We start from the raw sequence: 72,089 nt of genomic DNA on the forward strand, positions 1-72,089 counted from the left end.
TTGGGTGGGATGATCAAAAGAACATGGTTGCTGCTGATGATCCTGTATGAGAATCTTATATACAGGTAAGTTTTTGGTTTAAACTTATTTAAGTATCTGCATGTTAGTTTCTTAATAATAATATAACTAATAGTCATTTTTTTTGTTATAAGAGTCACAAGGAGGCTACCCCTTTTAGAAGAAAGAGTTTTCCTTTCTTTAATGAGTTTAGTCTTATTTATGCAAGAAATCGTGCAACAGGAAAATATGCACAAACTGCAACAGATATCCTCGAAGAAATGCAGGAATGTAATGATACAATAAATGAGGAAACTGAAGGTGAAAACCTAGTTGGATATAGTTTCGACGAAGAGGATTTCTCCAATATTTAACCTCAAACATCAACTCTTAGAAGTGACATTACTTCAGCAAGGAAAAGGAAAAGGCCAAATGAGATGGGTTATCCCATTAATTCGAATCAATTATTACTGCTGTCACGATATTGGGTGAAAACATAAAAGAGACTGAAATTGAGTTTAGCAAGAGTGTTGGGGCAGAGGTGAATATCCAACAAAAAACTCAAGAGTTGGATGGGATTTTAAGTCAAGTAGAGGGATTGACAATGAGAGAAATGGTTCTTGCTTCAATTAAACTTCCTAAATCTCCAACTTTTATGTTTGTGTTTTTCAGTATTGATCCTGACCGAAGACTTGAATGGCTGAGGACATTTCTTGCTGACCGTTGAGCTTGGATGGCTTCGAAACTTTTTGTGAAGGTAAGTTCTTGATATTGTAACTTTTTAACACTTGTGGTTGATGTTGATACTAATTATGAGTTTCATTAACAAGTCTGTACTTTTTCGAGTTGACCGCTATGTTGCTGGTTGTATAATGATGATGTTATTGTAGCTACTTTATTGGTTTTATGCATGTTATAAGTTAGTGTAATATGATGAATATTCATCCATTACTTTCAAGATCAGTGTATTTTTGTAAACTAGACCTTGGCTTTTGATTATATGTAATAATATTCACATCTAAAGGGCATTTATAGTATGACAAGGCTCTTTCATTATCTATTGCTTTCCATGCTAATATGCAATAGTTATACTTGTAAATTGTTATGTTGTTGCTAGAGATGGAATGCTTATCTAAATTGAAAGATATGTTATTTCTCTCTTTGGCATTTATGTTTCCTCATCACCACATGCTTGGTTCAAAGAAATGATTTTCTTCTCTCTTTTTTTTAAAGGTAATATGATTTTCTATTTAATATATCAAAAGACATAACTTACTTTTTTTTAATAAAAAAATAAAAGACTATCTTTCTAATTTCAAAGATATGATTTTCTATTTAATATATCAAAAAACATGATTTTCTATTTCTACTTGTTTTTTCATTTTTTTCCTAAATATTTCTTCTCCAATATTTTATCTATGGAATATTTTGAAAATAATTCATAATATGTGAAGAATTGACTAAAAAAAAACATCTATACACATAATTTAATTGATTATGATGGATAAAATATAATGTAATTAAATTATATTTTAGAATAATTATCCATTTATAAAAATATGTAAGTAAATTATAATTATTTTTAGTATTTGGGATAAAATATAATTATGATGGATAATTGTCTTTTGGGATAAATATGTATTTAAATTATAATAAGGATAATTTTATTTTTTTATGAAAATAATTGTTAATATAATCAAGGCTATTTTTGTCTTTTTATCACCTATTCCTTTCTTATTCCTTTCTTATTATAATCTTATTTTTACCAACCAAACACTGCAATAAGTCATAATAACAATTCCTATTCTATTCCATTCACTATACCAAACAAATTAATAACTATCCTATTATATTCCTATTTATTCTACGAACTAAACATGCTAAAAGAGTTTATTCACATGAAAGGCTAGAAATTACCAAAACCAATGTGGTAAACAAATTTGACCAACCCTTTGCGACAAAAAATACAAATAAAGATGACACAAATAACAATAAAAAAAGTATCAAAGATAATTTGTAGAACAAGTCCCCTTTGTATCCAAGGTATAAAACAGGTTTCTCTAATTCTTTACATTGGTTTAATTTTTGAGTATTTGGCTCATTGGTTGGTGCATGATCCTATGTCTAAAGAGTAGATTTCAAATCCCTCTTTCCCCCAATTAAAAAAAAATAATCTACAAAACAGAGAATAGTATATAATAATCCACAAAATTCTTACAATAATAACATAAAAATATTACAACACTAAACAAAAGAAAATTTCAATGGTGCACTTTATACGATGCCTATTGGCTGTCATCGAGAAAAATAAATACTGAACAAAAAACATGATCTTTGAACATAAAACACAAAGTTAGTAGATAGTAAGATACTTTAACTATTTAAAATAACTTCAAGATAAATATAGTGTCAAAATTTACAGTAATAATAAAATCAAAATATTAAAACCATCATTGCCACACCATAAACATTAAAATCAGTAAAACATCTTATTCATCAAAGTTAGTAAAATAAAATTGCGCATACAATAAATAAAACCAACAAATAACAACAAATCCAAACAATAAGAAGAGCTAATCTAAAAATGTGAAAATCAACAGCAAAAATCGTGAAGAAGAAATAACATGGCCAAAAATAGAAAAACAATATAAATTAAACAAAAAAATGAAAATAAGATAGAACCTAACAACATAAAAATGTAAAATGTAATTTACATTGCACTAAAAACTAAAATAGAGAAAGAAATTGTATTTACATTTAAATACTCAATTTAATAACTGTTTGTTTCAAACAAACTTTTTTTTTCATAAAAGTTTGTATCAAACAAACTTAGTGCTCCATACAATCATTATATTAGTCAACAAATAAACAAATATTGTTACGACCCGATACTCCCTTCAAGCCCGTGAGAACTGTCGTGATATCTCGATAGACATTCATTACTCGAAATGTCAACCGAAACCTCACAAGGCTCTTGCATCAACTTTATGTCTCCCTTGTGAGCAACAATTACTAAATATCATGTTTTAAGGGAATATAAACTATTTTTAAATCAAAAACAAATAAAAAGTAATTTCTGCCACACAGGGGTATTTTGGTCATTTTTATCCAAAAATTTTGAAACTTGGTGAAAATACAGCATACAATCGAAAAATATACATTTCTTATCTAAAAATAATTTTATTAATCTAAATCATCCATTTAAAATGAAATCATGGCTAATCAAACTAAATAAAAAATATTAAATAAAATATTTCATTTTCTTATAAAATAATATTTATAGAATCCTGCATAAACAATTTTTACAGCGTAAGAGTAAAATAAATTCATATATATAATAGCACACTAAACCAGGTATACAAAAATATTCTACAATGACATTTGGGCCCCAAAATAACCGAAAATATACAAGACTGTAGACCTTCGATCTCTAAGGATGCAAATCCAAAAGCAACCCTCGACAAAATCGACTGTCTATAGACTGTCTTGAGCCTAAAATGGGTAAAAAGAAGGAGTGAGTTTTTATAAACCCAGTGAGTAAGCAAAGTTCATCTACAACATCTAAAACCAAGTAAATGGAGACAGTTAAATCATCCCATCACAATATGATTCATACATTTAAAACTCATTTCAATTCATATAAAACAATTACATTTCATCAAAATAATCAACAAGGCTTATGATTCTCTTAAAAACTTGGCTTGTGCCAAAACTCATACTCGGGGACACCTTGGCCCGAGCATCCAACTGAGTCCGCCAAGGATGTTAAAACGACATATAACCATAAAACATGTTTTTACTTTTAAAATATAGCCATTCCTTGGCGTTGGCTGAGTTTCATCCTCACGTGGTGGTTCAGTGTGAAGTGAACTCTAAACTTACCTTAGGAGATACCCTCCGCACCTCTCGTACTAAGGTAAAATATAACGGGGTTTACCGTGCTCCTCTAATAGGCTGGTCCACGGAAACCCGCTCACTGCAGTAAGCTAATCAAATAATCTACCAAATCAATGAAAATTTCGACAGCATGACATGGCTAATATAATATTACCCAGCCTGTCAAGGTAAAACAAAACAATTTATATAATCCACAAACCACAAATCTAGCCATTCATGCCATCACATTGTCATAAGCCATCAATTCGAACCATATATATATATATAGATAACACAAGTATATAGTCTCTGTCACGACCCGGAACCTCCCTCGGGCACATGACAACCGTTGCGACGTCCAGATTGACACTTATTGCTCGAAATGCCAATCGAAACCCCGCAAGACTTACATATCAGTTTCTTGCCTTTTCTATGAGCAATTATTTTTAAACATTCCGTTTTAAACAATTACCAATCATTTTCGGCTCAAGTAAATCAAAAGACAAAAATATAGCATTTTTATATAAAACAATATTTATAGAAACACGTGTAAGTAAATAAATTCATACATACAATAATTTACAAAGTTATAATGTACAATAATAATTACAATGACAAGTGGCCCATGAATACACCAAGTACTGGTGATAGTAACCTACTGTCTGTGAGGTAGAGATGTCAACTGGAATCCTCAACAAAATAGGGTATCTACAAGCTACCACAGACCTGAAATGTTTGGAAAGGAGGTGGGTGAGATTTTGCAATCCCAATGAGTAAACAGACATTATCATAAATATCTAAAGGCGAGTAACATGGAGGCAAGTTTAAACAACAAATTACAAACCATTTCATAAGGTTTTCAATTTATTCCTTAAACCATAAAATATTTGTAATTTACTAAAATAGTTGTTAAGGCTTATGACTTTTATTAAAATAAGGCTCAAGCCAAAACTAATCCTCAGGAATACCTTGGTCGAGGCATCTAATCAAGTCCGCCAAGGTAGTTATGATATTTACATATGAAACACATTTTTATTTTTAAAACAAGTCGTTCATTGGCGTTCGCCGAGTTACGCATTCACGTGGGGGTTCGACGTGAACTGAGCTCTAACACTACCTCGAGAGTTACCCTCCTCGCCTCTACAACCGGAGTAATTATGTAACCGGGTTTACCGTGCCCCTCTAATAGGCAGTCCACGGAAACCCGTCATTGCAGTGACTAAACCCACCAATTTTAATAAAATTTCGACAGTACAACGTGGCTTTTATTTATTTACCCAGTCTGCATAGTAAAAACAGCTTACAAAAATTCCCAATGCAATTTATCAAATATAGCCACATATACTCATATTTCATAAGACATTCATAGGAAAATATATATTTAAAATAATTGACAGCCTCTAATTACTCAATTTCATAATCAACACAATATCTTTTTATTTGTCACATTTATTTCTAAAACATCAAAAATCTTGTTTTAATCTCATTTTCATTTCATAAAATACATAAAGAGCATTTAAAAATAAACTCTAGATAATTTACAATAATAATAGGTTTACTCATCGTTTGTACAAATTAACTGATTTTTAGGTGCCCTGATCACTGTTCGTCGGGTACGACTTTCTTGCCTTTACCAGAAGGCTCTCCTCCTAAACACACTGCAAAATTTACCCAATTCACTACATTGATGTTAAATCTCTATATAATTGACTTAAATCCTATACTAATGCATGGTATGAAATGTAATAGCCTAAAATGGCTTAAACGCGGTATTAACCTATTTTTGGCACTTTACCCGTTAAATTGCTAACGCGCTCCATTTTAGCTCTAAATTGTCCCATTTTCTCCACAACATTTCTAACCATTAAATATCAGCCAATAACCTTCTAAAATCACCAAAATCAGCTCACTTTCCTCCTTGGAAAATTTGGTAAAAAATTGGACATTTACTCGGTTAATTTTTCACTTTGTTTTTCTATCACATTTAACCATTTTTCATCATTTTCTCTTCATTTCTCTTAGAATAAAAATCAGTTAATCATCATTGTACATCAATGCATATTCAGCCAAGGGTGGGTATTGTGAAAATTTCATGCTTTCTTGCCCAATTTAATTTCTATACACATTTAACTAATTAAAACTACCAATTTAACTAAAAATCAAAACCTAAAAATTCCAAAATCTCTCCCCTAGAATTTCGGCCAGCCCTTGGTTTCACTTTTTGATCTCTCTCCTCAAGCATGCTTAATGGAAATAAAGGCATAGGAAAGGTAGAAATCAAGCTAAAATCAAAAAATCTTACCGTTAGATGCGTAAACGGACGAAAAACGTGATTTTTCCTTTGAATTTTCTAGTTTTCCTTTGTTTTTCTCTTTTCTTCCTTTCCTCTCTATTTTCTCTCTTGTTCTTTCCTTATGGCTGGCCAGCACTTAATATGGGGTTTAAATGGGCTGACTTTTCATTAAAATAATATTAAATCATTAAAAAGTACCATGTGTCACTTTCCCATTGGCCCATTTTTAAAATTTCATCCATTTGTTTCTAAATTTTCACCATACACTTGTCCCACATATCCATAGCTTAGATAAAATTCTCAGACTTATCCAAAATCTTGGTGGAGTAATTTTTAAATTTTACACTTTTACCCTCGTAAAAGTGAAAAATTACATTTTTGCCCAAAAAACTGAAAAATTGCTCATAGACATATTTTTCATCCCTTATACTCATACCATTCCCCAATTTGTCAAATTTGATCTAAATTCTCTCAAAATCTCAAATTTTGTCCGCGGGTGGTAAAATTACGATTGTGCCCCTGAACATCAAAATTTCCAATTTTACCCCAAATGAACCCTCGAATTCCAAACAATCATTTTTAGTCACTCTTGGACTATAAAATATTAAATTTCATCATATGATTCCTATTTGAACTAGTTCGAGGTTAAATCAACTCAAGCGTACTGTTAGGTACAATACCAGGTTTCGTCTATTCTTAGGACTTTCCTAGCGTAATAACATTCTTAGGACTTTCATCTATTCATCATGACATGTGTTTATAGGGTCGGGTTTTATAATTCTACCCCCCTAAAAATAAAATTTTGACCTTCAAATTTCACTTACCAGATTCGACAAATAGATACGGGTATTGGTTCCTTATCTGATGCTCTACTTCCCATGTCATTTCCTCTATTCGAGCACTTTTCCACAACACTTTGACCATTGAAATACTCTTGTTCCTCAGTACTTGATCCTTTCGATCCAAGATACTCACAAGTTGCACCTCGAACTTCAAATCGTCATGCAACTCGATCGGAGGTGCTTCGAGGATGTGAGAGGGATCTGGTACATATTTTTTAAGCATGGAGATATGGAAAACATTGTGGATCCGATCTAACTCCGGAGGTAGTTCTAGTCTATACGCCACTGGTCCAATTCTTTCAATAATACGAAAAGGTCCAATGTATCTCGGATTGAGCTTTCCTCGCTTTGCAAACCGGATCACACCTTTTATTATCCAACAAGATATCATAATTTACCACAATAATATAATCAAATAAAACTTAATACCACAAAGCATTCAGATTATTACCTTTCCAAGGAGAAACCTTAAGAAAAACTCTATCATCGATCTCAAACTCCAAGTTTTTTCTCCGTTTATCTGCATAGCTCTTCTGCCTATCTTGGGCTACCTTTAACCTTTCTCGTATAACCTTGATCTTGTCATCAATTAGATCGATCAATTCCACACTAACTAACTTTCTTTCACCCACTTCATCCCAACAAAGTGGAGTACGACATTTCCTTCCATATAAAGCTTCATACGGTGCCATACTAATGCTAGACTGGAAGCTGTTGTTGTAAGCAAATTCTACTAACGGCAAATGTCTATCCCAACTCCCAAGAAAATCTATGACACAAGCCTTCAACATATCCTCCATAGTCTGGATAGTCCTCTTTGACTGACCATCCGTTTGTAGGTGAAAAGCAGTGCTAAATTTCAATTTGGTTTCGAGAGCTTCTTGAAAGTTCAGCCAGAATCGAGAAGTGAATCGAGGATTTCGATCTGACACTATAGAAACGGGAACTCCATGTAGCCTCACAATCTCATCTATATAGAGTTGAGCCAGCTTCTCAATAGAGTATGTATTATGGACTGCTAAAAAGTGAGCGAACTTAGTCAACCGATCTACGATCACCCAAATCGCATCATTTCCCCTTTGTGTCCGTGACAGTCCCAAAACAAAGATGCTCCCATTTCCACTCAAGAACAGATAAAGATTGAAGTGTACCTGCTGGCCTCTAATGCTCGGCCTTAACTTGCTAACATACGAGACACTTTGCTACGAATTCTGCTACGTCTCGTTTCATACTCGGCCACCAATAATTCTCCTTGATAGTCCTATACATCTTGGTGCTTCCGGGATGTAATGCATAGGCAGATGAATAGGCTTCTTCCATGATCGCCTATCTCAACTGGTTTCCCTCAAAAACACAAACTCGGTCTCTAAACATCAAGACGTTATCCTCTCTGAGTCTGAACTTACTAACTCCCCCATCGGTCAATTTTTGAATTTCTTTTCTTAACTCATCATCATACCTCTGAATGTCCTTGATCTGATTAAGTAACAAAGGTCGCACAATGAAGTTTGCCAATAAGGATCCATCCTCACCATTTCTCAACTAGACCCCAAGAGATTTCATCTCTAATAATGCTGGAAAAAAACAACTCTGAAGTGTGGTTAAAGACGATGAAGACTTATGACTTAAGGCATCAGCTACAACGTTCGCCTTTCCCGGATGATAGTCTATCACCAAGTCATAATCTTTTATCAACTCCAACCATCGCCTTTGCCTCAAATTAAGCTCCTTCTAAGTGAACAAATATTTTAAACTCTTGTGATCCGTAAATATCCGACAATGCTCACCATACAAGTAATGCCTCCAGATTTTTAAAGCAAACACCACTGCTGCTAACTCTAAATCATGGGTAGGGTAATTTACTTCATGCTTCTTCAACTGCCGAGAAGCATAAGCTATTACTTTCTCATCCTGCATCAACACACACCCTAACCCAAACTTAGATGCATCACTGTACACCACAAATCCCTTACCACTCACAAGAAGTGTTAAAACGAGAGCAGAGGTTAACCGATTCTTTGGCTCCTGAAATCGATTCTCCAAACATCATCCCACTCAAACTTAACTCCCTTACGAGTTAGACGGGTCAAAGGAGCTGCTATTAAGGAAAACCCTTGAACAAACCTCTGATAATAACCGGCTAATCCGAGAAAACTACGAATCTCCGTCACTGTTTTAGGTTGCTCCCATTGTAAAATTGCCTCTATCTTCTTGGGATCAAGATATATTCCAGCTCCCGATACTACGTGTCCCAAGAATACCACTTCTTGTAACCAAAACTCACATTTCGAAAACTTTGCATATAACTGTCTTTCCCGCAAAGTCTGTAATACTATACGTAAGTGATTAGCATGCTCATCATTATCTCTCGAGTAAACAAAGATATCATCAATGAACACAATAACAAACTTGTCCAAGTAAGGGTGGAACACCCTGTTCATGAGATCCATAAAAGTTGTCGGTGCGTTAGTTAACCCGAAAGGCATGACCAAGAACTCATAATGACTGTACCAAGTCCTGAACGCTATCTTGGCTACATCCTGTTCTTTAATCTTCAACTGATGATACCTAGACCTCAGATCAACCTTAGAAAACACTATAGCTCCCTGTAATTGATCGAAAAGATCATCAATCCTTGATAATGGATACTTGTTCTTAATGGTCATTCTGTTAAGCTGTCGGTAATCTATACATAACCGAAGTGTACCATTTTTCTTTTTCACAAATAAAACCGGTGCTCCCCTCAGAGATATAGTAGGGCGTATAAAACCCTTGTCCATTAACTCTTGCAATTGTATTTTCAACTCCTTCAACTCTGCCGAAGCCATTCTATATGAAGGAATAGAGATAGGGGCAGTACCCGAAAATAAACCAATGGTGAATTCTAACTCACGATCGGGAGGAAGTCTCATAATTCATTAGGAAATACATCGCGAAACTCACTTACTACGGGGACATTCTCTAACTTAGGTTCCTCCCTTGATATATCAATCATGTGAGCCAAGTATGTCGGATATCCATTTCGTACCAATTTCAAAGCTTTGAGGGCCGACATTACACAATAAGGTAATACTCGACGCTCCCTTGTAAATACAACTTCTGCTCCCTCTAAACTCTGGAGAATCACTTCTTTCTTATAGCAATCCACTTTTGCTCGATGAGTGGATAACCAATCCATACCCAAGATCAAATCAAAGTCCCGAATCCCCAAAAAGATTAAATCACCCATAAATTTTTTTCCCTAACTTTAATACCACAGTCTCTATAATACGTATTTTTTACTAACTGCTCGCCTAGAGGAGTATGCACTATAATCTCTTCCTCAAATGGTGACAGGTTCCTATCTGAGAATGATGCAAATGATATGCTCACGTATGACCTATCAGAGCCCGAATCTATCAAAACATGTGCATCTCTATCAAACACAATCATAGTACTTGTCACTATGCTAGGTCGAACCCGGGCTTCATCCTCAGTCACTACAAAGACCCTAGTCGAAATCTGGGGTTATGTTTTGGAAGATGGCTGCTCTAGGGTATTACTCCCCATGCTTGACCGTATCACTCGACCCTGTATGGACTATGATCCCGAAATGTCTCTCCGCGATATACTAGGATGAGTCGGAGGAGTAGAAGTAGCTATTGTACCCCGTCTCAACTGAGGACAATCTCTCTTGATATGCCCCTGTTGGTCGAATTGAAAACACTTCACAAGCTGTCTACATGACCCAACATGAAATCCTCCGCAATTACGGTATCTGTCCAATCCTCCTGAAGTCCTCCCCTGACTACTCATCACTGGTCGATCAAATCTAGAAGATCTCGACTGTGACTGCTGAGATGGAGGTCTAGTGGATGCCACAAACGCTGAGGTAGTACTTTCTACAACAGATGTCGAATCTCTGCCTCTCTTTGAAGACTGACTTGGGAACGTTGGCGGATTTCTTCTATTTGCAAACTCAGCTCGGATCCGTTTATTCTCAATGGTGAGCTTCTCAGCCGTACGGCCATCTGCACAACTTTCTTATATGACTCCTTGCCAGTCACTATTATACGCTCTCGTATCTCATTACGGAGTCCCTCATCAAAGTAGTTTACCTGATCTTGCTCCAATCTCACCAACTCAGGTACATACAACATCAGCTCGTTAAAACGAGTTTCATACTCCTCAATGGTCATGTTCCCTTGTTTCAAACTCAAAAATTCTCTATTTTTCTCTTTCTAATGAAAATAGGTGTAGTACTGACCATCAAACTTTCGGAGAAAATCCGTCCAAGTCAGCGGTATAGGAGAGCGAGACTTTACTGAATTCCACCAGGTACGGGCTCTCTTCTTAAATAACCGTGTAGCCACCTTCAATTTCATCTCATCATCTAATCCCATATTTGTTAGTGTCTCCGATACCTGAATAATCCAATCCTTAGCTGTAGTCGCATCTAACTCACCAGTAAACGAGACGTAACCTAACTGTCTAGCTTTCTTCAATTTCTTAGAAATGGAGACGTCCGGTGTTTGGGGTGGAATAGGAGGGGTGGTATTAGGGCTGTTACAGGGGAAACAACGGGTGGAGCTGGACCAGCTTGAGTCTAGCTTGCAAGAGCAGCGAGAAAAGTTGCTAATGCCTGAGCTGCCTCGAGTGTCATGGCAAGTACGTCAGGAGTAGCAACAGGTGGTGGAGGAGGTACAGAAATGTCCCTAGACTCATCAGTAGGAACTGCTCTAAAAGAAGACGCAGCCGACTCTTTTTTTATGGAATCCGATCCACTCTGTCTAGGGCGACCTCTTCGCCTACCGGTAGATCTAGTGATAGGTGGTAGCTCACGTTGAGGAGGCATAATGATCTACAAGAAGAACAAAATTGGTTTAGACTACTTAAGACTCTATATGCAACTACATGCAACTAACTAATCTTAACTGGACCACACTAACATTGTAAATTATTTTAAAATAACTTTAAATCCAAGAACTTTAAAAATCAAAAACTTTTTCAAAACCATAAGCTTTTAAACCGAAAGCTCTAATACCAATTGAATTGTCACGACCCAAAACCTCCCTCGGGCACATGACAACTGCCGCGACGTCCCGATTGACACTCATTGCCCGGAATGCCAATCGGAACCCCGCAAGGCTTACATATCAGTTTCTTGCCTTTTTTGTGAGCAATCGTTTTTAAACATTCCGTTTTAAACAATTACCAGTCATTTTCGGCTCAAGTAAATCAAAAAACAAAAATATAGCATTTTTATATAAAATAATATTTATAGAAACACGTGTAAGTAAAATAAATTCATACATACAATAATTTACAAAGTTATAATGTACAATAATAATTACAATGACAAGTGGCTCATGAATACACCAAGTACTGGTGATAGTAACCTACTGTCTGTGAGGTAGAGATGTCAACTGGAATCCTCGACAAAATAGGGTATCTGCAAGCTACCACAGACTTGAAATGTTTGGAAATGAGGTGGGTGAGATTTTACAATCCTAATGAGTAAACAGACATTATCATAAATATGTAAAGGCGAGTAACACTGAGGCAAGTTTAAACAACAAATTACAAACCATTTCATAAGGTTTTCAATTTATTCCTTAAACCATAAAATATTTGTAATTTACCAAAATAGTTGTTAAGGCTTATGACTTTTATTAAAACAAAGCTCAAGCCAAAACTAATCCTTGGGGATACCTTGGCCTAGGCATCTAACCGAGTCCGCCAAGGTAGTTATGATATTTACATATGAAACACATTTTTATTTTTAAAACAAGCCATTCCTTGGCGTTGACCGAGTTACATATTCATGTGGGGGTTTGACGTGAAGTGAGCTCTAATACTACCCCGGGAGTTACCCTCCTCGCCTCTACAACCGGAGTAATTACGTAATCGGATTTACCGTACCCTTCTAATAGGCAGTCCACGAAAACTCGTCACTGTAGTGACTAAACCCACTAATTTTAATAAAATTTCGACAGTATAACGTGGCTTTTATTTATTTACTCAGCTTGCATAGTAAAAATAGCTTACATAAATTCCCAATGCAATTTATCAAATATAGCCACATATACTCATATTTCATAAGCCATTCATAGGAAAATATATATTTCAAAATAATTGGCAGCCTCCAATTACTCAATTTCATAATCAACACATTATATTTTTATTTGTCACATTTATTTCTAAAACATCAAAAATCCTGTTTTAATATCGTTTTCATTTCATAAAATACATAAAGAGCATTTAAAAATAAACTCTAGATAATTTACAATAATAATAGGTTTACTCACCGTTTGTACAAATTAACTGATTTTTAGGTGCCCCGATCACTGTTCGTCTGGTACGACTTCCTTGCCTTTACCGGAAGGCTCTCCTCCTAAACACATTGCAAAATTTACCCAATTCACCACATTGATGTTAAATCTCTATATAATTGACTTAAATCCTATAGTAATGCATGGTAGGAAATGCAATAGCTTAAAACGGCTTAAACGCGGTATTAACCTATTTTTGGCACTTTACTCGTTAAATTGCTAACGCGCTCCATTTTAGCTCTAAATTGTCCCATTTTCTCCACAACATTTCTAACCATTAAATATCAGCCAATAACCTTCTAAAATCACTAAAATCAGCTCACTTTCCTCCTTGGAAAATTCGATCAAAAATGGGACATTTACTCGGTTAATTTTTTACTTTGTTTTTCTATCACGTTTAACCATTCATCATTTTCTCTTCATTTCTCTTAGAATAAAAATCAGTTAATCATCATTGTACATCAATGCATATTCAGCCAAGGGTGGGTATTGTGAAAATTTCATGCTTTCTTGCCTAATTTAATTTCTATACACATTTAACTAACTAAAACTACCAATTTAACTAAAAATCAAAACCTAAAAATTCCAAAATCTCTCCCCTAGAATTTTGGCCAGCCCTTGGTTTCACTTTTTGATCCCTCTCCTCAAGCATGCTTAATGGACATAAAGGCATAGGAAACGTAAAAATCAAGCTAAAATCGAAAAATCTTACCGTTAGACGCGTAAACAGACGACAAACTCGATTTTCCCTTTGAATTTTCTAGTTTTCCTTTGTTTTTCTCTTTTCTTCCTTTCCTTTCTATTTTCTCTCTTGTTCTTTCCTTATGGCTGGCCAGCACTTAATATGGGGTTTAAATGGGCTGACTTTTCATTAAAATAATATTAAATCATTAAAAAGTGCCATGTGTCACTTTCCCATTGGCCCGTTTTTAAAATTTCATCCATTTGTTTCCAAATTTTCACCATACACTTGTCCCACATATCCATAGCTTAGATAAAATTTTCAAACTTATCCAAAGTCTTGGTGGAGTAATTTTTGAAATTTACACTTTTGCCCTCGTAAAAGCGAAAAATTACATTTTTGCCTAAAAAACTAAAAAATTGCCCATAGACATATTTTTCATCCCTTATACTCATACCATTCCCCAATTTGTCAAATTTGATCTAAATTCTCTCAAAATCTCAAATTTTGTACGCGGGGTGGTAAAATTACGATTTTGCCCCTAAACATCAAAATTTCTAATTTTACCCCAAATGAACCCTCGAACTTCGAACAATCATTTTTAGTCATTCCTGGGCTGCAAAATATTAAATTTTATCATACGATTCCTATTTGAACTAGTTTAAGGTTAAATCAACTCAAGTGTACCGTTAGGTACAATACCAGGTTTCGTCTATTCTTAGGACTTTTCTAGCGTAATAACATGCTACTCAGTGCATGTATGTCATGACATGTGTTTATAGGGTCGGGTTTTACAATCTCCACTTACTTAATTTCCAAAATCATCATTGAATTGCAAAACAATTTATAAATCTCATTTCGTTTAACCAACACTTCAATTTTAAAACATAATAGTTTACAATTTAAGTTCATTTTTCTTTAAAATCATAAAAACGAGTATAAACTACTTTAGATAGTTAAGATGATCGTCTAATTACTCACAATAATGGGAGTTTGGAGTACTCCTATTCTTGGTCCTCGGGTACGATATCTTTACCCTTATTAGAGGGCTCACTACCTATATATAATACATGACACGTAATTCAATATATTTGTGCCAAACTATTATAAAACTATTTCAGGCTCTCTATGAATGCATGAAATTGAAATAGAATTGTTCGAATAATCACTTAAAGACAGTGTTCTACGTAGGTTCAATTATGATCGGACTGAATTTGTATTTGACCTAACTCGAACTACACATTGTTGAATTAACCAAAACATCCGATTCAACTTCAAATATATTCATTACACTTTCAATATTCCAAATACACCAAAGTACCTCAATGAGCTTGATTGTGACTTAATTCATCATAACCGAAATTCATTCCGATTCCAAACTAACGTGCTAATCAGTGTTAACACAGTCCAATAAATCCATATAAATCATTAGGAATCAAATCTATCATCAACATGTCATCTATAAAATTCGGCTAAAGAGGGTTGTTAAAGGGCATGTGATTTTCTTGCTTGTTTTTCATGCCAAACATCATCAAACAACTAAAAACAATAAGATATCACGAAATCTAGCAAAATCCATCATCAAAACCTCTCTCCCTATGTTCGGCCAGCAAGTATTCCCTCATGCAAACTTGTGTTTCATCCATAGAAAATGAAAAAGAAAGCATGAGAAAGGTAGATCTTAAGCTAAAATTGAAAAATCTTACCTTTAATTGCTTTGTACTTTGAAATTCAACAAATTTCTCTTGAATTTTCCTCTCTAGGGTTTGTTTCTATTCTTTTCTCTTTGTTCTTTGCTTTGGTCGGCCATGAAGAGTGAAATGGGAGAGTTTATGTTGAGTTTATAAAGGAAATTATAAAAATATTAAAGCTTGACATGTGTCACCATGTGATTGGTCCATGGTTAAAACTTAACAATTAAACATTTTCTCACCACCACATGTAATCTCTTAATTATCCAAAGTATAAAATAATAATAGGTGAAGTTCATGGGCTTGACAAGTGTTATGGTGGTGTAAATTTCTAAAATTTCCAATTACGTCCTCGTGGACACGTAAAATGACTGTTATGCCCTTATGTTCAAAAAATGTCGAAATTAAAATTTTTCATTTCTCAAATTCAAATCATGCTCAAATTAGTCAAACTTGGTAAAAAAAATTTCGTCCAACGTTTCAATTTTGCCCTCGAGTGGCAAAATGACCATTTTGCCCCTACATTATGAAAATTCCTAATTTCACTCCAAATTAATCCTCAAACTCTGAATCACCATATTAAGACATTTTAAGGTTCAATAACTCTTAAATATATCCTAAAATCTCTATTCAAACTAGTTCAAGGTTTTAATTGACTTAATTGTACCACTAGGTACGATACCGACTTTTAACGATTCTCCGAAGCATCCCAGTATGTAGACATGCTATCAAGTACATGAATGACATGGCAAGTATATTATAAAGCTGGGCTTGACAAATATATATAATTTTTATTAATTTAAATAAATTTAATGAGTTGAGAAAAAATGAATATATTAGAGTTTTATAATTGTTGTATACAACTACAATTTTTAATTTAAACAAAATTAATACACTTACTTGTTAATAAAAACTAATATACAACTAAGATTCAGTAGAATGATAAATGAAGGTTTACTATTTGGTTAGTTCATAAATTTTAAATTTATAAAATTTTAAAAATGAATATATTTATGACTAGAAAATCGTGGTTTTTCACAATACTTTATAACTTTCTGTAGATTCAAAAATAAAAAATTTAAATATTACATCTTTTTAGATATAATTAACTGAAATATTGAAATCGAATGTGAATAATATACTCTTATTAATCAAATCCGAAAAGACAAAAAAGCCAAAACACCCCACAAAACTAAAACCTATTGAAGTAGAACCATTCAATTGTAATAAAAAAAAAAGAGAAAAGAAAATGCAAGAGAAAAAAACTGAACCAAATACAAAAGAAAAAAAACCGAAACAAAAAATTAATACTAAGCTTGCATGACAACAAAAGGAAAAAAAATTAGCAAAAATGTGTCATTTGCCCAACCGTAAAAACAAATAGAAAATCTAACAAAATAAATAACAATATGCATATGAGCTGAAAAGGAAAATGTGAAAAAAGAGAACTAAAAAAAGAAGAAAAGCGAAAACAACCCAAGGAGGTGGAGGAAGCCACACTAAAGAGCGCAAGACAAAATAGCAAACGAAGCAAGACAAAACACGACAACAAAAAATGAGAGGGAGACAAAAAATTCTGGAACGATAATAGCCAAAAAGACAAAAAAAAAAAAAACCAAAGAAAAACTCCAAAAGTCCAAATTGCCTGCACCATTAAAAGAGACAAAAACTAACCCTTTTTATTCCCAAAATACCCAATAAGCCAAAAAAAAATCCCTACCAAATTACATAAACACAAAAAATTCTCTAAAAAGATTTTTATGCAAACAACAAAAACAAAACAGACAATGGCATCCATGTCCCAACCATGTCCCAGATAACTTGGTGGAAATGGCAGGATTTTACAAAAAAAAAAAAACAAAAATAATCAAAAAAATACCGTCCATATCCCAAAAAGCTAACAAATTTCCACAAATAAGATAAACAAATCAAATAATACCATGTATGTCCTGGATAGGTGTCAACACGAGTCCTACCTTGGGACAGTTTTACTCTATGTTATAGATTTTATTTAAAATTACCAAAATAACTATTATAATTTAAATATTTTATAGAGATAATAATTTATGAAATATTACTACTTCATTTTTTTATATAAGAATCATCAAATATAAAAAAATATATTTATCAATAAGTAAATTAACTTGTAAAATATAAATTATGCAAAAATTTGTGAATAGATTAGAAATTGAAACTAAATCTATTGAAATGATGATAAAATTGTTGAGAAAACAAAAAGTATATAACATAAAAGAAAAAGCAACAAAGAAAAGTATGTAATGTACTTCCGAATTGACACAAGGAATATTATTTTGAACAAGACAAATATTTACTATATAAAAATAATTACAAATTTATGAAAAAGTTAATTTTTTATTCATGCATTGAAAAGATAATATCATTCATAATTAATATTAAAGATCATTTCAACCAGAAGTTTATGAGTTTGGATTTGAAGATTAATTTCTAGAAAGTTGTAAAAGCTTCTAATTAATGAGAACGGAATGAAGTAATGATGAAGATCAAAAGTGATACATACTAGTGGTTGATGGAAAAAACCCACTGATTTTGTGGACAAGGCACATCTTTTATCCTAATGTAAAGAGTGATCATGTTACAAACATGGTGAGAGCTTCAATTAATTAGTATATTGGTAATGTCATAAGCATGTCATAACCAAGTCAATCCTAACTCTATTAGAGGATATTAAAGTGAAACTTGTGAAGAGGTTTTATGATAGATATGAGAGGGTTTGTAAACAAGACATGGTAATTACTCCAATAATTAAGAAAAACTTGATAGACAATGGTAGGTTTCGTTCGTTACCCACGTAATGTTAGTTATTCATGTTCAGTTATAGTTCGCCTATCACCCACTCTCCACTAACTTTCCATTAACCATTTTGACATGCCCACTTTCTTTGTTTTAGTTACATCTTTGAACGATAATATATATATATATATATATAAGAAAACCGAGTATGAGTCCCTAAGCTTAGCATTTTTCAAAATACACACTATTTAAGTGAGATTGCTAGAGTTTAAAAGTGTTCTTATACAAAGAAGCTTATTCCTGTGATATCAACGGCTAGATGTTAGTATCCAATACCACACTTCGATTTTTCTGTATGTTAATTTTTTTAACGTGCATATGTATAGGCATCTATGATGTCTTTTAGTTGGTATCCAAGCAGTTTCAACCTTTGTCTTGATGTGTTTGAGTTTCTATATTTGCATGCAAAAATGGCAAAAAGTTTTGTTTTATAAACTTGAAATTGTTTAGTCAAATTTTTAATAAAATGATGTTGGAAAGCTAAAGGAAATTCAATTGAGCGAAACGACTTTTAAAACATCGAAAATGGAGTCCTAAACACTGAGATATGACCATATTAATAAAATTGGTTTAATTTTGGGTTAAATAAATCCGTCTAAAGGTAAAAGACAATGAATAAAGAAAAAATCTGAACTACTTCTTTTCTTTTAACAAGTTTTGGGCATGGGCCTGGTTCTTTTCTTTTAATATCTAGGTTTGTTTCTTTTCTTTTAATGAGGTTGGACATGAGTCTCTTTGTCCATGCATTGGTGAAAAGTTAGGCCATAAGTGATTCAGCCAATTCTAATAAAGTCCAATAGTCATTCTTTTGGGACATACATGTGTCCATTAGCTCAAAACATAAAAGGTTAATAAAAAAATCTGCTATTTTGATACAGAATTTTTTTGGGTAATTTTTTATACTTGATTTTATGCATAAATTAATGAATGTCTTTTTTTATTGTCTATTTATTATATGTGGATATTTGCATGTTGCTTAACTATTTTATGCATAAAATTGGATGCCATGTGATCAATATAATTTTAATTAATTAGAGATTAGCCACAACATCTTTGATTATGCTAAATTGTATATTAAGTATCCTTAGATCACATGTAGAAAAATAACATCAATTGTGATTATTCATATTTAAATATGATAAAATTTATCCCATAGGATTTTTTTATTATATATGTATAATTAATTAGGATGAAATAACAAATTATTATTTTTTAATTTACCCACAATAATTAAAAAAAGGTATATAATTTGATAGTTTCATCATAAAATTTGTATATGAATATTTAAAATAAAACTTGACCCACAGGCAGTTTTTATTTGTTATTTGGTTCATATTTTTAAGCATGATTTACATTTTTTACATTAATAAAATACGACATATTTATTTGCCTCAATTTCTATGACATAAACATGTGTATTTTTTTTAAATGCAGCTATACAACCTACGAATTTTTCTGATATCAAATGTGGTATTCCCAATTTAAATGGTGATAACTATAAAATATGGAAGAAGAGGATTCTTCTTCAATTAGGGTGGATGGACATCGATTACGCTATTCAAAAGGATGAACCACCTACATCTATTGATTGTAGCACTTAAGCTGAAATTGCTTTTTATGAATGATGGGAGTGATCTAATTGTCTCAATATGATGTTCATCAAGACAAAATTTTCTACTAGTATATGTGGTTCAATAGGAGAGCGTGATAATATCAAGGAACTACTAAAGGCTATTGATGAACAATTTGAGTCTTTAGATAAGGCCCTAACTAGCACTCTAATGACAAAGTTATCATCAATGAACCAATGTTAAAGGTGTGCATGAGCACATCACGTAGATGAGGGATATTGTGGCTCAACTCAAATCTCTTAAGGTTGAAATGTTTGAATCTTTCCTTGTGCACTTCATTCTAAATTCTCTTCCACATCAACATGGAGCTTTCAAAATCTCTTAAAATGCATATAAGGAAAAATGGTCAATTAATGAACTTTTAACCATGTGCTTTCAAGAGGAAAGCAAGTTGATTGTAGAATCAAGTGAAAGTGCACATATGGCAACACAAGGAAAAAAACAAATGGCAAGTCAAACAAAAGAGAAAAGGTAAAATACCCGTCCAAATTGACATCAAGAAGGAATCCAAATGTTTCTTCTATAAAAAAAAAAAAGGGCACATGAAGAAGGATTGCATCAAATTTAAGGTTTGGCTAGAGAAGAAATGTAATCCAATCTCATTTGTTTGTTATGAATCTAATATGGTTAATGTTTGTCATAACACTTGGTGGATTGATTCTGGTTTAACAATCCATATTTCGAATACCTTGTAAGGCTTTCTAAACCAAAGAAAGCTAGTGGGCAGTGAGCAGTGCATCTATTTAGGAAACAAGATGTGTTCACGTGTGGAGGCGATTAGAACATGTAGATTGATTTTAGACTTTGGTTTTGTTTTAAATTTGAAAAAAAAACATTTTATATTCCAAGTTTCTTTAGAAATTTGATTTCAGTTGCAAGACTTGTACCGTTTGGTTATTCCTTTAACTTTTCAAATACATCTTTTAATTTATTTTATAAATTTGGTCTTGTTAGAAATGGTACAATGTCTTTTTTTTGAATTAATTTGCAAGATAATGCCTTTTATAATGCAATGCATGTTCATGATAATGCTGGTATTAAACGATATGTTATGAGTGAAAATTCTTTTGTTTTGTGGCACTGAAGATTAGGATATATATCTATAGAGAGGATTAAAAGATTGGTCAATGATGGAGTACTCAGTGCTCAAGATTTTATTGATTTTGATGTTTATGTGGACTGCATTAAGGGAAAACTGACTGACAAGACAAAGAAAGGTGCTAAGAAGAATTTGAACATATCAAAGATCATACATATAGATATTTGTAGTCCAAATATGGACTCGTATGGTCTGAAATACTTTATCTCTTTCATTGATGATTATTCACGATACATGTATCTTTACTTGCTCCATAATAAGAATGAAGCATTAGATGCCTTTAAGGTATTTAAAGTTGAAGTAGAGAGACAATGCAAGAAACAAATTAAGATCGTGAGATTAGATAAAGGTAGAGAATATTATGGTAGATACACTAAGGATGGACAAGCACCTGGTCCATTTATGAAGTTTCTTGAGGAGCATGAGATAATGGCCCAATACACTATGCTTGGATCTCCATACCATAATGGTGTAGTAGAAAGAAGAAACCAAACATTGATGGATATGGTGCGGAGTATGCTTAGCAGCTCCAAGCTTCCTAAATCCTTGTGGACTGAAGCTCTTAAAATAGCAGTGCATGTATTAAACTGAGTTCCAACCAATGTTGTTCCTAAAACGCCATTTGAATTATGGAAAGGTTAGAAATCGAGTTTGTGACATATATGCATTTAGGGATGCCCGTCTAAAGTAAGAGTTTATAATCCATAAGAAAACAAATTAAACCCAATGACCATAAGTGGGTATTACGTTGGAAATGTTGAAAGGTCCAAAGCATGCAAATTTTATTATCCATCTCATAGCACTAGGATTATGGAATCTAGAAATGAAAAGTTTCTTGAAAATGACTTGATTAGTGGGAGTGATCAATCTCAGAACTTAATTTCTAAGAAGAATCATTGTGATATTCAAACTCCCACTTCAAGTGACATATTGATTGTTATTCATAACATTCCTCAAATTTAAATGAGTGTTATACAACCAATCGTTGAAGTTCCACAAGCTGCTGATGACGATCTAGTAGATCTAGTTGTTAAGCAAATTTCAAAGATTGTTGAGCAAATTTCAAAGATTGTTGAGCAACCGGTTGTGCAACATGCTCCTCAAGAGGATGTTAATACAACAATAAGAAGATTAACTAGGATGAAGAAATTAGCAATCCCTAGTGATTACATTGTATATCTACAGGAAATTGACTATAATGTTGGAGTAAAAAATGATCTTGAAACATTTTCACAAGTCATGAGTTGCAAAGAATCTAAATTGTGGTACAATGCCATGAAAGATGAGATGAATTCTATGGCATTTAATGGAGTCTGGAATATTGTTGAGTTGCTTAATGGTGCAAAGGCCATTGGGTGTAAATGGGTCTTTAAAACAAAAAATGATTCATTAGGCAACATTGAGAGATATAAAGCAAGACTTATTACCAAAGGTTTCATTCAAAAAGAGGGAATCGATCACACAAAGACTTTCTATCCTGTATCTAGCATTAGTTTCCCATTTCAATTTAGAATTGCATCAAATGGATGTGAAAACAACGTTCCTTAATAAGAACTTAGAGGAAGAGGTTTACATGGAACAACTAGAAGGATTCTCCTCTAGTGATGGTGAGCATTTGGTGTGCCAGCTCAAGAAATGCATATATGGATTGAAACAAGCCATTGATGAGTGCATCAAATACATATATTTAATGGGAGATTAAATATCTAATTAGTCTAAGTTTGACTAGATTTAGGATCAAATTTAAGTGTTTTTAGTTATTTTATTAATTTTGTTTAATTTATGTTTAAATTTTTACTTTAAGTTAATAATGTTAGTTTCATGTTATTTATATTTATTTTTATGTTTTTGTAGGAGTAAGATCAAAAATAATTTCAATTGGTGAAGAAAGGTGCATAATGGACTGATGCTCTATTTTCATATGTTTATGTTTTTTGAGCATATCTCCCACTACAAAAGTCCAAATGACATGAGTTTTAGACCATTAGAAATTTAAGAGGTAGGGCTACAACTTTGATGTTTACCACTTTACCCAGTTCTGACTATAAGGTGGTTAAAATTTTTATCAAAGTGAAAGTATTGCACTAGAAAAGTAAAATTGAGACAGAACCTTTAAGAGTCGCGGCTTTGGGAAACGAGAGCCACAGTGCTGAACATATTTTCCAAAAATAACAAGCTTATGGGATTTTGGAAACTAGGGCTTTTGGAGGCTCTTTAAGGGGCCTTTTTCAGAGTTTTCTAGAGAAGGCAACAAGTAATTTCTCTGGAGAAAAAAGAGCCAAAAACAAAGTAAGAAAGCAAAAGAATTGGAGAGAGAATCAAGATCACAAAGCTCCAACTATTAGTTTTCTCTCTTTACTTTTGTGTTTTTCTTATTTTCTTTGACTTGGATTAATGGCTAATTTTCTTTGAATGAAGTTTTTATTAGATATTATGAGCTAAATTTATTTTTCTAGAATTATAATTGAACTCACATGTAATCTATATTTTTAATCTCTTTCTTGCTTATATTTAATGAGATTTGAATTGTTTATTCTAATTTGTTCTTAATGCTTTTAATTACTTGATCACCAATTAAATTGATTTAGGAACCTAAACAAACTTGGAAAAAGGGAATTTAGTGTAGACTAAAATTGAGATAGCATATGATCATATTAATTGATTTGCGTTAGGATAAGGATATACCTATAGGTTTTATGTAGCCAGATTAGAGTCTGAACTTAATGAGTCTGTTTTAATTTCAATTCACATAGGGATATAGTGTTTTGGTTAAAATAGATATTTTTATAAGATGAGTCGAGAGACCCTTATAAATAATTACGAACTCTAGATTAGCAATTCAACCCATTGAAATAAGTTGAGGAAGAAAGGTAAGATTAAAATGAAGTGCGATAGATATTGTAATCCTAAGCTTGTTTGATTTTATTTTTACTCAAGTTATTATTATTTTAATTTTACTTTTTAGTTTAAATTTTGGTTAATTAGTTGTAGTTAATTAATTAATTTTGATTGTTTAGATAAGATTAAATTGTTATAATTTTAGTACTTAGTAAAATTTTAGATCAGTTCTCTGTGGGATCGATACTCTGCTTGGTTATATACTATCTATTCGATATATATACTTGCGTAGTAAAATTTTAACTGATAAGTTTATAACACTGTTGTCGGAGAATTGTTTCTGAAATTTTTATTAATACTAATACTTTTCAACTTCACTTTCAAGTCTCATGAGAAAACAATCAAACCTCACTTTAAGAAAACTAAACTTACTTTGGAACAACTAAGCAACCACCCAAAAATCTAAGTGACAAGCGGATTAGCAAGAAGCCTTAGACAAAAAATCAAAATAAAGCTAGAAAAAAACAATGGAATCTCTTTATTTAGCTTGTTTAGATTATGAGTTTGAAATGCTAAGCTTAACCTTATTATCTCTCTTATACAAGAAAAGTAAAATGGATATAAAAGTCATGTAACATCATTAAGTAAACGAAAATGTGAATTGAATTGAATTGTCAAAATTTATGTGTTTTGTGAATTGTGATAAATGGTATTTAAAAATAGAGAGTCTATTTTCAATAATAATAGATCTACACAATAAATTAAGGTCTTAAAAGATGAGAATAATTTATCTTATATCAATAAAGTAAGTTTTCAATCATATACACAAAAAATAAGGAAAATGATAAAATCTTTATGAAATTCTAAAATGTTATTTCTTAATTCTCATTTTAATCCTAACAATATATATTGAATTATTTTTTTTTTACAATTTAAAAGTTTTCACACATGTTTCATAAGTCTTTTCTATCGAAAGCAAAATAGCAAAGTCACAAACAAAAGAAGATAAAAAAAAAAAAAGATAATTTAGGGGCCTAAAACACTTTAATTTGTTGGCTATATTTCAGCCTATCCTGCCCTGCAAACCTGGAATAGTCAGAGTACCCGTTCCCCTCCCATTTTCAAAACTCTCTTTCAACAGTACAGTAGCCGTTGCACGTAACTCTCACTCTTTACTTTACTCTTTCCACCATGCTCCTCTCTCTCCTCCACCGTCGCAGCCACCACCATCTTCACCGCCTCCGTCTCCTGCTCCTCCTCCGCCACCTCCCCCAACAATCCAAACCCTTATCCACTCTCACCATCCCACTCTCCCATCCAACCTACATCATTTGGTCCTCCAACACCTCCCTCGGCAAAACCCTAGTTTCCACCGGCCTTTCCTCCTCCTTCCTCCTCTCCCCTCCTTCCTCCAACACAAAAAAATTCCTCTACCTCAAACCCCTCCAGACAGGCTTTCCCTCCGACTCCGACTCCCGCTTTCTCTTCCAAAAACTCTCTTCTCTTTCTCTCCGCCGCAATCTCCCCCTCGTTTCCTCCCATTCCATACTCCTCTCTTCCCTCCCCGCTGCCAATTCATTCAAACCAAACAATTTTTCTTTTAATGAATTGCAGGGGCTGTGTGAATTGGGGTTTTATGAGGAGAGGAAGGTTTTGGCGGAGGGAAGCGTCACTCCGGAGCTTGTTTCGGAGACTCTGTACGCTTGGAAGGGCGCGCTGTCTCCCCATTTGGCTGCGGAAAAGGAGGGCGGGGCGGTGGGGGATTCTGAGGTGGTTAAGCACGTGGAGAGACGTTTGAGGGAAGGCTTGTTGGAAGGTGGTGTTGAGCGGGGGAGGTTAGATGGTTTTTGTGTGATAGAGACTGCCGGTGGGGTTGCCAGTCCTGGACCCACAGGGACTCTTCAATGCGATCTTTATCGGTATCCTGTTATTCTTCTCTTATGTTTCTTGCATGTTTCTTTTGATTCAGTTTGCATGTTGCTTTTACTACTTGCTTTTTGTTCCGGAAAATTGAACCAAAATTTATCTACTTTTATATAGAATAGTTATGTTAGAATTGGTGTTATGTTTTAGTTATTTGTTCATTTTAAATCAGTTACTATACTTTTATCTTTCTGCAATTTGTTTTCTTTTCTAGCAATTTTTTTCTAAGCAAAAACAAGTAGCAAATGGTGCCTTTACCTTATGTTCTAGTGAAAATAATTTTTAGGGTTCTCAACTGATTGGAATTTTCCCAATTCAATGGATTTTAGAAATATGTAGGTACAATTTAATTGTTGCTTTTGCTACTTGCTTTTTGTGTATAGAAACAAAAAGGCAAAGTGCATTTGGATGTAAAAGCAAATAATATTTTTTTAAAGAATTAAAACTTAAAATGCAAGTTTTTAGTAGAACAAAATATATAATTACTTTCATATAGAGCAATATATTAGAATTGGCGTTGAATTTGAGTCATTTATTTATTTTAATCAATTATATTTTTCCTTTTCCTTTACAGCAACTTTTTAGAAAGCAACATACAAATGAATTAACAGTCAAATGAAGCCTAGGTGAATTTAAGAATTATGTGCTGAAAGGTGTGATCCATATTGATGACTACTTTTAAATTTAAGGGTCTTCAATGCGATTGTTATCAATATGTGGGTTATACTTCTCTCGTGCTTCCTTTCCTTAGCCTTATGCTCTAATGCTACTGTACTTTTTTGGGGTTCTTAGTTGATTGGAAATTTGCCAATTTCACGGCTTTTAGAATTGTTATGTCAATTTGAATTTTTTTGGTAGATTTATTGTGAATTTAAGAATGATGCGCTGAAAGTTGTAATCCACATTGATTACAAATGTTAATCTTGTTGTCTTGTTGGGAAACTTAGATCATATTCATTGATTGATAGCTGAACATGTTAACTTTTTACATGTATGGTTTTTCTCATGTGTTTCTTGTTAAATTTGTAACCAGGCCCTTACGCTTTCCTGGTGTTCTTGTTGGAGATGGGCGGTTGGGTGGTATATCTGGAACTATCTCAGCTTATGAGAGTTTGAAACTTCGAGGTTATGATGTTGTTGCTATTGTTATTGAAGATCATGGCCTTGTAAATGAAATACCATTAATGTCATATTTGCGGAATAGGTAGTTAATTCGTTATTAGTTTTATGTTAATCTTCAGTGGGACCTGGAATCTATTCCTTTACTTTTTCTTTTGTCCACCAGTAGAAGTATCAAAATTTTTGAGGCAATATCATTTTTGATCATGCTACATAATGTGTTGTTATGCTTTTATTCTTTCCAGAGTGCCTGTGCTTGTGCTGCCACCAATTCCACAAGATCCATCAAACAACCTGCTGGAATGGTTTGACGAATCTCACAATGTATTTAATTCTTTGAAAAACATATTGCTGGAAGCTTATTTAGAAAGAATACTGGGATTTAATGAAATGGCGAGAAGAGCTGGAGATGTTTTCTGGTGGCCATTTACTCAGCACAAACTTGTACCACCTTGTAGTGTTACAGTCATTGATTCACGTTGTGGTGAAAACTTTTCAGTCTACAAGGTTTGTGCATTATATATATATATATATGATGGGCTATAGCCTGACTGACTGCTCTTCGCTTATACTTTACTATTTAGTTTTTGCATACAAGTTCTTTGTGCCTTACTCTCTAGATGTTAACTGAATCCCTGCCTTTTTTTCTAAATTAATTTCAGGTTCAGAACAAAGAGTTCATAACTCAACAATTTGATGCATGTGCTAGTTGGTGGACTCAGGGACCAGATGCAACTTTGCAGGTCATCTTTATGTTTTCTACTCTCTTTCTTTCTCTCTGTGTGTGTGTTGTCTGACTGTTTGTCTCTCTCTCTTTCTTAAAACCTTTATGTTAAAGTTGATGTATTGTGGATTGATGTCAAAATCTAGAAGATTGTTTACAATTCCAGCTTTTCGTTGGTGCTGTATTCTTTTTATTTCCTTCTTTACCCTTAGTCTAGTCAGTTGTAAATGGTTTTAAAAGCAGTGTAGCACTGCAATTTTATTTGAAAACCAGACAGAACTTTCTTCTTAATGGCTTATAGTCAAAGAGAGTAAAGGGAGAGATAGTAGTTCTTACCAATCATCCAACCTTAAAACCTATCGTTAGTAGACATAGAGGCCTAACCTTAATATAAGGTCACAACCAACTCTAAATTTAATCAATGTGGATAACACCACTAACGCTCTCCTTTATGTGAAGGCCCCTTTCTAACATTTCAACAAGTAGGTCTAACCTGTGCACAACAAATAGAACAAACAACATACAACCAATAAATGGGGTAACAAACAGCCTGGGTTATACCATGTTAAGCATCCAACTTAATACCAATTGCCTAGGTAGATAAGGCTAACCTGAATAGAAGTCCACAACAACCTCCAAACTTGATTGATGTAGGATAACACCACTTAATGGTTTGTATCATTATGGTAGTTATGGATTTATTACTCTACAATACCTATAGGATAGCCATATTGCAGGGAAAGTGCTGCTTTTTTGAATCATTACTCCAATAGCAAGATTTTTATTAGCATGCATTTGAGATGATTTCAAATTCATGTGGAATTAGATGGACTAGGTGTATGCAGTTGCGCATAATTTGACATGTGGGTTGGTTTTTTCCATCCCTAACTCAAAACACTTTGCATTGGAAGTGGGGAGGGTTTTTTTTTTTTTTTTTTTTTTTTTGGGGGGGGGGGTGGTGTTGGAGATTGTTGTTTTGAACAGGGTGTATTGAGTGCGAAAGTGCTTCAAGATCAGATTTTGATATAAAGAACTTGGTGCACGTTATTTATTGTGGTTGAATTTCTCTCAGGAATTAGCAACTTTGTCGTTCTAGGATTTCTTAGTCAGTAAAGATATTAGAAAGAAACACTTTTATGTTCTTATTTTCTTTTAAAGATAAGAAAAATAATTTTTAACACTTTAGTAGCTTTCATTTGGCTTAATGTGGAGGCATGTATTAAGCAGTTTGCATTGATGTTGTGCTTAGAGAATATTGTTTAAGAATGTTCAAGCTCTGAAAGAACATGTAGGTTTTGAGGTTAGACCTCGGAACAGAGTCTTCTTACTCTCTGTCACCAGTGGAATGATCTGCTATGTAGTTTAGTTGCAGTTTGATACTGACATTGGAACTTCTGGAGGCACCCTTGAATTGGTTTGTGGAACTACTTGTAATGGCCATGGGTTTGATGGGAGATACAAAGAGAGCTTTAAATTATACTACTTTTTGAAAGCTATATATGAGAAGTTTTAGGCATTTCTGGTGTGATCACTTGAAGCATACCTTAGGTTTGGCAGTTATGTTGGATTAGTAAGAAATAAGAAGTATAACAATTCATACTTGTTGAATGTTGTGCCTAATAAAGTTATCCCATTTCTATGTCTATGTTACTATTAACAGCTCATTGCAAATATGGTATTGATTTTGCTCCAGCCTATCAACTGAAGCTTTTAGGTTAAAAAGTTAGCTCGTCATGGTATTAGAGCCTACTTGAACTAGCAGTCCATTGTTTAAACTTAATACCTTTGTTGTGTTAAAAAGTAATATAAGCATAGAGGTGGCTTTGTTTTTGGACTGCTTGTAGAGTTCAATCAGCTTGCAAGTGAAAAAGGTGGGGGCGTGGGGGGCAGTTCTAAATATAATGAAAAACTCGTGATAAGTTAAGTTTGATCATACCCATTTCAGTTACATATCCATGTTCAACACTCTAACTTCATGATAGCATGTTTTTGCCTTTTACCCTTGAATCTTCCCCATTGGTATGAGATGTAATTTACTTTACCTACTTTGCAGCTGTCAGTTTTCTGAAACTTTTCTTTAATGCGGTAATTTGTTTAGGTGATTTCAGACTGAACTTGCAAGAGATATGGGTTATGCTGCCGCAAGATTTGGACACGTGATGTTCCCTGAGAATGTCTATGAGCCAGCTTTAGAATGTGCAGAGCTTTTGCTTGAGGGTGTAGGGAAAGGTTCGTTTTCTGTTTATCTTTAGATATCTTTGCTTTCATTCTCTCTTCTCATCAATTCTTGGTTGACCTGAGGACATTGTCTGTCACTATCCATAAGTTTTCTTGGAAAAATGTTAGAACAATAAAGTAAAGGAAAAATCCAATGATGACTGAATCTGTTTTGTGAAGAGCTTGTTTTTCTAGGTATGATAAAGTTACAAGATTTTCAATCCATGGATGATTTATACCTCTTTAATTGTGTTTGAATATTAGTTTATATTTGATTGCAGTAATTTTTAGGAGTTAGGGTTCTTCTGTGTAGGTTGGGCCTCTCGGGTGTACTTTTCGGATAATGGTTCTACAGCAATTGAAATTGCTCTCAAGATGGCATTTCGAAAATTTTCTTCTGATCATGGAATCCTTCCAGAGTTATTCGAGAATAACTCAGCTGAAAGATGTATCGAGCTAATGGTTGGTCTTTTCTGTCTTTTGGAGTCTTTTAGTATATATTTCTTGCATTTTTCCAATACCTAATGTTAGAAGAGTGTGTAAAATTTTAGAGTGAAATTAATAATTTTATCCAGCTAAATATATTTATTGCATGTCCTGAATGTCCTCCCCTTTCTCTTCCCTCTAACCTAAACTGTCAATCTGCTAATGCTTTTTTAATTTGCTGCTGACAGATTCTCTGGTTAATGCTTATATATTTTCAAAAAATTTTAGAGTTGCATGATACACACTGTAAAAAATCCCTACTCAAATAAAAAAATGATAATATAAGCATGGCGAAAGCTCTAGTTGAAAAGGGGTTATTTGGCTAATTTCTGAGCACAAGGGGAGATGAATTTGTCTGTTATAAGAGTAAGGATTCAAATGTCTTTTTTCTTTATTTATTTATTTAACTTTTTTCAAACTCAAGCACTCAATGTCTTTGTGCATAAATGTGCACAGCGTACGTGTTTCCATGCATGAGTTTTTATGCGTCTGCATCTCTGAATGGGATTGTGTCTGCATCTGTTGTATGCATCTGTCTGTGCATGCATGCATCATGTGTGTCCATGTGTGGCTATCCATGCGTGCATGTGTGTATTGTCAATTGATGAACTCAGTGGCAGAAGGCAGAAGCATCTAAGGAACAAGTGGACTGTGGGGTTTTGTTACAAGGGCCTGTTTCTCTTTAGTAAACCTTTGGCAAAAATGGTGGCTATGTTATTTTTCATTGCAGCTGTTTCTTCAATATGTTCGTGCATGCAATGCTGGAACTTTTTCTACCACGAGATACGAAAATGTTTGGAGCAGTTCTTGCTTTTTGCTCAGTGCTTCATGTAGCTGGGTGGGCTTTTTCGGCATTAGCTTTTCTCTGTAAATATATATAACTTAAGCTTTTTCCACTACATGGAGTCAGTTATATTGATCACACTACATTTTTGTGCTCATTTTTAGGGCCATATCTTAAGATTACTAAAATGAAGGTTTTTTATGGTTTCTGCCACATGTTTGCTGGTTTTTCCTCCTCCTTTTGACATGGGTATTCTCCATAAAGTCAACTGAAATGGCCTGTTTATTTCAGGTGCTAGCTCTTAAGGGATCTTATCATGGTGATACTTTGGGTGCAATGGAAGCACAGGCACCATCTTCTTATACAGGATTCCTGCAGCAGCCATGGTATGGATGTTTTCTCCTAAAAGCATGTTTGACAAAGAGTTCCATATTTATTTATGTTATGGCTATTCGCTTATGGATTCATGATTCATTAATAAATGCTTCCATGGCCTGAATATCTTTATTTTTCCTTAGATTGTGCAGAGTTGAAGCATTGTAATTTATTAGGCAATGCAGGGGATTTGTCTTACTTTAGGGTTATTGTTGCCATGACTGCAGAGTGACATTTAGGATATTCCTTGTTTCCTCTAAAATGTGGATGAAAATATGTTTTGTTGGAATTTCATCTTGTTACTGCAGCTAGGAATGAGCTGAGATTAGCTGGAGAGAGAGTCACACTAACTCTGTTTTTTCTCAGCCAATTTATAGTGCTACATTTTCCACTCCCACACACATGCAGACAGAGAGAGCTAATAATAATATGCTTTAAGGTAGAATGCATGATCTATTTAAATCTTATCAGCTTGCGGACAAAGACTGGACAGGAGAAGTCCACTTGTTTCGGTGTATGCGTGCGTGTCTGACCTCCTGAACTGGAATTGAAGCTCCAGCTCTTGCTCATTCATTGACATGTTTCTATTTAATACTGATGAGGTCATTTTAGTATTTGAGACAGTGCATTCACAAGGCTTATAGGGCACATTGCAAATTTTGCAAGAAAGCTAATCATGCAGGAATAAATAAAAAAAAATACATGTTTGGCTTTGGGCTTACATTCCTTTTGTGGATGTCCAAAAACAGTTGACTTTTTCATATTTTATGGCTTTTGGTTTTTTTTTTTTTAACAATTTCTTTAAAAATGTCACATCAAATGCATTAAACTTTGACAATGGAGATAGTTTTTGGGATTAATGTACAGAGGAAAACATAGAATTAAATCAGTATAACACTCTTAGAGTAATGCAGCTAAAGGAGTACTATTTTATTCTTATTGATGAAAAATCATTCACCTTTTTTGCATGCTTTCCAATGCATCTCTTTTCATGCTTCAAAAGTATCAGTTGTACAGAAAAGAATTCAGAATGCTGTAAGAAAATGTTATGTACTACTTTGTGTACTTTGGTTTCTGATTCTTGTTGACAATTAAATGAATTCCAGGTACACAGGAAAAGGGCTTTTTCTCGACCCTCCAACTGTGTTTATGCACAATGGCAAATGGAATCTTTCGCTGCCCGAAGTGTTTCATTCTGAAACTTTGAGACCGGAAGACATGAGTGAGTGAACTTGGTCTCGCTAAATTATCATCACCATTATTAAGATATAATTTTCCAATATATTTTGTGTTTTGCAGCCTTTAGGTCTCGTGATGAAATTTTTCTTAAGAGCAGGGATAAATCAAATCTGGCTGGGCTGTATTCATCATTTGCATCTCAACAATTATCACAGTGTTCTGGATTGTCCAGTATTAAGCAGATAGGAGCCTTGATTATAGAACCAGGCAAGAATATGTATTTAATTTAAAACTATTTTACATATTTTTTTGTTGCATGACTAGAATTTAATCTTGTTGTTACGGTTCCTTGAAACGGATTGAGTTATGGGATGGTGTGTGGAAGGGTTTGGCTTAGTTTGAGGTATGCTAGGTACTTGGGTGGAATGTTTCTTTTTTTGACCTATGTTTGTAGTGCTGGCTCATTAGAGAGAACCTGCAGATCTCTTGAGTTTTAAGTACTCAAAAACTTGAATAGATTTTGAACAACCTCTTTTATTAACTTCAGTCCTTTTTAACTACAACTTTGTGGAATAACCACCCTTAAAGCAAGATAGTGGATAGGTGGAGACACAACCTCCAGTAACATGAAATAGAAAACTACCACTAACAATAAAATAGGGTGGAGACACAACCTCCAACAACATGAAATAGAAAACTACCACTAACAATAAAATAGGGTGGAGACAACCTCCAACAACATGAAATGGAAAACTACCACTAACACTAAAATAGGAACCACAATGAAACTGTTAACAATAAACTGCCAGCAACCAACAGCAACCAATCAGATATGTTGATTTAGTTTATACTTCCCATGTGTGAATTGCTTGTAAACTAAAGGATTATCTGATATGCTAACATTACTCCCTTCCTTCAAATCGCGCTTGAAGTGTGGGAAGCGCTCCTTCATGGATGAAACAGTCTCCGAAGATGCCTCTGTTGGAGAAGTGTCTTGCCAGTGCATCAAGACCTCTTGAATGTTTCGATTGACTCGACAGTCAAGAACAGCCAAGGGTAGTGGCATGGGTTTTGCTGGAAGACCCATAGGGAGTGTAGCAGACATTGGATTGTCCCCCTCATGAAAAACTTTTAGACGAGACATGGAACACAGGATGAAGCTTAGTACCTAGAGGGAACTCCAACTTGTAAGCCATAGGTCCAAGACGTTGCAAAATTGTGAAAGGACCATAGAGCCTTGGCAGCAGTTTTTGGTGACGACGATTAGCCAAGGAGAGCTGTTGATATGGTTGTAATCGTAAAAGAACCCTATCCCCTACTTGAAATTCAATCTTACAGTGCTTGGAATCATAAATGGTTTTCATCTTATGTTGGGCATGTAAGAAATTCTGCCTTAATTATTTAAGGATCATATCTCGAGATTGTAAGGCTTGATCCACAGCATCCAATTTGAAAATTCCAAGACAATAGGACAGTAGGCGCGGCGGTGGTCGCCCATACACAACTTCAAAAGATGTGGTTTGTAGTGAAGAATGAAAACTAGTATTATATGAATACTCCGCCCAAGACAGCCAATCCATCCATTTGGTAGGATGAGCATTGGTAAAACATCTTAAGTACATCTCCACAGTTCAGTTGACAACTTCGGTCTGGCCGTCTGAGTGGGGTTGGTAAGCAGAGCTGAAACATAGCTTGGTGTCGCTAAGACAAAAAAGTTTCTTCCAAAACGCACTTGTAAAGGTGACATCTCTGTCACTAACCATTGTTTCAGGTAACTCGTGTAATTTGAAAATATTGTCAAAGAAGAGTTGCAATACTAACAGCTGAATATGGGTGAGCAGTTGGCAATAAATGACAATATTTGGAAAAACTGTCCACAACCACCAAAATGACATTTTTACCATGTGAATTAGGCAAGCCTTCCACAAAGTACAATGAAATGTCAGACCATACATGCTTAGCCACTGGTAACAGTTGAAGAAGACCAGTTGGTTGCAAAGTTTTTGTTTTGTGACGTTGGCAAATACTGCAAGCACGGATAAAGTCACGGATATGGAGTTTCATGCCGTTCTAGTGAAAATCTTTGGCAATGCGGAAGAGAGTTTTTTGATACCCTTCATACCCTTGGTTGTGTAAGGTGGTCATGACTGTCTGGATGGAAGGAGAATTAGGGGCTAAATAAACCTGATGTTTATAGAATAGTAGCCCTTGTTTGAAGCTCCATGGTTCAACAGTAGTACCTTCTTGGACACTAGAGATTAAACTTTGGACTTCAGGTGAATTTTGTTGTTCATGACGAATTTCATCAAATAGGCTCAATTGTGGCATGAATATGGCGAGAAGGACAGCCCCATCAGAATCTCTCGGGGATAGAGTATCGGCTACAGAGTTGTATCAACCAGCCTTGTATTCTACTGAAAATGAATACCCCAAGATGTTTCCCAACCAGTGTTGCTGTGGTGGTGTCAATAGTTTTTGCTCCAATAAGAATTTCAAACTATAGTGATTGGTGCGAACTATGAAGTGCTTTCTCCATAAGTAAGAGCGCCAATGTTTGATGGCCTTAACAAGACCAATGAGCTCCTTTTCATAAGTTGGTAAATGTCGATGTCGCATTGCCATGGCCGTGCTAAAGAATGCGATTGGTTTATTATTCTGCAATAAAACCGCACCAATTCCAGTGTCAGAAGCATCACACTTAATGGTAAATGGTTGAGAAAAATCAGGAAGTGCTAACACAGGCGTGGTGGTCATGGCAGCCTTAAGTTTTTTGAAAGCTTGAGACGATTGGTTTGCCCATATGAAGGAATTTTTACGAAGCATGGATGTAAGAGGTGCTGCAATAGAACCATAGTTATGAACAAACTTGCTGTAGGATCCGGTGAGGCCTAAAAAACCTCGTAACCCTCGTATAGTTGAAGGCTTAGGCCATTCTGTCATGGTTGAAATTTTGCTTGCATCTACAGTAAGTCTTTCAACGGTGATGATGTGGCCCAAATAAGCAATTTGAGTTTGGGCAAATGAGCATTTGGATCGTTTCAAGAAAAGGTGATGTTCTGAGAGCAATTTGAAGACGATCCGCAAGTGATACATGTGCTCTATCCAAGTACGACTGTAAACAAGTATATAATCAAAAAACACTAAAACAAATTTTCTTAAGTGAGGACGCAATACCTCATTCATCAGGGCCTGAAAAGTAGAAGGGGCATTTGTTAATCCAAAGGGCATGACCCGAAATTCAAAGCGGCCATGATGTGTTTGGAAAGTCGTTTTTTCTACATCAACTTCATTCATTTGGATTTGGTGATAGCCTGACCGCAGATCTAGTTTAGAGAAATACTTTGCTTCGAATAATTCATCCAACAATTCCTCAATCCTCAGAATGAGAAATTTGTCTTTGATTGTCGTTGCATTCAATTCTCGATAATCTATGCACATGTGCCAAGTATTGTCTGATTTAGGAACAAGGAGCACTGGAGATGAAAATGGAGATTGACTGCACTGAATTATCCCTTGCTTCAACATCTCAGAACATTGTTGCTCAATTTCATCTTTCTAGGCATGTGGATATCGATATGGTCTGACAACTATTGGTTTTGTCCCGGGTTCCAAAATAATTCGATGATCACAAGCATGTGAAGGAGGATGGCCCGTGGGTTCCTGGAACAAGGAAACAAATCCCGCAAGGAGTCGCTGTAAATCAGCATGGTAATCTTCTACCGTAACAACTTGAATCTCAGCACTTTGGGCTGGTTTGGAAGTTTTAATTCCATATAATTCTATCTGTTTTCCAAGTTTCGTAAAAGACATCCACATATCTGTAAAGTCCCACAAGATGGGTCCCAAGGTCTTTAACCAATTGACACCTAATATGACATCAAAACTGCTTAAAGTGAGAACATATAAATCAACAAAGAAAGTGTGATTGCCTAACTGGAGTAACATTCCCTCGCATCGACCCAAACTTCTAATTCTCTCTCCATTTGCAACCACAACCCGCAATCCATCTCGTCTTTTCACCTGGAGATTAAATTGCGATACAAATTTGAAGTCTACAAAACTATGAGTGTTACCAGAGTCTACTAAGGTCAGAGCTGGGTTACCTTCAATTTGCCTTGTAGACTCATGTTCTGAGGAGTACTAATACCGATGATAGCATTCAACGAGATCTTCGGTTGATCAGTATTAGCAGGTGGTTCATATTCGGTTTTCTTTTCGTCTCCTTCAACTGAGTCAATCCAAAACAATTTCTTACATTGATGGCCTCTGACATATGGCTCATCACAATTGAAGCAAAGACCTTTCAGTTGCCTCTCCTCCATGTCAACCTTGGTCAATTTTTTCACAAATCTCGTACGGTGTTGAAGTGGTGTATCAGGGGGTTTTGATTGTGGAACCTCTGATATTGGTGTCCGAGTGGGCTGCCCCTTGCGTTCATAGAGCCGGGATATACTCATTGCAGTTGCTAAATCTGACAGATTGTGGAGCTCTACTTTGACTGCAATATGTTCCGCAAGGCCGCTGATGTACAGTTCAATTTTTTGTGCTTGAGTGAGAGTGCTTGCCTGTGAAGCCAATTGCTCAAATTTTTCTTGGTAATCTGCTACAGTACCACTTTGTCGCAATTTTGCCAATTCTCCCAACTTATGACTCCTTATAGGTGGGCCAAATCGCAGGTGACATTGCCGTTTGAATTCATCCCAAGAAGGTTGTGGCGTGTCAACTTCCATTTGAAGGAACCATAGCTGCGCATTCCCCTCCAAGTGGAAAGAGGCAAGGTTAACCTTTTCTTCTTCGGGTGTTTGTTGGTGGCAAAAGAAATGCTTGCATCTGCACAACCACCCTAAAGAATCTTCTTGGCCATTGAATCGTGGAAAATTCAACTTTGTGAACTTAGGGATGATGGCCCCTCTCCTTGTGGTTTCAGATCCTGTCCCTTTTGCTACACCTTTGCCCTTATGGCTTCGGTTGTTACTGCCCTTTTCTGTAGATTTGGGATTAACTTTGGAAGCTGCTAAATCCATGGTGAATTCATCTAGTCGAGCATTTATTGCTTCTTGTCGAGCCAAATTGGCTGCATGTTTATCTTGGAACAATTGTAAAAGTTGCTGCAATTGTTGCTGAATAGGGTCCCCTATAACATTAGGCTTTGATACCAAATTGTTACGGTCCCTTGAAACGGATTGAGTTATGGGACGGTATGTGGAAGGGTTTGGCTTAGTTTGAGGTACGCAAGGTACTTGGGTGGAAGGTTTCTTTTTTCGACCTATGTTTGTAGTGCTGGCTCATTAGAGAGAACCTGCAGATCTCTTGAGTTTTAAGTACTCAAAAACTTGAATAGATTTTAAGCAACCTCTTTTATTAACTTCACTCCTTTTTAACTACAACTTGGTGGAATAACCACCCTTAAAGCAAGAAAGTGGAAAGGTGGAGACACAACCTCTAATAACATGAAATAAAAAACTACCACTAACAATAAAATGGGGTGGAGACACAACCTCCAACAACATGAAATAGAAAACTACCACTAACACTAAAATAGGAACCACAATGAAACTGTTAACACTAAACCGCCAGCAACCAACAGCAACCAATCAGATATGTTGATTTAGTTTATACTTCCCATGTGTGAATCGCTTGTAAACTAAAGGATTATCTGATGTGCTAACACTTGTCATGCAGTTTGAAATTATGGTTCCCATTTTTATCTTACAACTTCTGTTGTGAACCAAAGCAAGATGAAGTTGGTTGTCTGGCCTCCTTGTTTTTTGGGAGCATGTGTTAAAAGCATTTCTTTTTTTTCTGTGCTTCTGGTAGGCTGGTTATGTCAATTCTATGACACCATTTTGTTGGTTTCTCACCTTTGGGATACTTTATTCGGAATTCAAAATTGTTTTTCTAGCCTCCTCACTTGATTATTTCTCATTGCAACAAAGTAAAAGTTTATGATTTGAAGGCAGGTGAGGATGAAAAATTGAAAATTGTGTCTGCTCTGTATATGGTTGTGTAGTTTCACTAATAGATCTTGTGCATTATAATGAGATCAAAGATGATGTCTTGACTGGCTTAGATGTTTCTGAGAGATGACTGAGGTTAACCTCATTCTGCAAAGTCCTTGACATTTTTTTTCTCTTGAAAGCTTCGTTTCCACCCTTCCAAAATATCAACTTCTGAATCATTCCTACCACCTTTGCTAAATTGTATATATTTGCTTCATAATATTAGTTTGCTCTCTGGTCTTTGTGTCATTATCACGTATATCATTGGTACTTCTTGTCAGCTGAGGTATGCTCAGTGTTCTCATTAACCTTAACCGTAATTTCCTATTATCTGATGTTTATCTCACCCAGTGGTTGGATATATTCTGTAGTTATCCAAGGTGCTGGAGGAATGCACATGGTTGATCCACTTTTCCAGCGGATGCTTGTGAATGAGTGTCGACGTTGTAGGATACCAGTAATCTTCGATGAGGTTTTTACTGGTTTCTGGCGTTTAGGAGTAGAGGTTTGATGCCCTCAATAGGCTTTGCTGTTTCTTGTTTTTCTGGGAAAATAATGTGGATGAGTTTTGGTGGAAGTATTTTTTTTTTAAGCTTTGTTTCCTGGCAGGCTGCAGCAGAACTGCTTGGTTGTGTTCCTGATATAGCCTGCTTTGCGAAGCTTATGACTGGGGGGATTATTCCATTAGCTGCCACACTGGCAACTGCTGCTGTTTTTGATTCATTTACTGGAGACTCAAAGGTATTATACTGTCTAATTTATTATCTTTAGAAAAAAAATTTTGACTAAGGTTTATCCTTATGAACTTATCCTTATGAACTAAGTAATTATGCTTTTTGCTGTCTCATTGGTTGTCAATAATGTTAATTTTAGCATTTTACTAGGAACTGAAACTATGAGAAAGACATTGACGAAGACTGCATCTGAGGGGAGAATTTATCGCATGTCAATAAATGTTTGAAGGGAGGATTTAATGTATGCATCAATACCTTTATGATTTCAAATTTTTAAAAAGCTATACTAAGAACTTGTTGCATAAGAAGCTTGCTTTGTTTACTTTGTGCGTTCAAGCTCCCAAGGAATTGTTAAAAACTAATGGAGTGTGGCCAAGGTCAACTTTTAAAAAATGGTTGGGGAAGGTACATTATATTTAGGGGAATAAAAGCCCAACAGTTACACATTTTGGCAAAAGCTTATCCTTTCTGATTGTTTTTCCCGGTTTAACCTTAGCCATAACAGCTGTACTGGAGACTGTGGATTGAAAATTGACTAGGTAGCTAATTGGAATGTTACTTTTGTCTGAATTATTTGGAATTTTTTATGCTTTGTCAGTGGATTCAGATTGTTTCCAGTGGGAGAAACTGTAGTCTTATTGCAAGGCTTCTGCACGTATTCATAATCCATCTATTTATTTTCATTATATTGATAGTATAAATAAATCACTAAATGTATGTGGTTTTGTTGCTTTCAGCTTAAGGCTCTTTTGCATGGACACTCATATTCTGCACATGCAATGGGGTGCACAGCAGCTGCTAAATCCATTATATGGTTCAAAGATCCAATGACAAACCTTAATATCACATCTGAAAAGTCTCAGAAAATGTTGCTTAGGGAGGTATGCTGAATTTTGCCATTTTCTTTTAACTTTTTACAAGTTTAGTTTCCACTTTACACACCTTTGTATATTCTAAAGTGAATACTTGAGGTGAGAAACTTTCTCACCATCCAGAACATACTATGATATGCTCTTATGGTTGACAGTACTTTACATTGTCTGTCTTCTACTCGATTTTCAAAGGCTTTTAAACTTACATGTCTCTCTTTTTTCCCATTTTCTCCCAAAGAAACAAAGACAGATCGAATCATATGGACAGATCAATGCAGTTAAACTGAAATCATGAAATACGATTTTCTTTTAGTGAATCTTCAATCATAAATACTTTTGTATCTAAATCAAATTGGATATTTAATGTAACTTAGTTACAACTTTATTACTTAACAACCATGTTCTTAAGAGCAAAAGTAATTTTTGGTCAAATATTCTGATTTCTTCCCCAAATACTTTGGCTTATTTCAAATGTCATACCTCTGTCCTATAGCAGTACTGTTTCATTTTTTTTTTAGTTTTTAACTATATCCCCTCATGGTCTCTGCTAAGAGGGTGATAAGATTCTAAGTAATTCACCGCATAACAAAAAACTCCAAATTTTCTTTAAATTTTATAACAATTATTACATGTGAACTGCACATGGTGAAAATATGGAGAAACATGTTATTGTTTTTTAATCATATGCTCTCACACTTCCATTTAAATTCTTGCAGTTATGGGATGCAGAACTTGTGCAACAGATCTCATCACATCCTTCTGTCTCAAGGGTGGTCACATTAGGAACTCTGTTTGCCCTAGAATTACAAGCAGATGGGTCTAATGCTGGGTATTTCTTCTTTAACCTTTATTTTTTTTCTCATCTATTTGTCTGGAACTTCTGTCCTGGTTGCCTAGCATGTAGTTCTTTAAGACTAGCAATTTGGTTTGTCACATATGTCTAAACTTAAAAGTTTTGATGTCAAAATTATTTCAAATGAAAGACAACAGCTTAACCCCTCATGTACATGCTAGACCACTCTGTTTTGCATGTTATGAACAGCAGTACAGACACTAATGGTCTGTGGTGAATTGGTGATCAACAATAGTCCACATCTTATTCCCTAATAGATGAAATAGACCATCCTGGAGGATCTATGACATTGAGGTTTTGCATATTCAGATACTTTATGTTACGACTCCTAATTATATGTTTGGTAGGGGTTATTTTGTCCTCTTTTGGGTGTGTGATCATTTGGTTAATATGGGCTTTTTACATATGAGCAAACTCATGCTTAAAAAGTCTTGATGCTTTTGCTTCAAGGAACTTGTATGTATTTTCACTGGCAAACTTAAAGAGTTCCAGGGCTCGACCTGGTTTCTGTTTGGGCCATAATCTAAAGATGCTGATGATCATATTTATAGGTACGCATCAGTATACGCAAGCTCTCTTCTTCAGATGCTCCGGGAGGATGGTGTGTACATGAGGCCCCTAGGAAATGTCATATATCTCATGTGTGGGCCCTGCACATCCCCTGAAATCTGCAGGCAACAAGTCATCAAACTCTACCGGAGGCTTGAAGAGTTCACCAATCAAAATCAACTTGGAAAATGAGATTGCGTCCTCAAATTTGTATTAAACTCGGAGATAAGTTAAACTGCTTCCCAGAGTCAAGAGTTCAGTCTTGCCTCACTCTCTGCTACTTCCACTCGAGCGTACTGGTCCAACCCAGGTTTTACTACTTTATATATATATATATATATATTTACATAAATAAATTTATAAAGTAGTCGAACACAATATCAAACCAAAACTGTGGCGTATTGTAGTATTTTCCAACTCCAAGTTATATAAACCGAACAACCTGGAATGTGCTTTCTACATTAAATATTATTATTTTTTAATCATTCAAGGAGGTTTAAAGGGAAAATAAGAATACAAATAAAGGGGAAAATATTATTAGATTATGTTCAATGTTGTCTTATATGTCCGATTTGATGAAAGCTATTGGTAGGTATTTGACCAGCTCTTACAAGAATATTTTGGTAGCCATAAAATATTGCATAAATGATAAATCTAAAACTGTCTCCTAAGCCACAAATATTAAAATATATATATATGAATAGTTCAAACAAGGGACCTTAATACGGAATTTGGATTATTTATGTATTATTATAATATTTATGTTTTGGATTTAATAAATAAGATACTCAATATTTAAGTAAATTTATGTATGTTATTGTATAAGATTGTACATTTAAAATTGACATTAATAAAAAAAAGGTTATTGATAAAATTCAAAAAACAGTAAACTTTGCCTCTATTGATTTGCTTGGTTAGGAAGAAAGAAAATGTTATTTATATTTTTTATTTTTAAATATTTTAAATATAATATTTGATTGATTCACGAAATGATTATTTTATTTCTAAAAAAAATTAGTGTACAAGTGAAAATTTTGTGAATTATATTTATTTTGTTATTTTCTGCATTCAAACATTTGATTTATTAATTAATATATAATTTTTTATTTAAAAATAAGATTAAAAACCCCTTTTCTAAATTAAGAAACAATATCTGTTTTGCTGTTTTCTATTGACAATGCTGGTTCCTTCTTCAACTCTTCCTATCCAACATCCTATTTTCTATCCGGGCAAGTGTTTTGCTTGCATTTCTCTTCTCATCATTAGTTTCGAATCCCGTAATTCACACGAATCGACAACTGACGTGTGTCACACCAAAAACCACTGACGTCAACGAAAAGGAGACACTATAAATATGTCTCAAACTGACGTGGCAAAGTGCCGACGTACGGTCACGATTTAATCCCCTACGTAAACTGAGGTGTGAGCAAAAAAATCCAATCCGCTAATAAAGACCCCCTGTGTTAGGGGCCACCGAAGTCGCTTTCACAAATCCCTCAAACCCACCACAAAACGCCACCGAGAGTCATGATCAGAGAACCTCATCCGTTGACCACGGTTAAAAGGGCCAGCGCGTTGCAGTGGATCGTGTCGTACCTGATAACACCTCGAAACATAGCTGAGAAGAGTCGCCAGGGTAGACCATAAAACAAAAAGATATACGAAAGGTCCCAAAGACCAAACACAGACTTCATTTTACTTCAATAATAGTAGTCACTGCTTCAAAAGATTTTCTCTTCGGATTTTCTCTTTTCCCAAACATACCCCTCGAAACGCTATAAAACTTTCCTCTTTTTTCTCAGGTTTTTCCTTCATTTCTCACTTTCTTTTTTTCCTCTATTATCTGTTTCTTATTTGTTCGGTTAAAAATTGACCGTAACTTATAATAAGTAGCTAATTTAGCTGATTTTTATTTTTTTAGTTTAATTTTTTTTTGGTGTTTAAAAGGTAAATTAGGGTTTTGAGCAGCTTGAATTTGAAGTTTTTGAGTTGAATCACTGAGTTTTAAAGTGTTGATTTTCTTGTGACTGTGTAGATCTGGGAAAATTAGGGTTCTGAATTTGGTACTCAGAGAATGCAGAGGCAAACTAGGTATATGGAGAGGACTAATAGTATCGCTAGAGGGAAGAGGAGTTTGGAAGGAGATGAGGAGCAGCAGCCCGAGCGAAAACGCCCTGCTTTAGCCAGGTATTTTCTGTTTCTTTTTCCCTTATTTTTTGTTCAAATTTTGTTGCCTTGGTTTGGTACTTTGTTTTCTTGGTTGGTTTACTAATATATGTTGAGAAGTTATGTGTGGATCCTGGTTGTTGCCGTTTATTTTTACTTCAGAAAGGAAAAAGGAAAAAGCAGGCTTAAATATAAAAGAAAATAAAATTTTTGAATAATTAAAATTAATTTTTTTCAGAACAAAATGCAGAACTTTGCTTTTATGTAAAACTATTATGTTCTCAATATACATTTGTTTATTTTTATTCGATTATGATCTTGCTGCAAGTTTTTTGGAAGCAGAAAGCAAGTAGTAGAAGCAGCAACCAATCAGACAAATTGGGGAAAACACAATTCAAATCTTTTTTATTCCTCCTAATGAATTATTAATTGGATAACATTTTTGGCTTTTTGTCATTTAATTGTGTGACACACTTGGGGATTTTAAAATTCTTAAATTCAGGGTTAATAAATGATGAGATGTTCTTTCTGTTGAAGTGCCTTGTGTTTTTCTGAAAAATTACTCGTATATATTATGCAGTGTAATTGTAGAAGCTCTTAAGGTGGATAGCCTGCAGAAGCTTTGCTCATCTTTGGAACCCATTCTTCGTAGAGTTGTAAGACCCATTTCCTAATGTTTTACTTTCTTTGCAATCAATTTTATCGGGAAACTGTTAAGTCTATGTTTGAGCAGTGCATGCCTTTTTACTTCTTTTTCTTTTTCGGTATATAGTTGGTTAGTACAATTGTCAGAATCTAAGTTTAGAGGACACTGCTTTAAATGGTAATATGATGTTCTTGACAAGCATTGTTCTGCTGATTGGAGTTTTACTTCTGAATGGGTGTCTTATATGTATGTGTATATATGCCTACTTGTGAACATGCATCTATTGTGCTTTTGTGCACAGTGCTTGTATTGTGTGTATGCATGTAAGTGCCTTTTCTCAATTTATCATTTATTTCTCTTCAAATTCTCCCTTCCTTTTTTATCCCCTTTAAAGGTTTTTTTTTTTAGGGGACTTGAGTAAATCTTTTATTGAAGTGATTATGAAGAATGCTGATTCTCTTGTTTTACTCGTTCATATTTTTCCTCATAAAACTTGCTTACTATATGAGGCTTTCCTCTTCTCATTTCCTTCTAGGACTGTTCAACTTTGACCTCAGAGTTATTATGTTAGGTTCAAATGTTGGTAATTCAACCAGATTTGGTGTGATTGGTTACCCGATCTCCCCAATTTTTTTTGCCGCTGTCACAAATTGCATAATTCTTGCTAATATTTTCAATTAGAGTCAAAATCCTAGATTATATTTATGTGAGATTGAGTCCTGATCAGAATTTTTAGATGACCTTATCTTACATTTATTCACCATCCTTAAGAATGACTATGCCTTTGTGATGTTTCTCAATTCTTCCTCCCTCCATCCCTTCTAAAAAAGGTTAATTGATATGAAAATAGTTAATATTTGATTTTGTTTTCTAAATTATCACTTATTCATGCACAAGTGCCCATATTCTGCGTCCGATGATGATTTCCAGTGTTTTTGCATCTTAGATACTCATGACAAAGGAACTTTTAGGTGTAGACACAAGCCTGCCCCTCATCCATGATAATAAATGTCCACTGTTTGTACAGAAATTTGTTGGATGATTCTAAAATGAGCTTTCTGTGTTTTGCATTTAAGAGATCAATTTAGAACAATTTTTAGTGCGATTCTAGGAAAATCTGTTTTGTATCCTGTTATTTTCTCCTTTTGATTATGTTATTTTTCTCATGTTTTCTTCTTATGTCTGCCACTGATGCTTTGCAGGTAAGCGAAGAGGTGGAAAGAGCTTTGGCAAAATTAGGCCCTCCTAGACTTAATGGAAGGTAACATATTTATATCTGCTCATTTATGGTTATAGAGTCAAGTTTGCTTTGTTATGATGTCTCAATTCTTAGAAAATTTCCTTTTCAATTACACGACATTCACAATGGTGCATGCTAAGTGGTGTTACATTTACATCCCATATCAGTTTGGTTTGAGAGTTTGTGGTAGCCTTATATTTAGGATGTGCTCACTCCACCTATTACTGATTGGGATTGCATTGTATGCTTAACAGTGTGAAATCAATTATGGACGTTTGAGATTTGAGAAAGATCATACTTTATGTGACGTAAATGGGCTGCTTGCTTATCAAATGGTGTATCTTTCGGTAGCTGGTGGTTTTAATCTTCAGTTCTGATTTGCTGGTCTTTGACAAATTTTAGTTATTGTGAAATATCGGCATGTTTCAAGCATTTTGCATGATGATGTGAGAACTTCTTATAATATATTAAATTACACGTTTTGACATAAAAAACAATTGGGTTTTTTAGTATAAATAGTTTTAGCATTAGCTTGGGCAATCATAGGTATATTACTGAATATATATGAACTATGAGTGCTGATGACAGTCTCTGTTAGTTCTAATATTTTTGTGTTTAGTTTTGGCTCATTAAGTAGCCAATATTTCAGAACATTTGTGTGTGATAATTGAAGGATTGCAATGAAGTTCTGAAAGAGTTTTCAAATGCTCTTAGGTTTGATTCTTTTCTTGTCCTCTGTTTGTAGGATTGCTTTGGGTAATTAATTGCTTGCCTTTGGATATACTTGAGCATTGCTGGACATTGATATGAAACTGATGAAACCCATACAATAAGCTTGATTTTGTGATTACTTTTATTTGGTTTTTGGCTGGTTGATTGGTATTCTACTTTCTTGAAATAAAATTTTTTATCTTGATCCTTTTACAAGAAATGTAGTGGGAATAGGTGTAGTTTATTGTTTTTGATGTTATTGATCCTTTACAAGAACCGCCTCTTCTTCAGCATTAAGGTTCCTATTCTCTCACTGTCTCCCCACATTTCATATACAACATCTTTTACTTTTGTTATTTCTAACACTTTTGGTTTTCAGATCTTCTCCAAAACGAATTGAAGGTCCAGATGGACTGAGCTTGCAGCTCCACTTCAGGTCCAGGTTGTCCCTTCCTCTCTTCACCGGAGGAAAGGTAGAAGGGGAGCAGGGTGCTGCCATACATATTGTTCTAGTTGACACTAACACTGGACAAGTTGTAACAACTGGGCCTGAAGCCTGTGTAAAGCTAGATGTCGTTGTGCTTGAAGGTGATTTCAACAACGAGGATGATGAAGATTGGACACAAGAAGAATTTGAGAGCCATGTGGTAAAAGAACGTGAAGGAAAAAGACCACTGTTGACTGGTGACTTGCAAGTGACCCTCAAAGAGGGGGTAGGGACACTAGGAGAGCTCACTTTTACTGACAATTCAAGTTGGATAAGAAGTAGGAAATTCAGGCTTGGCTTGAAGGTCGCTTCTGGATATTGTGAGGGTATACGTGTACGTGAAGCAAAGACGGAGGCTTTTACTGTCAAGGATCACAGAGGGGAATGTGAGTTCATACTTTATACCATTTTTGATTGTTGCTTTGTGGATTTTTTGAATTTTTTTTTGAGTTGAGTTTCTTGACAGTGTACAAGAAGCACTATCCACCTGCGTTGAATGATGATGTGTGGAGATTGGAAAAGATTGGAAAAGATGGGTCATTCCACAAGAGGCTTAACACTGCAGGAATATTCACAGTTGAAGACTTTTTGCGGCTTGTGGTCAGGGATCAACAAAAGTTACGAAATGTGAGTTTGGATTTTGGTTCTGAAAGCAAAATGCTACTGCTTTGTAGCTGCCTTCTGATATTTCTATGTGTTTGTAGATTCTTGGAAGTGGCATGTCAAATAAGATGTGGGAAGCTCTATTAGAACATGCAAAGACTTGTGTGCTGAGTGGGAAGTTTTATGTTTACTATACTGATGATTCAAGGAGTGTTGGTGTTATCTTCAACAACATCTATGAGTTGAATGGCCTCATTACTGGGGAACAGTATATACCTGCTGATTCTCTATCTGATAGTCAAAAGGTGGGTGTATATATATAAGCTGTTTTCATTTCTTCAATGAAATATAAAATGTTATATACCTCTTTGTGTTTGAGAGGCTACCATGTGGGATGTGTTAGTAGCAGTGTTATCTAGGCCTACAATAATAAATATTTTGCAGTATTTTCTTATATTTTAGCACTTTTTATTAGAAAATACTCATACATACATTTATGTGTGTGTGTGTGTAATTTAATCTTTAAACATGTGGTTTATAGGACTGCTCTCTACAATTTAATTTTGTATTATGTGCTATAATAATTATTTTTTCCTGTTTTAAGTTATATAAGATTGGCTGCTTTACTTAGAGCTAGTGTATTTTATTTTAAATGGTTTACCAACTGGATTTGCCTCCTTGTGAGTAGAGGTATCTGGCAGGCTGGAAGGGAGGGAGGTCAGACTAGGGTTATAGTTCATTGAACCAAAAATTAAAGAAAGAAGGAAAAGCTCTGGAGTCTATAGATGCTTTCATGCATGATAGATTAGGATGCTTGGATAATAATTTATTCATTTGAGGGTGCACATTTGGGTCAGATGTACATTGGTCTAATATAAAATGACAAATCTTGTGGAAGGGACTTGATTAGGCTATTTATCTAAGTTTAGTTAGCTGCATCATAGGTGTAGTAACCAATGGATTAATTTCAACTTTCCTATTTATCTAAGTTTAGTTAGCTGCATCATAGGTGATGTAGCCGAAAGGTTTAGGGCAATTAGAACTCAACAATTAGGGCTAAAATAGGGTTGATTGTGTTGGAACAATAAAAAGATAATTGGGTTTTCAAAGAAACCTCTTGAATAAATATTCAAAATAACAAAAGATGATAATGATAATCTTCTACCTAAGATATTTATAATAGTTAAGATAAATCCTAATCAAATAGTAATTCTAATCCTAAATAAAGACTTAAAGTACTAAAATTCTAATAAAGATAGGAAAAAGAATTTCAAACTAAATAAATAAAATAAAATCCTAAACTAACTAAAATACTAAATAAATTTTCATATGCGCCTGCATCAGTCCCCTCGGGTCAGAAAAGACTCGACTCCGACGAGTAGGCCTTGACATACTCCTCATAGATGTCGGGATCCACTCTTTTCAATTCTTCTTCTGCAATCCAAGTGCTTTCATTAGCAGGTTTACCAAGCCATTTCACTAAAAATCGTCTATACGGGTTCCCTCGTCTAGATCGAACCTCTTTTTCATCTAGCACATCCTCAATAACTTCAACCTTAGCAATTGGAAGGTGCTGAATTTGAGCGTCTATGGTAGATGCAGTTCCATCACATCCATCAAATGGATACAAGTCCAAAATATTGAAAATAGGACTGATTTGTAACTCAGGTGGTAACTCAATTAAATAGGCATTTGAACTGATTTTCTTTAGCACCTTACAAGGTCCAAACTTTCTAGACTTGAGTTTGTGATAAGTACCCTTAGGAAATCTTTCTTGCCTCAAGTGCACAAGTACTTGATCACCTTCCTCAAATTCCTGCTTGCGACGATGTTGATTTGCTGTAAAAGAATATTCTGCATTGCTGGCCTTTAAAGCAGCCTTTACCTCTTCATGAATTTTCCGAATATGGTCAGCAAATAACTCTCCTTCATTACTCACTCTAGCTTCTTGTGGTAGGGGTACTAAATCTAGCACATGTTGAGGTTTTAACCCATATGCAGCCTCAAATGGTGTCTTCTTTATGCTTCGATTGACAGAATTGTTGTAAGCAAATTCAGCTTGGGGTATGACTAAATCCCAAGTCTTTGGGTTATTTTGAATAAGACATCTTAACATATTACCCAAACTTCGATTCACAACTTCTGTTTGACCATCTGTTTGCGGATGGCAAGTACTAGAATACTTCAACTCTGTTCCAAATTTCCTCCACAAAGTTCTCCAAAAATGTCCCATAAACTTCACATCTCTATCAGAAACAATGGAAGTTGGAATTCCATGTAATCTTACAATCTCACGAAAGAATAATTCAGCAATATGAGTTGCATCAGAAGTCCTAAAACACGGAATAAAATGTGTCATTTTTGAAAATCGATCCACCACCACAAAGATAGAATCAAATCCTTTTGCTGTCTTTGGAAGTCCCAAAACAAAATCCATACTCAAATGAATCCAAGGTGCATCTGGCTCAGGTAAAGGAACATATAAACCAGTGTTTTGAGCACTGCCTTTACCAAATAAACAAGCTGGACATCTTTTCACCAACCTCTCCATATCTCGGCGCATTTTTGGCCAATAATAACGATCAGCCACCATTGCCAAAGTCTTGTCTCTCCCAAAATGTCCTCCTAAACCATTCCCATTAAGTTCTCTAATGATTTGCTCCCTTAAAGATCCTTCTGGAATGCACAACTGGTTACCTTTGAATAAATAATCTTCGTGCAACCTATAAGGTAAATTTTCAGCTTGTAATGAACCCTGCAAATCAGCTATTATCTTGCTGAAATATGAATCAGAACTATACTGATTTTTAAGTTCTTCAAATCCTGTGACTTGAGTGCTCATAACTGATAACATTTTACATCGCCTACTCAAAGCATCAGCCACAGTATTAGACTGCCCAGATTTATATTTTAAAGAGAAATTAAATTCATTGAGAAAAGAACTCCACTTAGCATGTTGATTACTAAGCTTTTTCTGCGAATGCAAATACCTTAAAGCTTGATGGTCAGAATAAACAGCAAACTCACGATAAGCCAAGTAGTGCTGCCAATGACGAATGGCCCTTACCAAAGCATAAAACTCTAAGTCATAAGTTGAATAACATCGTCTAGAGTCTGTCAACTTTTCACTAAAAAACTCTATAGGCCTTCCATCTTGACTAGGAACTGCTCCAATTCCTACATATGAAGCATCACACTCAACAACAAATAACTTCTCAAAATCTGGTAGTGCGAGAACTGGGGCTTCAGTCATCAAAGCTTTAACTCTTTCAAAGGCTTTTTGTGCAGAATGTGACCATTCAAATCCATCTTTCTTCAAAGATTCAGTTATAGGACTCATAATAGAACTAAAATTTCGAATGAATCTCCTATAAAAAGATGCCAAACCATGAAAACTCCTTACTTCTTTGATAGATGTAGGTGCTGGCCACTCTGAAATTGCACGAATCTTCTCTGGATCTGGTTTCAAACCCTCTGCAGACACAATGAAACCAAGAAATACCACTTCTGGTTGCATAAAACTGCACTTTTTCAAGTTTATATAAAGCTGCTCCTTTTGAAGAACTTCTAAAACTTGTCGTAAATGTTTTAAGTGCTTTTCCTTAGTGTGGCTATAGATCAAAATATCATCAAAGTAAACCACCACAAATGAATTCAAGAAGGGCTTGAGTACCTCTGCCATGACTCTCATGAATGTGCTTGGTGCATTTGAAAGGCCAAATGGCATCACCAACCATTCAAATAATCCATCCGGGGTTTTGAAAGCTGTTTTCCATTCATCTCCATCCCTCATTCTAATTTGATGGTATCCGCTCTTCAAATCGATCTTTGAAAACACTCTTGAACCAACTAATTGATCAAGCATCTCATCTAATCGAGGAATGGGAAAACGATACTTGATTGTAATTTTATTTATGGCACGGCTGTCCACACACATCCTCCATGAACCATCTTTCTTAGGAGCTAACAAAGCTGGGCAAGCACAAGGACTTTTACTTTCACGCACTATACCTTTCTCCAACAACTCCTCAACCTGTCTTTGTACCTCAGCTCGCTGCATAGGTGGCATTCTATATGCTGGCAGATTTGGTAATGCTGCTCCTGGTACCAAATCAATTGCATGTTGGATGCTTCGTAAAGGTGGTAGACTTTTCGGCAAATCCTCATTGAACAATTCTCCAAACTCCTTCAATAACTGCTGAATTTCTGTTGGATATTGAGGAGATTTACTCATCTGATCACTTTTTAAATGCTTAGTTACCAAAGCATACATAATACCCATCTCACTACCTTCAGCTTCAAAATTTTCAGCAGATAAATACCCAGTGATCTTGCTGATCTTGTTGTTTGCTGATTTCTTAGTCTCTTCTCTAAGAGGATATAAAGTGTACTTCTTGTTATTCTTGTAGAAAGAATAGGTATTTGGCTTCGTCTTATGAACCATATCGTGATCATACAACCAAGGTCTACCCACAAGAATATGACCAACATCCATTGGCACAACATCACATAGGGCCTCATCATCCAAGTTATCTCCCATAGTAAATTTCACCAAACATTGAGTAGTTACTGGTACTTCGTGTCCCTTCTTTAGCCACCCAATCTTGTAAGGATAAGGATGTTTGTTTGTAGGAAGCTTTAATTTGTTCACTGCCTCTTTTGAAATAATATTTTCCATGCTTCCTCCATCAATGACAAGATCACACACTTTACCTTCACAAACAACTCGTGTGCGAAAAATACTTCGCCTCTTCCAATCTTCTGCTTCCTCATTTACTGTTGTTGTCATTACTCTTCGTACCACTAATGACTCGCCTTGTGCAGGATAAACATCGATTTCCTCTACCTCCTCCTCATACTCATCATAAACAGGCTCTAATTCTTCCCCTAATTCTGCTAAGTTCACCCTTCGTTGTGGGCAAGCAAAAGAAGTGTGCCCCTTTTTCCCACAAGTAAAACATCGAATATGGGAATTGCTGCCTCCTTTATTTGTAGAAGAATCAGAATTGTTTTGTCCTCCATAAGGCATTATACTCTTGCCTTTATCATTCTTTTCAACATTGGTTGCACCTCTATTAGTTTTATTGATTGTGGCAGCCCCTTGATAATTTTGTTGGGATGTTGGATAACCTCGTCTTGCTTCAGAATTATTTTGCCAATGGGTGCCATATAAAGGCTTTCTAGCACTATAGCGTAAAACCCGTTTTTCTGCTGATAGAGCATATTGACGAGCATCTTCAATGTTGTATAAACGAACTACTCCCATCTCGTCTCTAATAGAATGATTTAAACCAGCAAGATAACGAGAAGTAATTTGTTCGTTACTCTCAGCTAACCCAACCCAAATTGATAAGTTATTGAATTCCGATGTATACTCTTCAACGGTCATGTTATTTTGCTTCAAACAATGAAACTTTTCATATAATTTCATAGTATAATCAGCAGGTAAAAATTGCTTTCGTAATTTGCTTTTCATGTGCTCCCAAGTGCTGATTTTAAGCTTACCTTGTCGTGCACGTTGCTCTTCAACTCTCTTCCACCATTGAAGTGCAGTACCCTTTAATTTCAACTTTACAAATAACACTTTCCGATTTTCTGCCATGGGTTTCCATTCAAAGTAATTTTTCAAACTAGCTTCCCAATCCAAATATTCTTCCGCATGAAATTTTTCATGAAAATCAGTTACTTCGATCCTGATTCCTCCACTGTTTAAATCAAGAGCATGTAATAACCGGCCTTCCAATCCAACTCTTGCCGCTTGATTTGCGGGTCCATCTTCATGAAAGGGGTTCTCGTTCTCAAATTCGTCATCATCCTTGAGATCGTGAATCTCAAGGGGATTGTGGTCACCTTCCGGATTCTCCATTCGGGCTTTCATTGGTTCCTGACGCTGCAAGGCTTGCACAGCCCGGGTCAAGTCATCAATCATTCTCCGCATCTCTGCCAACTCAGCTTGTTGGGGCTGATTGCCTCTACCTCGACCTCTAGCTCGACCAACCATAATCTCCTAACTCAAATCCTTATAGGATAGTAAGATCGTTTGCTCTGATACCACTTGATGTAGCCGAAAGGTTTAGGGCAATTAGAACTCAACAATTAGGGCTAGAATAGGGTTGATTGTGTTGGAACAATAAAAAGATAATTGGGTTTTCAAAGAAACCTCTTGAATAAATATTCAAAATAACAAAAGATGATAATGATAATCTTCTACCTAAGATACTTATTTATAATAGTTAAGATAAATCCTAATCAAATAGTAATTCTAATCCTAAATAAAGACTTAAAGTACTAAAATTCTAATAAAGATAGGAAAAAGAATTTCAAACTAAATAAATAAAATAAAATCCTAAACTAACTAAAATACTAAATAAATTTTCATATGCGCCTGCATCAATAGGTCTAGTAACCAATGGATTAATTTCAACTTTCCTCTCTATTAATGTACTGCAGACTTATTCAAATCAATTGAAAAGTCAGAAGAAATTAAAGAAAAGAGAAGCCAAAAAACAGCTGCATTTATTGTTGTATTTTGTGGGTTATTGATTTTATTCTGTGGCATTTCAGTAAAATAGAAAAAATTAAAACAGTGTTGGTAGCTGGAAGGAAATGACTACTGTCATGAGTGCAGGACAATACATCATTCTGTTTGAAAATTTGGTAGTTGCTTGCAATTTCTAACTTTGTAGGCAGCTGAAATCTGATGCTGCTGTGCCTTAGCTTTCTGAGATAGAACTGATTTTGAAGTCAAGGCTAATCTGTGGCTTTTTCTTTGTTTCTGGTTTGTAGTTCTGGATATTAACCTTTTATTCTCTGGTTCTGGTCCATAGTCATGTTGTACCTGAAAGCATGGGAATGGCAGCTGATGGTCTTAACGAAGCTGTGCTTGCTGCTGTAGTTAGAGAGAACTAAAGATTTTCTTTTAATTTATGAGTGATAGAAATAGCTATTAGAGAACTTATTTGCTTGATGTTAAATTCAAATTAATCAGATGGCATGGATTTGCATTGGTTTTCTTGCCAGATAATATTACTTTGTTCTTTTTCCTTTGTGATAGACCTTTACTTAGAGTATGTGGCTTCTTTGTTGTTTTCTACTGCTTAAGCCCTGGCTCAGCTTTATTTTCATTTTCTATTTTTTAGTTGAATGAAATAGTTTCACTAATAAAACAAGGGGAACAAAAAAATTTCTGCAGGTCTATGTAGATACATTGGTGAAGAAAGCCTATGACAATTGGAATAAAGTCATAGAGTATGATGGCAAGTCACTGTTGAACTTCAGGCAAAATAGGAGGTCAAGTGCCCGAAATGAACTTCAGATGGGTGCGATAGATTACCCTAATGCTTTAGATCAACAACTGCAGTTACCGCGGTTGCCAGTTTCAGTTCCTACTGAGCAGGTGCATTCAGGCCTACAGGTTGAAGGTAAGCATTGGGTAAACTTTTAGTTTTTAAGGAAATTTTGCTGATGTCATGATGCTGCTCTCAGCTTAATCTTGATGCTTATAAATATCATTTTGCTTCATGCCTGCTTCCCCTTTTCCTTAATACAAGACAGAAACTTAACATGATATGGGGTAAAGGTTTTTTCTGAAGGATTAATTCTTGCTGCGAAGTAGCTAAATATACTAAATAAATAAAATGATGAAACCACATAAAAAACAAAATTCTAAAAATATAAATACCTCTGTATCATCTAGCATCACTGTAGTACAATTTTCTTTGGCTGCTTTCTTTTTTAGTTAAAATTCTTTTGCTGGATTTTAACCTTTAGGTTAAGTTACTTGTACTTGTTAAAAATTGTCCAACACGATCCTGGAAACAATCTGTATCTGTTTGACACTGCAAAATATTGTTTGGACTCGTCTTCATGGCAGGACATTTTCATGGCTTGATATAACGTCCTTGGCAGCAATGAGATCTCTAGATAGGTGGTGCTATTGTGGGTAAGGAGGGAGAAGAGTGGGGAATAGAGAGAAAACAGATAAATCAGTGTGATAACAAAAAGATAAAAGTAAACAGATAAAAATGGAGAGGAAGGAAAAGGAGAAAGGATGAAAGTCTCTGACTAGGGGTGAGCAAATGAGTGGATTGGGTAGTTTGAGCCACCTTACCTAAGGACCAAATGATTAATCATTTTAAAAAACCGACCAAAATCAACCAACTATAAAGAAAGACCAAACCTACTAAACATAGAATTGGTTGGGTTGGTCCGATTTTGGACCAATGGATCAAAATTGTATCACTGTTTTTTGCATATTATAATATTAAAATTTATAAATTTTATCCATAATTATATATATACGAAATTAATGATATAAATTATATGTTATAATGTTTTATATTAAAGTTTGTGTAAATAATAATTAATTATAAACAATATGTTATAAAATCTAAAGTGATAACTAATAAACTTATTAAGTGTAATCATATGAATAAAGTTTATTATAAGTTATAGTAGTGCTTATGTATAAATGAAATATATGTATATATATAATATATTACTTTATTATATATATATATATATAAAATTAATTATACAAATTAAATGTTAAAATTTTTTATATAATCATATAAATAAAATCTATTATAAGTTATAGTAATACTTATGTATAAATTAAATATATGTATATAAAATATATGATTTTAGTATATATAGATGAAATTAATGATATAATTTATATGTTATAATGTTTTATATCAAAGTTTGTATAAAAAATAACAAATTATAAATAATATGTTATAAAATCAAAGGTGATAACTAATAAAGTTATTAAGTATAATTATATAAATAAAGTTTATTATAAATTATAGTAATGCTTATGTATAAATTAAATATATGTATATAGAATATATTTATACAATTATATATATATATATTCATAACATTTTATATTATGAAACATTATTAAGGTGTAATAATTATAACATATTAATATGTAGGATATTTACTATTATATATTATAATATTAACATATAACTTATATCATTTAAAATATATAATTTGTAATTTCATATTAATACAGATTTATAAATAAATAAATATATATAATTAATATTAAATTACTAATATTAAAAAAATATTACATGTATTAATATATCTATATATGTATACAAAATTAGTTTGGTTTTTTTGGGTGGATTGGTTTAAAAATTTTAAAATCAAGAACCAATCAAAAAATCAATTAGACCAAACATTGTGAACCCATTGATTAAATGGACCAATTAGACTGAACCGTTTTACTTAAATCGCATTTGATTTGGGTGGGTAATTGGTCTGGATTGGTTTTGCTCACCTCTAGCTCTGGGAGAATCATCTTGGTGCCAGAGATAATGTAGAGGGAGAGAGCCATTTTGCTGCACTCTAAAAGGTCTCAAACATTGGTTTTGGCCTTAAGCCTGCAAAAGTTTGGAAGCTTTTGGGTTTTGGTTCTCTTTTTATTTTTAATTTTTTGAGTTGGGCCTTATATGCTGTTTCTTTTTTATTGCTGGGTTGGCTTCGGATGAAAAGGGTTAAATACTCATTGGTTTTTACCTTCAAAAGTTGTGGGCCCATAAAATTGAAAATGTTCCATATTCACATAACTAGGCATGCTTTTCTAATTCATCCATGTATGATACAACCGTGAAATTCTAGATTTCCTGAATAGGCTGACTTTATGGTAACCACATTTCCAGATTTCCAGTGTCACTATCATCACATAAATTGCAATTAACCTTTATTATCTAAGAAATAAATCCATATAACTCTAATATGTGTTATGGTCAAGTAAATGACAAACCTACCGTTCTGATAAAAAAAAAGGTAGATATAAAACAAGTACCCCATGTTTTTCCTTGTAGAGTTTTATGCCATTGCCCTGGCAATTGATGAGTTCAGACTCCTAGACACATACCGACACTGAACCCCAAACACCCATAACCCAAGGATGGACGACATAGGCTTTAGGTACTGCATCTAGATTTATGTCTTGGCATTAGCCAAGGTCATAAATGGGAGGTTTTTATCTTTTTAGATTGATTAAAAATATAATTTTAGATTAATATTGGGTCAGAGTTAGATGGAAGCGAAGTACTTTTCTATTCTTTTTAGTTCAAAAAGCGGTATTCTTCAAAATCATAGTGTCATTGAAATGGGTGGATTCAGAAATTTTTGGATGTCAAAATGACTTTCTTCTAGATAGCAGCATTATGATGAAATTTTGTTAGTTATAGAGATCCAGTAGTTCTAGGTCTTGTTGGAAACCAGATGAGGTAATGTATTGCTTAACATCAGATAGTGAAGTACCTTGGTCATTGGAAATTGTGGCTTTTGTATGATTACCTTTTATCTGCATCTGGCTCAATTGTTTTCTCATGCATACTGCAGGAAATATATAGCATTCTTACTGTAACTGATGCCTAGATTGACAATTTTTGTAAGGAAATTTAGCTAATACCCCTATCAGTAATGTAAATCAATAATTTTGTTGTGAATTACAGCAGAGTTAACTGGGATTTTGGTGGGAAATATCTTATTCTATTATCTTTTTAGAGTTAAACACATTTCTTGTAAAAGACTTGTTGATATGTTACCCATAAGGATAAAGCCTCCTGTTATAGTATGGATTACTGTTTGAGATTTTAATATCTTGGTACGACTATCAAGTTGAGAACCATATTTTCTTCTTTTCATCCAATCACAGCTGGCATTTGGATAACTTCATTTCTTTTTGTCTTGGTTACCTCAGGTTATAATGATAATCAGTCAACCAAATACTCAGGGCAGTCCCAGCATGTGAATTCCAATTCTCATAATCAATTTGACAGCACACAATATTTGCCACATGACCAGCTGATTAACAATTCTCAGCAACCACAAAGCTTGAGAAATGATAACAATGTTGTTGGGCTGGCTCTTGGTCCTCCACAGTCATCTGCCTTAGGGTTTCAAAATGTTGGTTCTTCAATGCAGTCATCAAATCTTAATCCTTTTGATGATTGGACAAACAACCGAGATAAAGGAGTTGAGGACTTATTTTCAGAGGAAGAGATTCGCATCAGGAGTCATGAAATGCTTGAGAATGAAGATATGCAGCACCTGCTCCGCCTCTTTAGCATGGGAGGTCATGCTTCTATTAATGTGACAGAAGATGGTGGGTATGGATTCCCAAATTACATGCAATCCCCAATGCCAAACTTTGTAGATGAAGATCGTTCACGTCCTGGCAAAGCAGTTGTTGGTTGGCTGAAGATTAAGGCAGCAATGAGATGGGGGTTCTTTATCCGGAAGAAAGCTGCTGAGAGACGGGCACAGATAGTTGAGTTAGAAGAGGAAGAATAGTGATCAAGTCTTTTTAAGTGGCAAGCCTCTCATTTCTGTCTATGTTTTCAGAAGTTACTAGAACTCCATCAATGGGAGGGAAAAACTAGAGGTACTGATCGCATGAAATTATTGGTTCCAGAAGTCCTGAAGACCGAATTCAACATTGGGAATCTCGTCTTGTACAGTTTCTCCTGTACAGTAAGCTGTTTCTTTGACTTGCCTTAGTAATATGCTTTACCATTGGTTTGTGTATGATAATTTGAGTTTATGTTAGGGCCTTGAGGGGGGGTAAATTTGCTTTTAAGTTGATGGCCCCTCCCTTGTTGACTCATTTTTCTAATGCAGTAGGTGTGACCTTAAGTTGTTTCAGTTATAATTGTTGTACTTATTCGCAGAAAATGTTATGGAATTTGTAAGCTATACTTTGTCTTTGAGCTTGGTCTTCACTCTTAACCTTAGTAATAATACGGCAGTTGAGTTACCTGATTACTTCAATGCCAAGCATGGTATACTTATTGCTCATCCTAAACAGTTCCTGCATTTTTGTGTGTCCAGATTGGGAAGTGCCGAAATGGTTTTTGGTTCAAAAGGAAATGTAAAAGATATTTTCTTTCATTTAGAGGCCTTTGGGTGCTTTGTTTGACCTAAAAGGGGAGAAAAGATGTGCACATTTTCTGCATATTTGTTGTTTATTAGTATTAATGATTTTTTTCCAAAGATTTGCCCAATCGCCATTAATGAAGAAATTCAGCCAACCTCAAAGACTTGGATGAAAGACAATAATATCAATTGTTGAACGACACACCATTCTAGGATCCAGACCTCAGGTCTGAGGTGTCTTAAGTTGATGATCCAAGTGAATCTCGTTGGCATTCTGCCCTCATTTCAGTTGAATTGTTGTAGGTTTATCATCTCATTGAATCAGGCGCTAGAGCTTTGGGAATTAGGTAAAATAAAATGTTAATTTAGATTTTTAATAAAGAAATGGGTGTCTTGATGATGTAATTAATGGTCGCATGAATTATTCGTCAATTAATGATAAAGGAAGATGGGGTTCACCAATAAACGTCCTTTGAATCTGGAGTACGAAAAGGTGCTTCTTAAACAGGTTTTTGAATTATTTTCTGCGTCTTCGTCAGGCTTTTAATCTGGACTACGCCTTTGCGGCCAGGTCGGGATGCATGACAACAACTTAGTAATTTGTGCCTTTTATTATTTTATATCAATTAATTATGTATTATTTTATTTTAGTCTTAATAATAATTTTAATTTTATATCTTTTCACCATTCTCAACATCCCCCTTGACCGACAAAATTTAGGCCTCTCTTGGCTGGATATAAGTTACTTTGATATGTAAATAAATAGTTATACCCCTACCCTTCAGCCTTGAAACCACAAGGTTCCAACCCTCCCTCCTTTCTTTTTATCGCTAATCCAGCATATGATTACTAGGTCAGACAAGATCAGTTATTTTATGGTATTTATTTCATCTGTTGTAGAAAGTGTTGTGCCTCTTTTACCCCTTTGATGCTTGGGCTAAAATCAATAAATTATATACTAACGAGTCCAGATCTCAAAAGTTGCATCAGATGAATCTAAAAAAAAAAAAACTTACAAAATCCAAAAGCACTATGACAGTCTTTGAATACTTCCAACGTCTCAGAAGTGTTGTTGACGAACTTTCATTGTTGAACTCGCTTGTAAGTGAAAATGAACTCGTCACCTACACTCCTAATCGAATTGGTTTTGAGTTGAAGGAAATAGTAGTTGATATAGAGCAAGAGAATACCTTTGAAGAATTGTTAAATAAATTCACTGATAATAAAAAAGTAGTCAAGAAACAAGAATCATCAATTGATATGATCGACCTTCTGCTCATTCTGTTGCCAAAACTACTTCTTTTCATTTTAGCAAACCAAAGCAGCATCGACTTCTTTAAATTACCAGGTTTTTCTCACCAACTGATCTTTTAAGAATTCATATCATTCCAACTTCAAGATTGTTTGCCAGTTCTGTTATAAACCAGGATATTCAACCAAGTATTGCTTCAAAATCAGACCTCTCCTAAATTTAAGAGTATAGTTGAAAATTATTTTAAAACTTATATTGTTACAATATATTTTGATTGTGGGGGTGAATGCACAAAGGTGCAATCTCTCTTCAGTTCATTTGGCATGCAACATTTACAAACACCTTCACATACCACTCAACACAATGCAATCGACGAATGTAGACATTGAAGTGTTAATGTTGAAACTAGACTTACTTTACTACATTAAGCATCCATGCCCTTGTCATGTTGGTATTTTTCTTTTTCAACTGTAGTTTATTTACTAAATAGATTCCATCTCCTGTCATTTGGAAACAAATGTCTTTATCAATCACTTTTAATTAGGACCCTAACTATGCTAAATTCAAAATTTTTGATTGCTTATGTTATTCATGGCTTAAACCTTATAACACAAACTTCAAAGCAAATCTACAGCTTGTAGTTTCTTAATTACTTTAAGCATCAAAGTGGTTACCTTTGTCTTGATCCTCAATCTAACAAAATTTTCTCCTCGAGACTAGTTTTGTTTGATGAATACAAATATCCATTTGCTACCAAATTTGCATTCAGCATTCTAGTTTGTGATATTTCTTACTCATAATGGCATCTTGTGCATGACACACCTATATTGTTCCAACCTAAACAACACCTGCTCAGGATGCAGCTTTGTTTTCTGGAACCACCTTTTATTCATCTTTGCAAGTGGCTGACGGGTGTGTCAATTCTTTCCCCAAGAAATTACCTTTCCCTTCTTCCTGATTCAACTGTTAACTAAAATTTACTGCATCTGGGGCCACCTCAACCTTAGAGAGCACATCCTATGGTTACATGATCACAAAACAATATTTTTAAACTTAAACACCTCCAGCTGGCCACCACTAATCCTCTTCCAGAATCCATTGAATCAACCTGTGCTACACAAGCTATACAATATCCTCACTGGAAGCAAGCTATGCATGACGGATATGTTGCCCTTACAAATAATGACACATGAAAATTGTTTCCACCTCCCAACAATAGAAATATACATGGTTACAAGTGGATTTTAGAATTAAAAGATACCTTGATGGTTCCATTTTCAGGTACAAAACTAGTTTGGTGGCAAAAGGCTTCACTCAAAGATCTGACGTTTGTTTCAATAAAACGGTCAGTCCTGTAGTCAAACCTGTCACCGTAAGATTGGTTCCATTCTTGGCAATCTCTAATGGCTGGTCATTGTCACGGGGAAAAACCAAATTCGAAGAAGAAATAAGGACAAAGGGAGGGGAGAATCCTCCCCAGAGTCAAGCTGTCATGTCTCCCCTCCTAATTAAAATGAATTTTACTTTATTTTTGATCAAATGATAACCCGTTAATAGATTAAACAATAGAAAAACTGAATAATTATTATTTAATTTAACAAATTTAATAATTGTTATTGGATGACCTTACGCGTATAGTCCTATCAAATTGCAATAAATTTTGTAGGGGCCTTCTGATGACGCGGTAAATAACTGACAGTTTGACCAAATGAAACAGGAAGATCTCTTTGGTTGTTGTATTATCCGGGTCCTGCTGACATTACATGGATGATTGACATTTGGCTTAACAACTGATTGACATGTGGTGCATTTTGTCGTTACTACCAATGGCTATGGGTGGGCAAATTTTTCTAGTTGCTAACATAGTAATACCATATAGTATAGTAGTAGTGCATCAATGTCATAAGGCGGGGCGCCGAAAGAGGGAAAGATAGGCTCACGCTGTTAACTGTTTGTGCATCAGATTGAATTAAGATATATGAGAACAAGAATCCTGCATTCGCCAAGCTAAAATTAAGCTGATGAGAGATTCCAAATTTCCAATCCACAGGTTAAAAAAATAAAGCTGCTGAAATCCAAAACTGCCTTAGCCCTGCAGCACATTAAAGTCCTCGCTCGGCTCCCTCTTTCTACTCTTTTATCTCCGTCGAACTTTTTTCAACGAGGAGTTGCCAATATTAATTATTTGGGACTCAAGTTTGATCAAATATTAATTTGACAAGACATCACGGGTGTCACGTAGCTAGCGAGCAGGACGTACGGTGTCCGATCTTATAACTACCCACGGATTTATTAGTTCCCATTACAGGCAACCATGCGGGGTTTGATTTTTTGTTTTGATACAAATAAGAGGTCTGTAGCTAGGAAGAGTTGATTTGAACCTCAATATTCAATCATTCAAGAAAGGATAACGAAAAAGTTCGTTCACACATGAGTTACTGATATATACATAAAATTAACAATATGGTTAGCTAATATTGATTCAGAGTGGATATATAACAGAGGAAATCTTTTGGGGATTAGTAATATCAAATAGCACCTGATGAAGCAAGCCACTTTTCGTGCCCAAGCCAAACTTGTCAAATGCTATATGTCTGCTGCAAATTTCGTTAAAACAAAGGTTTAGAGGTTAGATGGTGGAAAGCAAATTAACTACCACTATTAATCATCTCATAATTATGGTTTGGCAAATTAGTCAATAACAAAATCAAAATACCTAGTATGCAACTAGGGCGCCTTACTCATCCATATATCACGCGGCCATTTAATTAATTTTTGTCTGGAAACGGAAGTTAAAGGCACTTTGCAAAGCAACAAAAGGCAGGACCAAGAAAAAGGGAAAACCCACGAAAAAGAACCCTAGCCAGTCTGCCACAGCTTGCAACTACGTGGCTTGCAGCAACACAGTCTGGTGGGGGGCTATCAAGATCATCGCTTGATCATCCCTACGTACGAAAGCCTTATCTATACAATATATATTGAAGGGGGTGATAAAGAGAGTACAGATGGGGGTGGTTTGTTTCCAAGGGTTCTTTTCCCATTTACCGTCCTATATCCCTATTAATACAGGATGGGGGAAAAAAAACATGAAAAGGAGCCCTAACTGTTGATTGATGCCTCCCTGCCAAAGGGGCTCCCACTAACAGTCCAAGAATCCAATGTTTTTTCTCGAGGTTTCCCCAAACACCTCTTCAGCCAGCAGTTTCCTTTCGCCTCGCGCTTCTCTCTGATGCTGATGCTGATTTATCATAGATGGTACTCCAACAAGTGTTACTAAGGTCTTGTTTGTATGCAGTTGCTTAGCCCTCTCAGGATATGAAACTGCTGAAGCAAAGAAAAGGGAAACGGGAATGCTTTGAAACTGATGATCATATACATGAGTCATCTCTACCTTAATTTCTTGCTTTCACTATGATTATCTTTATTGAACTGAGTTTCTTTAAGATTTTTATGATTTGTTTCTTTGTTTTTTTTTTTTTTATCTATAGATTTCTAGTGGTGGGAGTATGGTTGATATCTTATCAGAAACACTTGTTCTCAAGTTATTGTTTGTCAAAAAAATATGAATAAAAGCTGATGTTAGTCAGATATCTCTCTGTTTCTCTCTCTGTCTCATCGGGATCCTTGTCTTCTCCACCATTAGAATATTCCAAAGGAATTATATTATCATTTGCCATCAATATTTGTCAATAGCTCTCTGCATGTCTCTCAAGGGCTTCTATGGAAGCAAATTAGAATGAGTTGGTGACTGAAGGAAGTCAGGGACAAAACGAGAAAAGAAAATTCAATGCTTCATTTCACGATCAGATCTTGGGATACCTAGTTGGCCAGGACTTCCCTTTTGTGTGTGTGTGTGTGTGTGTATTTTAGCACACTACAGACCCCAGTGCTCATTACCAACAAGTTTTAGTAATTTTCTCCTGCCTATTTTCTTTCTTTAATAGGTAGCTTTTGTTTCTTTAGAATTGTAATATTCATTACTTTTATTTTATATTCAAGACTTTTACTCAAATGGGTGAGTTCAATTACAATAAGTCTTTGGCCAAAAAACAAAAATGCACAGTAAGTCAATAAGTAACTTTGATTCATAACTTTGATGAAGGGTGGATATGGTTTTGATTGTAAATATCTAGTATATATAACAACAAAGTTTTACTAATTAGTGGCACTCCAAAGAATTAAATGTTTGGGCAGAAAGATAAACTGGTAAAAACAAATTATTTTTGGTATTAAAATGTAACACGTAGGAAACAAATTATTGTATTTTAAATATATGATTATTAGCAATTTTTTTAGATATTATACGATTTCAGTGATTTTTTTTGGATATTATTATGTAATTTTAAAGATACAATTCTCAGCGGTTATGTTTTTGGATATTATTATATTTTAAATAGGTAATTTAGAACAATCAAATCTATGTAAAGATGTATTAATTTGGATTTTTAAGATGACGAAGATACTTATTATAGGATCTAGTTTTTTTGAAGAAAAGGACGGATTGCTAGTCATGCAATTTTTTTTTTTTTATCTACTACTATAGTTTTGGGGAAAGGGAGATCCCTATATTTGAACATAACCCTTTGAAATGGGAATATATATACGTATATTTAGCATTGATTTAAATACTTATATATGATTAATTATTAGACGTTTTTATCTCGACTTTATCAAGAATAATTTTTAAATTGTAGACGTAGATGATGAATAATTTTTAAATATCATTTGCCTTGAGTTTTAAGTGAACGTTTAGTTTTAAGTTTACATGTTGTTTAATAATAATATTAATACAGTATTAGGAATATAAAAAATATAGATTATAAAATTGAATCAGGTTGTGACGCTTTGGTAATGAGTCGGATAGTCCTTGGAGGTGTATTATCGTGGAAAAATCTGGTCTTGCTCATAACAATATTATTCCATGCGTTGGTAATCCTAACAAAGCGTGGAACATATGGAAAATACCACAAAACCACTCTTGGCAGATGGGAATTTCAGTGACCTTGTTGTTAGTGGTATGTGATTGTCTCTTGAAAATGGGTGAAGAATCTGTTTTTGGGATGAAGAATGGGTGAATGGCTGCATATTTAAGGTTCCCTCCCACGAATTTTTGCACTGGCAATGCAAAAGGAGGGAAAAATTAATGATTTTGGGAAATGGATTAACAATGAGTGGATTTGGAAAGTTGACCTTAGATAAAATGTTTTTGGATGAGAAAACAAGCAATGGGAAAGCTTTAAAAGTGTTATTGAAGCTCAAACTCTCGGTAGGAATTTCCATGATAAAACTGATTTGGAGGCCGACTCTAGGGGCAATTATTCTTGCAATCTTTCTGTGGACATGCTATGCTTTCAAATGCTACCTTTAAAGGTTACTTGAAATTAATTTGGACGGGACTGGCTCCTTATAAAATTGAGATATTCTGTTGGCAGCTTCTTCAAGGTCGCTTAGCTGTTGAAGATGTGTTGGTTAAGAGAGGTATTCTTAGCGTTGATGCTGTGGCATGCCTCCTCTGCAGATGTGAACCCGAGACTATAAACCACTTATTTCTCACTTGTGAAAAGTCTTGGCTCTTTTGGCAGTAGTGGGGAGCTTTATGGAACGTGCAACGGGTGACACATCACGAGCCCATAGTATGTTTTCTTGCTTGGTTCGGTTTTGCTGCTTTCACTTATAACAACTTGATTTGGAAAACGGCATGGTATGTCATCATTTGCGCTATTTGGATTGCTCGTAATGAGGTGGTATTCAAGGGCAAAGAATGGGATGAGGAGCATTTTGAGCTTACAAAGTTTCAGGTTGCTTGGTAGATGAACGCCAAATGGCTTGATCTTAACATCTCTATTTGGTGATATGATCAGATTCCCTAATGAAGGTTTGATCCCCTAGAATACTATTTAAGCCAGGGGAGTGGAGGTTTGGTTTAGGCCACAAAATGGTAGCCTTAAGTTCAATGCGGATGGAGCATCTAGAGACTGTCCCGATGAATTGGGTATTGGAGGTAATTTAAGGAACGATTTAGGGGACACTTTTGCCTATTTCTCTAAACCTATCGGCATATGCGGTTCCAACAAGGCCGAACTAATGGCTATTAGAGAAGCTACGCTCATCTATGCTACCTCTAGGTGGAATGAAGCTTTCCGCCATATTCTTGAATGTGACAATAGCAATATTGTTAAATGGATATCTATCCCAAGACACTTAGTTATTCAAACCAGCAAATTGCTTGGCAAGATCAAGGAATGGTAGATTAAGCACATTTTATAGTCAATTAATGGGCTGTTGACGCTCTCGCAAAAGAAGGTGTGCAACGTCCCACCAACCTTCTTTGGATTTACAACGAGGCTTTTGCAGGTATAGATCACGGTGAGACTCTTGGGGTTGATGGCCAACAATGAAGGCTTGCGTTTTTGAATTCCTTGCCTTTTTTTCTGCAACAATGAAGGCTGCCTCTCTGCTGTTTGTTTCTAAATTATTTGCTTTCACTCCACTTTGCCTTGTGCTTTTTGTGATCTTCAAGTCTGATTCCTTTTAGGCATTGCCTTTTCTTTGTTTCCTAATTTCTGTGTCAGCTGCTCGATTATGGTCATTGGAGTTACAGGGAATCTGTTGTCAACTGAGTGTTGTCATATGCACTAGTTTTTGCTTTCTTTTTGTGTATAGGAAAATTATGGCTTTCCTGTACAGAACTATATTTGTTAGGTACTTTTTTTAAATGATGAGATTCGGTTTGTGGATTCCTTTGCTTTAGGTAGCTTATGGTTTCTTTAGGTTTGAAGTCCTTTTGGTATGACTTGAGGCCCCTATACTAAACATCTCTTATTCAATAGAAAATGCCTTTCAAAGGAAAAAAAAAAAAAAAGAACCAGAATTCTATCACTTGAAAATAAGATTTTGGAGAAGTGGCAGGGTTACAAAAAAAGGCAAATAATTGAGTAAAAGTGCTATAGTATACTTCTTTTTTTGAGCTTTTTCTCCATATGAAGAATGGATCATATTCCTTAATTAAAATTTTAATATTCTTTTGAAGTAATAAATCACAGGAATATTGAGGAGGCACAAGGCCAAGCGAAGCTGGTTTCTGAAAAGATTATAAATGACCATGACTGCCTGCCTCATTCGGTGGAATAGAAACCGCTGTTTGCACTTTGCAGGAATGAGGGACATTATTTGTTTTGCTTTTGAATATGGAAGAAAAAGTGCAAAGGTGACTTCCCTAATTAAGCTAATTGCTCAGCCTCAGCACATGCCTATTTATATATTCAAATTGCATCTTTTTTTTTCTTTTGATTTGGGGGAAGGAATAGGGTGTGGGATTATCTTCATTGGATTTTTTGAAATATTATAAGGAAATATATATATATATATATATATATATATATATATATACACACACCATTTACTCTTTCCGTTTCATATATATTATCTTATTTTGAATTTTTGGTAAAATATTTTTAATTTTGACTCTATTTTATTTTTAAATGATCATTAATTAAAATTTTAAAATACCCATTAATATTTTTGAATAAATTAGTTTCTACATGCATATTAATTAAAATTTACTTTGATAAACTATTTAAAAAAATTTAAATCAAAGTTGAAAAAATGTGACCTAAAAGAAATCAAAACAGTACAATATATATATATATATATATATATATTTATATATATACACAAAAGACGTTGCATAGTAATATTAAATTTATAAAAAATGATTATAGAAAAAAAAATCTCATGTATCTGCTTCATATGGAAGCCTTAACAAAACCGAGCCCAAGAGCATCCAAGAGGTCCTCTTTCCTGTTGCCCAAACCGTTCCTTAAAGAAGGTAAGGAACACCTGAAGCCCAATTTAAGTTAAAGAAGCTGATGTAAATGAAAGGAAGGCAAAGACAAATATGCAAAAACAACCTCACATTTCTAAAATAAGTTTCAAGAATTCCCAACAACATAGCTATCGAATACTGAATTCTTAATTCATTACTTTGTTTGCTTTCCGGATAGCAATTGCTATGGATTTGGCAGAAGAGGGAGTAGTATGGCTTAAACTTAAGATCTCTACCCCAACAATGGTAGAAAGTGGAGTGAAGATGTGAAAAGATGTTTATTCTAGGATTAGGAAAGTCAAGATGTGATTAGAACAGGATTAAGCAAAGGAAAAAAATTCAGTAAGACAGTTGTTTGCACAAAAACAAAGTACTTGAAGAACATTTCTGTCAATATCTCCACTAACAAGCTGGGATCCAATCAACCAATTAATACATATACTTCTGATTGCATTGGTTTTGAGACAAAACTGGAAAGGGCAGTACTATTGCTTTCCAGTTGCTATCACCAGCTGCCGTCTTTGATTTTCCAGCTATTGTAGGTATCCCACTGGGAAGTAAAAGGACATTTTATAGTAAGGGCAAAGATTAAAGAATACAAGTATATAGTAAGAATGCTGACTTAATAATTGTTTTATTTTTACCCTCAGTTTAATTTTGATTTAAAAACTTAAGGAGAATCTACTAATTGAAATAAATGATATCTAAGTTATAACAAGTTCTTTATTAACTACAAGTAGGGGAGAGCTAGCTTCAGTTCGATTTTTTGGAAAATCGACCAAAAAATTAAACTCTTCCAACCAATCGAACTACATTGTGTTAAAAGTCGATTTCGGTTGGTTTTAGGGAGCTTCGGTTCGGTCGGTTTCGAGTCAGTTGACACCAGTTGAAGAATGGAAGAGAACCAATTTGGTTGGTGGCTGCTGGTTTAGGGTTTAGTATGAGAGGGAGAGGCAGAAAGGGAAGGGAAAATTATGGGGGTTGGAAGAAAGAATAGCAACAGATGTGCTGCTTTATGGGAAGTTTAATGAATGGTAATTTTATCTTTTTCTCCCTTAAAAAAAAAAAGAGCATGCTAGTTAATTGGTCGATTCAAAGGGGAAAGAGTCCCCCTAACGGCTGAGCCGATCGACTGACGAGGTCGATCAAAACAACTGACAATTGCAACAGCAACCTTCAATTGTATCCGTCGATTACAATAATTGACGGTTGCGGTCGGTTGCTCGGTTACAACCAACCACTGCACAGTTCTAACTACAATTGGGAATATTTATCTTTATCATCAGCTTGTTTCATTTGCCTCAGTGGTTTTGGTTTTCTTTGAGTTGTCATCAAATTGAAATAATCTACCTTTGGCTCAGATATGTAAATGTTAATTTAAGAATTTGTCTAATATACTTCACATTTGTATATACATATGTAATCATTCCATAGCTAATGTAAAAATACACACTAGTCTAACCCCAAATAAGGCAACCTCGTATTCCTAATTTTCATGTTATCATAGTTAAAGGTGGCGGCTTCTTCTCTTTCTCCTTAACCTTTTCAAGATTCTTTTAATTTTTCTTGACTCATGTTTCTTTATTACTCAAAGTAAATCAAATTCCTTATCTTGTTTTCTGTTTTTTAATTCAATTATCAAAACATCAAATAGTACCTTTCATTCTCTTTTTTTTTTTTTTTTCAAAAATTTTCAATCTTATCTGTGTTAAATTATCATGCACAAATAGAAATGAGAATATTTATCTTCATCACGTCTTTTCATGCGCAAATAGCAAGTGAAGATATTTATCTTTATCACGTAAATAGTAAGTGAGAATATTTCTCTTTATGAAAATTTATCTTTGTAGTTATCTTTATCAAGTTTTTTCTTTTGTTTTTGGTTTTCTTTCTCAAGTCATTGTTTTCTTTTAAGTGTCATCAGAAATATTGGTAATTCTTCGTCTCAATTTGATTTACCCTCTAAAAGAAACTAATCAATGTCCATCAATCAATTTTGAGGGAGGAAGTAGTCTCTTGTTGTTGCATATCATACGATAACGTATCACATACAAAATAGGGAGAATTCTCAAAGAACAAAAGAATCACGAGTTGGCTTGAAGAAGAAAAAGAATTGAAAGAATATTGATCTAATCAATAGGTGTTAATGTTGCCTCTAAGACATGTTGCATTCTGGAGGTAGACCTTGGGGAAATCTCTTGGCGTCGGTGCAGTAGTTGTAGATCATGTAGTTCTTCTGCACCCATTGCAGCCTTTGCTGACTAGAGGAATCCAGCTCCTGAGAGAACCACGCATTGTTGGTTGAGGCAGAAGATGGAGAATTTGATTTGCAGGAAGATGCTCCATTAGACCAAACACAGGCATTGGCATTGAAGTTTCTGTAAGAAGCAGTAAATGGAGCTTGAGTCCAATCTGTCTTTACCAGACCACCCCTTGTAGCCCAATCATCAGCATTCCACAAGCTGGAGTAAATTCTCATCGGTTGGTTCTTTGGAAATGGGACACCAAGCGACTCCATGTTTTTGAACTCTCTAATGGGTGTGCCGTCCACAGAGAAGCTGGAACACAGCATAACAAGATTTTGTCAACCAAGCAATTCCTACCAAAGGAATAAAAGAAAAAAAATTTTGGGCAAAATGCAAATTTTCAATTTAATGAATACTCACATGATACGTTGGGGATTCCAGAGGATGGAATAGGTGTGGAAATCTGCACTTGGGTCAAACCAGAGATGGAACTGTTGCTCTCTGTTTCCCTTTCCTTGACTGAACACATTGGTATGAAGAATGTAAGGATCCCCACTAAGGTTCCCCAGAAACTCAAAATCAATCTCATCCCATGTTGATCCTTTGGAAGATAGCTGCAGATAAATATATACATCAGCATTTGTGCCATTAACATCTACACGTCCTCGTAAAAATTGCGGACAACAAGAATTAATTAGAGAATAACTTACATAGTAGGCAGTGACTGTGCCAGCAGAGTTGCCAGGGACAAGCTTGAGCTGCGTATCAATCTTGCCAAAAAGATATTCATCCTTGGACTGGAAACCGGAGCCAGAAGCTTTGTCAAGGGAGAGAGAGAGAACCTCTCCGTTGTTGTCTATCTTACCACGGCCATCTCCCCATGTGATGTCAAAATCTTGATAGAAGTTGCTAGCTGATGCTGCCATGAGACAGCCAATTACGAGAGACATAAGCAACGAAAACTTGAAACTTGAAGTTGAGCCCATTTTCTTCTTTTTTTTCTGGTTTGCCTGGGAAGAGAGAATGTGTTGGAATATGAGGCGTTAATAGCTTTGATGTTTTGGTGTCTTTGAGAAGAAGGGTAGAGCTTGGTATTTATAGTAAAG

General features: G+C 34.8%; 3 protein-coding genes and 1 pseudogene across 5 annotated transcripts; 3 read left to right on the forward strand and 1 right to left on the reverse strand.

The window, feature by feature from the left end:
• Nucleotides 1-19,951: 19,951 nt before the first annotated feature.
• Nucleotides 19,952-20,480, forward strand: LOC148760726 (uncharacterized; annotated as a pseudogene).
• A 4,704-nt stretch (nt 20,481-25,184) lies between these two features.
• On the forward strand, nt 25,185-42,372 carry BIO1 (adenosylmethionine-8-amino-7-oxononanoate transaminase). Of its 3 annotated transcripts, none has more exons than XM_018128310.2 (14): nt 25,185-26,011; nt 27,049-27,219; nt 27,380-27,641; nt 27,797-27,877; nt 29,967-30,087; nt 30,389-30,537; nt 31,637-31,731; nt 32,827-32,942; nt 33,020-33,166; nt 39,270-39,403; nt 39,508-39,639; nt 40,370-40,513; nt 41,221-41,333; nt 41,909-42,372. In XM_018128310.2, the coding sequence occupies exons 1-14, from the start codon at nt 25,284-25,286 to the stop codon at nt 42,096-42,098; spliced, it is 2,583 nt and encodes an 860-aa protein (XP_017983799.1). In that variant the 5' UTR covers nt 25,185-25,283; the 3' UTR covers nt 42,099-42,372. The 3 variants fall into 3 exon arrangements, 2 of the variants coding, with proteins under 2 accessions (XP_017983799.1, XP_088666371.1); XM_088810245.1 differs by having other exon boundaries at nt 41,920-42,372; XR_016028580.1 differs by lacking the exons at nt 41,221-41,333; nt 41,909-42,372 and adding an exon at nt 39,783-39,873 and having other exon boundaries at nt 40,370-40,511.
• Nucleotides 42,373-43,566: 1,194 nt separating this feature from the next.
• Nucleotides 43,567-59,549, forward strand: LOC18589220 (Calmodulin-binding protein). Its single transcript, XM_007014098.3, has 9 exons — nt 43,567-43,708; nt 43,942-44,093; nt 44,653-44,728; nt 45,921-45,979; nt 47,049-47,542; nt 47,623-47,783; nt 47,861-48,064; nt 54,952-55,180; nt 58,486-59,549. The coding sequence occupies exons 2-9, from the start codon at nt 43,981-43,983 to the stop codon at nt 59,076-59,078; spliced, it is 1,929 nt and encodes a 642-aa protein (XP_007014160.3). The 5' UTR covers nt 43,567-43,708; nt 43,942-43,980; the 3' UTR covers nt 59,079-59,549.
• Nucleotides 59,550-70,731: 11,182 nt separating this feature from the next.
• On the reverse strand, nt 70,732-72,066 carry LOC18589222 (xyloglucan endotransglucosylase/hydrolase protein 22-like). The gene is made up of 3 exons (XM_007014103.3): nt 71,694-72,066; nt 71,404-71,597; nt 70,732-71,295 (listed from the first exon to the last, which is right to left on the reverse strand). The coding sequence occupies exons 1-3, from the start codon at nt 71,967-71,969 to the stop codon at nt 70,893-70,895; spliced, it is 873 nt and encodes a 290-aa protein (XP_007014165.3). The 5' UTR covers nt 71,970-72,066; the 3' UTR covers nt 70,732-70,892.
• Nucleotides 72,067-72,089: the final 23 nt, after the last annotated feature.

This window comes from Theobroma cacao, chromosome 9 (genome assembly GCF_053813885.1).
Source record: "Theobroma cacao isolate CCN51 chromosome 9, ASM5381388v1, whole genome shotgun sequence".
NCBI classification, from domain to species: Eukaryota; Viridiplantae; Streptophyta; class Magnoliopsida; order Malvales; family Malvaceae; genus Theobroma; species Theobroma cacao.

Coding starts and splice junctions, on each gene's coding strand:
- BIO1 (XM_018128310.2), top strand. CDS start 25,284: ATGCTCCTCTCTCTCCTCCACCGTCGCAGCCACCACCATCTTCACCGC. Junction 30,088..30,388: donor GCTTGAGGGTGTAGGGAAAG/GTTCGTTTTCTG, acceptor TCTTCTGTGTAG/GTTGGGCCTCTCGGGTGTAC. Junction 33,167..39,269: donor AGCCTTGATTATAGAACCAG/GCAAGAATATGT, acceptor TATATTCTGTAG/TTATCCAAGGTGCTGGAGGA.
- LOC18589220 (XM_007014098.3), top strand. CDS start 43,981: ATGCAGAGGCAAACTAGGTATATGGAGAGGACTAATAGTATCGCTAGA. Junction 47,543..47,622: donor CAAGGATCACAGAGGGGAAT/GTGAGTTCATAC, acceptor GTTTCTTGACAG/TGTACAAGAAGCACTATCCA. Junction 48,065..54,951: donor CTCTATCTGATAGTCAAAAG/GTGGGTGTATAT, acceptor AAATTTCTGCAG/GTCTATGTAGATACATTGGT.
- LOC18589222 (XM_007014103.3), bottom strand. CDS start 71,969: ATGGGCTCAACTTCAAGTTTCAAGTTTTCGTTGCTTATGTCTCTCGTA. Junction 71,598..71,693: donor GCACAGTCACTGCCTACTAT/GTAAGTTATTCT, acceptor ATTTATCTGCAG/CTATCTTCCAAAGGATCAAC. Junction 71,296..71,403: donor TGGAATCCCCAACGTATCAT/GTGAGTATTCAT, acceptor GCTGTGTTCCAG/CTTCTCTGTGGACGGCACAC.